At 44.5% G+C, this 71,284-nt stretch overlaps 2 protein-coding genes and 1 long non-coding RNA gene across 8 annotated transcripts; 1 reads left to right on the top strand and 2 right to left on the bottom strand.

Annotated features, from left to right (window-relative positions):
- Positions 1-667: 667 nt before the first annotated feature.
- LOC309603039 (organic solute transporter subunit alpha-like) lies at positions 668-10,626 on the bottom strand (the record flags this gene model as incomplete). Its single annotated transcript, XM_082337380.1, has 8 exons — positions 668-855; positions 1,339-1,444; positions 2,844-2,990; positions 3,983-4,094; positions 7,100-7,258; positions 8,813-8,886; positions 8,993-9,144; positions 10,548-10,626. The coding sequence occupies 8 exons, from the start codon at positions 10,624-10,626 to the stop codon at positions 668-670; spliced, it is 1,017 nt and encodes a 338-aa protein (XP_082193506.1).
- A 23,655-nt stretch (positions 10,627-34,281) lies between these two features.
- ZFX (zinc finger protein X-linked) lies at positions 34,282-59,043 on the bottom strand. Of its 4 annotated transcripts, XM_082331269.1 has the most exons (9): positions 58,918-59,002; positions 55,440-55,633; positions 52,852-52,940; positions 51,823-52,389; positions 42,796-42,945; positions 42,463-42,606; positions 42,236-42,370; positions 39,540-39,680; positions 34,296-38,051 (listed from the first exon to the last, which is right to left on the bottom strand). In XM_082331269.1, exons 3-9 carry the CDS (start codon positions 52,910-52,912, stop codon positions 36,865-36,867), a joined length of 2,385 nt encoding a protein of 794 aa, XP_082187395.1. In that variant the 5' UTR covers positions 52,913-52,940; positions 55,440-55,633; positions 58,918-59,002; the 3' UTR covers positions 34,296-36,864. The 4 variants fall into 4 exon arrangements, with proteins under 4 accessions (XP_082187396.1, XP_082187397.1, XP_082187395.1 ...); XM_082331268.1 differs by lacking the exon at positions 55,440-55,633 and having other exon boundaries at positions 58,918-59,043; XM_082331271.1 differs by lacking the exons at positions 51,823-52,389; positions 52,852-52,940; positions 55,440-55,633; positions 58,918-59,002 and adding an exon at positions 50,644-50,721 and having other exon boundaries at positions 34,285-38,051.
- Positions 59,044-59,122: 79 nt separating this feature from the next.
- Positions 59,123-71,057, top strand: LOC309599676. Of its 3 annotated transcripts, none has more exons than XR_014230306.1 (4): positions 59,123-59,242; positions 60,003-60,095; positions 60,817-62,692; positions 66,118-71,057. It is a non-coding gene; the product is annotated as an uncharacterized lncRNA (long non-coding RNA). The 3 variants fall into 3 exon arrangements; XR_014230307.1 differs by lacking the exon at positions 59,123-59,242 and having other exon boundaries at positions 59,620-60,095; positions 60,817-61,843; positions 62,530-62,692; XR_014230308.1 differs by lacking the exon at positions 59,123-59,242 and having other exon boundaries at positions 59,620-60,095.
- The last annotated feature ends 227 nt before the right edge of the window (positions 71,058-71,284 follow it).

Raw genomic sequence — 71,284 nt, 5'->3', positions numbered from 1 at the left:
CCAGTGACATATTTACAAACAGCAACTGTGTATTTACCAAGTTAGGACGTGAATTGCCAAGGAATGTAAAAAGTCTTGCCCTAAAGAGATCACCATTTATGTAGGTGGAGAGCCCAGACAGGTTTGGGGATTTCAGAACAAACATATGCAAAACTATTTACTGATCAGAATTAGCTACGGTGAGCTCATGGCATTGAGTGAGAGCTGATAAATTTTAATGGAGGAAGGATGGGAAAATGCCGTGTTAGACATATGACAGTAATCCAGGGTGAAATAAGATTTTTAAAAGTCAAGAGAGATGAACAAGAATGACTCTGGATTAACTCTAAATCATAGCCATTCTAATAGCTAAAAAATAAAAATAAAATAAAATCACATTGTGAGACAGTTTGGCTACCATCAAGTGCTAAATAACAGCATAAAATTACATGGTATGAAATCTTACTAAATTACATGGTATGAAAACCCCATGTATATATCACACCACGTATATATCACTGGAGAATAAACGGGGTTATCTTTCCACTAGTGGTCCTTTCAGTACTACAGCTCACAGGCATTTATGTCAGAAGTTGTTCCAACATGGACAGTGGCTATTTGTGGTGCAAGAATATACAGGCTCCTGAGCTGAGCTTCCAGCTCCTGCAGAATAGGAGCAGTGAGGCTTCTAAACCCTTGGCAATCCATCTTCACTAACCGCACCATTCTGGATAATCTTAGGAGTCTGCTTGTTGTCCCCAGCTCCTTCGGCAGTACATTCCAGAGGCTCTAGGTCATCGTATCTTCTCCGATAGACCACCCTTGAGATTAGGGTTATCAGAAACATTTCCATGATGAGGAGCTGATGGGTCATATCTGCCAAAAAAAGGGAGGCAGACAAAAGCCCCAAAAAGAGGGAAATGACTGTCACACACAAAGTGAATACCTGGCTTATTAATTTTCATCTGTGCAGAAGGAACAAACTCCACCATCCTGTCCCCATAACGGAGTGTCTCTCACACTCAGCAATAAAATCAGTTACAGAATTACAGTATTGCCCATCAATAAGCACACAATAAGTTATGCATTCAAAATGCAAGAGATTTAAGAGTAATTATGCATGTTGATTTCCTGTCCTCTCATCTCTGATTCCAACTCTTCTCATTATCAAGTTTTTCTCTGCGACTATGACAGCTATAAAGCTTTTGTTACTGTTTTTTAAGTAAAAGCTGAGATCCTCCAAAAGCTGCATGATCCCAGGAAGTTAGTATTTTGGGAAAACACCAGATACTGCAGTTAGCAATGCTGAACAGGCACCTTTATAAGTAAATGAAGAACATCCTTCCCAAAAGAACTTACAGGCTCCTCTTGCTGAAGAGGAGAGTGGTGGAGCACAGGGAATAACTCTTTGTATGGCCAAGATGTTGATAATAGCTGCCTGCAGGTGGTTCAGAATGACGATTAACTGCACCAGAAAGAGAAAACAGATGCCTTAGCTACCAGGAAAAGGTTTATAGTTCACACAACAATTCTGCTTTCATAACAGACCCTCTTTTGCCTCCTTTCTCCTTTCTTGCCCTCCCTCTCCTCCTGTCTACCAGCAGGCTGCCTGCCATTCTGCAGAATTCATCTTTAGGTCAGGGTGATACTGCTCTGAATGTGACTGCTAAATTAAACCTCTATTTGAACAGCTTTTCTTCTTAGCCTTTCATTTGGGAGGTGCAATATACGGACTCCCAGCTGGGATTTTAAACAATACTGAGCTCTGAATAATAGGTAACAATGTTTTAAAAACTTCCTGTTAAGCGAACTGATAAGCTTATGGTCTCCCTTAGTGGAGGAAGGACTCAAAGACCATTTTTTCTGTTGTCTCCTCTTTTTGCCACAGCAGGGAGATGTGGTGCTCCCCGAGTATTATGAGACTGGCTTCTTTGCCAGAAGGGATGAAGGACTCTTCGCAGCTTGGCTTCAGCAACAATCACTTACGCATCAAATTACCTGCTATTCGCTGAGCTAGGCCTTCGCTGCCTTGGAGATACCAAAGTGTCTCTCTGGCTGCTGGCGTAACTGCGTGAGTATAAACCCTCCCATTAATGCAGTTTGCCATCCTAAACCTGGATTCACCCTAATGCAGCTTTGCAGGTGTGACTATCCTGGTTATTGCATTTGTAAGTGCTTAATAATTTACTTAACAGAAACCTTAGTGCACCAGCCTTTCTCTATGTCCTGTTCAAGACGGATGCATATCCAAGGATTCTGCTGTATTTTCTTCAGGGTGATGTAGAAGAGGGTGGCCCTGTCCCTAGGCTTTTTCAATCTAACCTACCTAGTTCTATTCCTTACTATTTAATGATTCCCAGCCAGTATTTTCATTATTATCTAACTCTGAAGTGCAGAATGGCCAAGAAAAACATTGTCAAAACAGAACATTCTGACATGTTGAAACAGTTCAAACAACAGCCACCCACACAATGCTCCACATCCTCTCCTAGTTTTTAAAAATACACACCAGTATTTTAACATTGTGTTTCGGGATACTGCATCTACAACGCTTCCTTCAAGCCTCGCAGAAGGTGCTGTTTTGATCTCAGTTGCCTGAAGATGAATGGATTTTACGCGGCTTTCACATCTCCAGCACTCCTGAGAGACTAGAGGTAAACTGGCTCAAGCTGAAACTGAACAGCAGCCAAGGAGAGTGCTTCAAAGGGATGCAGCTTTAATCAGGTAAAAATATGCCTTCGCATAGTGCAATTAATGGGAAAAAAAATAATATAACTTTTCAACAAAGCACCAAGAACCAGAGAGACAGTGTTATATCAGCAGTTAAGAGAAATTCTTATCATCAGAAATATTACGCTTCTCACCTGATAAAGAGCAAACTTTGGGATGATCTTCTTACAGATGAGGAGAGTCCTAACTTGTTGAAACATGATTCCAACCGGCCACAGAGCAATAATGGTGAGGACACCAATGAAGCAGCTAATCCATATTGCAGCTCCTTTGGGAGATAACTGAGAAGCAAATCAAACAAGCGTACCTATAAAACTTTACAGTGTGTTTTACTATTTCCAGGAAGAAGCTGTGGACTGGATGATGACGTTAAAATGCTTGTTTCTATCTCCATAAAAGCTGATGGCAGCAGCAGTTGCTGGGGTTTGCAGGGGGAAACTGCACGGTACCAACTGGAGTGTTAGCACAGTGCTCTCACCCAGCAGGCACGGACAGGTAAATCTGTTCAGCCTGGGAAGGTAACAAGTGACACAACCCCTCAATCTGACCCCAGCAACACCCGGGAACGCTCAGCAGCTAGCTCATGAGAGCATATTCAGCATGACACCTCAGAGGCGTCATTTACTTGATACCATGAAACAACAAAAAAATGTATTACTTGTAATCTGAGTTATCCAAGAGGTGCAAAATTATTAGCAGATACAGACTTCTCCATCATCTTGCAGCTTACGTGGTACAAAGCAGAAGTACAGTACTATCTTTTCTACTTTGCACAGATATAAAAATCACCATCATTTGCAGAAAAACATAAAATTGGGCTTCCTGTTTACATGCCAGTACATACACTTGTTTCTTAAGGCTGTACCTTACAAAACACAGGGCAGGTATATCCCACAGGGCAACTCGCAGTCCTGCTATTCTAACCATACAAGCTAGGAAACATACTGGAGCATAATTACTTGGCAGTGATAGGTTAATGGTTGGACTCGATGATCTTAAGGGTCTTTTCCAACCTTGACGATTCTATGATTTTGTGATTCTATAATCTGATGCCCAGCGCACCCTGATGCCCAGTTTCTTTCCAAGAGAAGCCAGGAAATGGAGAGTCTGGGGGAAGGCAGAAATTACATGCTTCAGGGTCTCAAAAGAATCCAGTAAGGACTCACTCAGAAGTGCTCCCAGATTTCACGGTTTAGTTGTAGGCTAAGATACTAACATCAACCCTAAAACCTACGTATTTTGTGGACCATCTCTGATTAAAATATTTACTTACATTGTAAAGGGTGTAATTGCCATTGGTCCAAAGCACTATTGATAAAAACATGAGCACGGGTCGAAGGAAAGCAAACTGAAAGGTGCCCAGCTTCAGCCAAAAGAGGGTTCGCCTGGCCAAAAAAAAAAAAAATCACATAGGCCAAAATCTTATTAGCAACCTTAATAACATTTTTTGGATACTGTCAGCTGCAAAACTTTTCCACTCCTGTAGCATGTGGCTAAAATCTGGGGAGGAACAGCTTCAAGATTAGAAAACTTTTCCAATAAATCTTTCCAGTGTTTATTTAGTAAAGTCTCTACAAAAACAGTACTTTTCCTGTTCTGCAGCAATTACATACTAACCAAAGCTGGGCAAAACATGATGTCTTTCTCTGCCCCGAAGCTAACCAGAGAGCCAATAGCAGCATAACCGGTTTCTGAACAATAATGCCACTTGCTCTTGCCTTGCTGCCTTACTATTTCAGTTTTCTGATGAAATCGGGCAATTTAGCCTTCCTCCTCAGATGCTTCCTAGTCCTGTGGCAGATCAAGAAAGGGAATCATACAGACCTAGGTGAAAGGACTGGTAGTTTTTCAATGCATCATGAATACTACCACGTAAGCAGCTGGTTTTGCTCCTCTGTACTCTAGCAGGAGAAAGGAACTATCTTTTACTTGGCCAACTGCACAAGGCCAGCAGGACAGCTCAGGATTTCCTTACTTCTGTCAGTATAAACAGTGTCCAGAACGCAGCCCGTACACAGTAACCTGGCCTGACAGCATTAAAAAAGGCACCAGGAAAGGGGAAGATGCACTTGCTAACAGAGGACGTGGAAGCTGACTGACCTGAGCTCTCCTTCAGTCTTCACAGGACAAGCTGTGGCTGCTACGGCTGGCTCATGTTTTAGTCTAGCACAGTGTATTTCCCGTACTGTTCATGTTGTCTTCGCTGTAGCTCCTTGGGCCCTCGAGGCTGCCGTCGGAGATACCTCAGCAGACAACAGGCTGCCATTTAGTATGTTACAGGATATAGTCATGAACCAGGAATTACACAAATTGCTATATTAATATAGCTAATAACCACAGGGTTATGAACAGCACAAACACACGTGGAAGGGCCTACAACTGGCCAGCCATTTAGCGCGTGTGCCTTTTCAAGGATTTATTATTCCCAAAGGACTTCAAAGAATAATATGACAAACAGTGCAGTCACTGCTACACCAGGAGTTGTCTTCCTTGTTGACACAGGTCTATCTTTCTTAACCATCAGACCTCTTCTGCCACATCTCTCCCCACTGTATGGCTTGTTACTTTGCCTCATCAGTCTCCTATACCTTGTCAGCTTTCCCAGGAGTGCTTGATAGTATATGGCTTTTTAAAAGAACAAATCCCTCCCTGGGAGTAGCTCCCTGTTTCCCCAGAAGATACCTACAGGAGGAATATGAGACTGACCTTTCTCTAGTACAGCTTGCCCATATTTTTAAAAAATTGTGCGGTAATGGGAAAAGGCTAGAAGTCAGAAGCAGAGACAGCAGAGGGGTTTCCCAGTGCTACAGACGCGGAGAAGGAGCCTTAAGCCCTCTGCAGAGCAAAAAGCCTTTTTTTAAAACAGACAGCTGTCCTTCCTCCCAGCAGTAGTAGGCACTATCCAGCTCCTGAAAGGAGTTAATATTCGCTAATGTCACCCTGGGTAAGCTGTCACTGGACTGATCAATAGGAGGGCAGAGCAGAGGATCTTCTCCCAAGCTCTCAGCTACCACAACCTATACAGAGGGTGACAGACGTGGGACGAAAAACAAATATACTGGTGACACGCTAGATCTATAGCACAGCTCTGTCCCACGGCATTTCTTCAGCTCTGACTGCTGAAACGAGCCTGAACCAATGCCCATGAAAATGAGTAGGTGTCATTTAGAGCCATATCAGCAGTTGCTGATTTTACGTCATTGTATTACATCCATTTTTGGAGGTATATTTTTCAGTCAGTTTACTACCTATTCTTCTTGGTGCCCCCTCCATGTAAATAATTACTGTTATTCCATTAAAATAAAATGACAGAAAAAAAAAGTTTAAATTCTAATACTGAATGAGACAGTTTAAGGAAGAATTAGTACAATAAAAATTAAACATCACAAACCGCTATGCTGCGTTCCGTTTGCCGCTGTCATTTACCCAGACTATAAAGTCCTTAAGGTCCCTCTGACAATAATGACCAGGCCCTCATAGAGAAGTCTCTGTCTTGCACATTCAGTCCTTCAGCTTTTGCTTTTAATGAGAGAAACGTTCTCATACTCTGTGCCAGTAAGAAAGCCCTGGGAAATACGTGAGGCTTCCAGGCTGTGGAGCGGCGTGTAAATGACAGGGTGACGCTGGCCAGAGGAGGAGCCCCGCCAGGCAGTGGTCTAAGGAGCCAGGGTTTCTGTTACAGTATATTGGCTCCTGTAGGTGCAGCTCTCCGTCCTCACCCTACTTCTCAAAGGTGCTTTAATACTAAGTTTAATAGAAGAAAATATTGGCTTTTGTCTCACTAGACAATGCCATTTCGTTGAGATCAAAGCTTTCCAGGAATTGCATCTATTTTTTGTTCTAAAAATTATTTGAATCTGAAGTAGTTTTAAAGTCAAAATCAGAATGAAACATTTCAATTCCGCTGAAGTAAGAGAAATTTTCTTTCAAGACAGCCTCAATTTGACAATTCTGCTTGTGAAAAATACCCAATTTGGAGACATTCGTTCCCTTCTGGAATGAAAAGAAACCGAAATCTCAATTATTAGGTTTTCTAGAGTAGAAATCCCTCCTCCCACACACCACTGCTTACTGTAGAAATGGTTTCTTGAAAGAGAATGGGATTAGTTGGGGAGATACCACAGTGCTCAACATTACTACGAGTGGGAACACTGCACTGGGTTAAACTGAGAGAGCTCGTGCTCTCGACTCTTATGCGAAATTCTGTGTTATAAAAACAAAATAAATTAGTGGTGGTGTACAGCCCCAAAGTGACGGCACTGTTTAAAACAGACAGCTTGAGACTGACTTTCGGGAAGCAGGGAGGCCGTTTGCTGTAAGCCTGGCCTTGCCAAGTTGGCTGAATTCCAGCAGCCGTTTTCCAGCTGGGAGATCTTAAAGGGCAACTCACCTAGTGATGGGCACACGAGGGAGGCAAAGGCAGCAGCAGCAGCAGGGACCGGTGCTGATCTTGAAGCGATCATTTTCAAACCGCCTGAGGAGCAGCTTTTGACCTCCGCATTCTTTAATCATCATCATCAGGAACTTGTGGATAACTATGGCAAAAAATCTAGGAGAGGAAGAAAATGCCAGCTTGAACTTGCCTGTGCGTCTCTGGCATGCCAGTGCCGCCCTCTGTCCAGGGTTTTTACAGCTTGCGCTGCGCAATCAACAGAAATTCTAGCACTAGCTGTGAAAAACCTTCAGCTTTCCATCACCTTGGAGGACCAGAACTGTCCTAACATCACTGAAAGAGGAATAAGCTGAGCCACAGAATAGCTGTGGAATTTCACAAAGCTGCACTGGTGGCTGGTGGCAGAGTCAGTATTAAAGCACAGGTTTTTCTGACCCAAGTCGTTATGGACATACTTTTCTATCTGTTACCTAGTCCTGACTGGTCCAAACTTGTCACGAGTCCTATTTGTCCTTTAAAAAAAAAACACCGACAACCAACAACAACAAACATGGCTATGTTCATATATATATATATAGCTATCACTGCATGTGCTGCCCCAGTCAGGGTGTGGTTCCTCTGCAACCAAAGCTGATCCAAGCACTGGCTGCTGCAACCCCACCTCTCCCCCTCCTGCACCAGCTGCGCATTCTCAACCCTTCCCAGGAACTACAGATTGTGCAACCGCCCTTTCCTCCCTTTCCCAAACGGATTTAGGGAACTGATTCACTGAAATCCAACCCCACCAAATAAAAGAGGTCCTCTTCAGCTGCACTGCCTCCTTGAAGGAGTTTGTGGTGCAGCTGGAGACTGTGAGCGGTAGCGGATGCAAGGGAAGGGACAGGAACCTGCAGCTTGGGCGAGGGAGGAGGGGGGATTCAGATAGGCTTAAAGCGCCATAGGACTGGATCCTTGGAAATTTTTGGTAATGTGCACTACCTGCGCAAATTGCTGCATGCTCACCGTGTTCCCTGCTACTGTGTTTTCCCTCCTTTTTCACTCTACTCTCTTAGTAAATGCAATGCGACAAGGGGTGAGGCTATTCCTGAGAGTCTGTGATACTGTCCTGCAGTGGGTTCCAAAATCATCCCAAAATCCACTGTGGAGTGCCCACGGCGTCCCCCCACCTGGCTCTGCCTACCAGGGCTGTGCCATCACCTCCAGAAAGCAAGGACCACATTTCTCCATTCTTCTCTGTGCATGTCAGAGCTGTCATGCTCGTACAGAAAGCGCTTTTATCAGGACAACTGTGGAACATTTTTACATTGATATACTCATCGGAGGTTCACTTGCCACCATTAATAATAGACCTCCATGGCTCATCATTAGTAAAAGCACAGAGAAGTCACAGGTCAGAGTCTCATTCCACATGACACACAGAGAGAGGAAAGAAAGAGTACTGCTTCAAAGCTACTGTCAATCCGAGGGATCAATTACATGCAAGTCACAGATCTTTCATACTGAGGTTCCCACACTAGGGGACTGTAGCACTGGGAACTGCTTCAGCGTTTTCCACCTCCCAGAAAAGAGATGCCAAGACATTTCAACTCAAACCAAAAATTACTAAATTGTTAAATTTACAAAATGACTGTGTTTACCAAGAGCAGCAGATGTTTAAAGGGAAGAAATTCAGGGTTTGGGGCAATGTCTAGAAAAAAGCAGAATACTCACACTGCTGCTGTGAAATCTGTAAACATTGTTGAGCGAGGAATCCACATGCCAATGCATGAAGTAGTAGCGATCACCTACAGAGAAAGGGAGGAGGGTTGTACAAGGGCAGAGATAAAGCAGGTTCATGGGGATTTTCAGGGAAACCCTATTTTCAACATTCAATTTTATCTCTTTTCTTACCGGAGCTGCAGCATTAATCCAAATTATGATTGATCTTTTGGAGGAGGGGATTTTCCTGTAGATGTAGACCGCTTCCTCTATAAACACCAGATTGGCAATTAGTGTCATCAGGGTCAAGATTGCAAAGAGAAATCTCCCTGTTAGGTCAAGGCCTGCAGAGAGAGAAAAGAAAACAGACAGTTCTGATTTATTTCATAAGCATTCCAAACATTTAATGTAAAGACACCATCTCTGAGGGGCTTCTTAGTGAGACTTGCACTCATCCTTAGCTACACAGATAGACCACTGATTCCACAGGATGATTCAAATCCTTAACTTCATGTCTAAATCTTTCCAGGATCCACAGACAGCATATGGGAAGAATATGGCTCCGTGTTCTCAAAGCATTATGCAAAAGTCCCCTTCAGAAAGGTGGAGTTCCAGGACAAATGTCCTTCCATGAATGTAAATACATAACAGAATATAAATAAATACATAATATAAATAAATACAGTAAATACATATTCTGGGAACTCTTCCAGGCAGACTACAAGCAAAAATGTATTTACTCAGTATTAGTTCTTTGCTTCCATTTTATGTTCATAGGCATCTTTGTGCATAACTTCCTTAGGCATGCAAACTTTTTAGAGGCTTGGTGGAAGTTTGTGGGGCACACGAACAACGTAAGGATAAACCCCTGATATATCTAGCCTGAGATAAAACTTGATGCCTTCACCAAATTCTTTTTTACTTCTCCCTTGAAGCTGGCTATGGATATCAACATTTACCGACAGCTGATGGGTTTTATGTCTCCGTTGACACTGGGTATGGATATCAACTTTTACCCATGGCTGATGGTTGGGGTGTATTTTCTCCCAAGAAAGGTGCTTCTGGAGACAGAAGAAAGCACTGCAGAGGAGTTATGCTTAATTTGGGAGAAGTTCATGCTCACCACCGGTACTAACTCCCGCTGTGGCTGTTGCCTATCTGAAGGCACACCGAGCAGTGCCTGCAAAGGGGAGCCTCTGCCCCAGCCTCCTTACCCTACCCTGCTTCAAAAAACCCCAACACTTCCAGACGGCTGCAGGCGGAGCAGTCCCACACCTCAGCGGCCACCTCCCCACCTCAGATCTCACCACGGGGGAGCCCGAGACCAGGCGCGGGGCGCCGGGCTGGTGCAGTGCGGGGCTCGGCAGGTACCGGCAGGCACCAGCAGGCCCCGCCGGCCACCCTGTTCTCTCCCCCGCCAGCCGCATCTCTGGGCTGGGGGGGGCCGCCCCGTCCTCTTTCCCTTCCCCGAAGCCAGAGGCAGCTCGGCCCCTGCCAGGCGGAGGTCCGGCCGGGACGGGCGGCTGCCTGCCCCCGCCCGGGGGATTTCCTCGCCGGGGGGGAACGGCGGCGGGGCGGGCAGGGGCAGGGGCAGAGGCAGGGGCAGGGGCAGCCACCGCCATCTGCCGCGGGCGGGTGCGGAGGGCGGCGCGCGGCCGGGCAGCGGGCCGTTAACGGCCGGCCGGCGGGCAGCCCCCTCTCCCTCACGCCCCCGCCGGCCCCGGCCCGGGCGGGCGGCCGCACTTACTCTGGAGGAGCTCCTGCGAGTAGGGCGGCTCGCTGGCGCCGCAGGACGGGTGGAGGGTCCCGTTCGCCTCGCCCTCCATGGCGGCGCGGCCGCCGGCCCCCGCCGAGGTGGCCTGGCAGCGACGGGGGGACGGGCGGCAGCGGGGCGGCGGTGCCCGGTGCCCGCCCGCTGGTCCCTGGCGAGCGCGGGAGGCGCGATGCCCAGCCCGGCTGCTCGGGGCCGCCGCGGGGCGGTTAGCGATTAACCCGGGGCCGGGCGGGCGGCGCGCAGGGCCCGGCCTCCGCGCTGCTTCCTGGCGCCCCGCGGCCTCGGGCACCGGTGGGTGGACAGTGCCGAGCCCGGGGGGCAATGGCTCCCCGCGCCGGCTGCGGCGAGCCGCGTCCCGGCTGTTCGCGGCGTCTCTGCTCGGCCTCCGTGGAGGGGCGCTTGCGGGAGCCAGCGACCCCCCCGCGTCCCTTCTTTCGGAGGCCCGGGGTGTCGGGGCACCTGGAGCCGGGTCCCGCACGGGAGCGCAGGCTGCCAGCCGAGGAGGGATGGGGAATCGGCCGAGGAGCAGGGCGGATTGCCCAGTGCCACGTCCGCCTTCACCCCAGCCCTGGGCACTGCGCTCGCTGCAGGGGCCTGTGGAGGCAGAAAGTTGCGTGGTCAACATAGCAGACGTTCAAAGGACTTTCCATGGAGCCCTTCACCAAAGGCTTCCCGGTAATCTTGGCTGCAATGAGGTGAAAAGCAGCACCATCTTCTGTGCTGACTGAAGGAGAGCACGTCAAGGGTAGGAATACACCAAGGGACTCTCCACTTTACCACGCGTTTCACCTGCTGGAAGGATCCTTTCTGGAAGGATCTTTTCTGGAGCCTGTGCTATGCAACATATCCAGGTTGTTTCCAGGAAAAAGGAATGAATAATGAAATGATGGAGTTTGGTGACCCACCAAGTTGTTGTGGATAGCCAGTCTGAAAGCTGGCTGCAAGAAGCAGCAGAGGGATCGTTACAGCACCAGGTGACAAAACGGCAGGTGACACTCTGTATCAATAAACACCAAGTAGTGCTTGGGGGAAGAGGACAACGCTGACTACCGACACTAGGATTAGCTATTGCCACTCAGGAAAAAGATCTCGGGGCCACAATGGATAGTCCTCAGAAAGGCAGCTGAGGAATCAGCATGGAAGACAATGCAAAGGAATGTCAAGAATTAGTGGGTAAAGAATAGAAGACACAAAACAGCTAAAATGCATATGGAGGCCTCCCTTCATCAAGGTGGTACTCCAGGAACTTGAACGAATTGAGGGGAAGTGGGGAATTTAGGGACTGCAGGACACTCGTAGGCACCATGGGCCCTTGCGGTAAAACCTGCCATCCTGCAGTTTTCACAGGATTCCCGGAGGTTTTACGGGAAGGACAGGCTGGACACTGAAATGCTGCTAGCAAAACACAGGGATGCAGAGGAGAACTGAGCTGCTCAGCAGCTGAAGACCGGCAGGTGTTAGGAAAAGGCAGGTCCCTTCCAGTGTGGCGGGATTTGGGAGTGAGACAGATGAGGCTACTGACAGCCTGTTCTGCTGCTGTCAGGAAGGCTTGGTTGTAGACCAGAGCCATTTATTTTGAGTTCCCCTTGGCATTGCTCTCATTGTTTTCACTGCATTGAAAGGTGAAGAGGAGAGCTTTACAGTTACACTGGGAGGGATGCGACAGTAACTGACTGTTAGAATGTGGTATCGGCCCAGTCTTCACAGGCTGCCCGGGGCATCCTCCATCTAGCACATCTGCTGCTGCCCAGCTGCAGAAAGATGCAGGCAAAAATCTGAAACATCGTTCCAGCTTATATTCTATTTGGAAGTCTGTTTGCTCATCCTGAAGAAACAGTTGCTAGTAGAGGGGGAAAGAGCCTTAATACACCATGCTTTTTCTACCCAGTTGGCTTGATTTTTATCAAACTATTTGAAGGTGATTGCATATTCTGAAATGTGACCGAAAGCTCAAGTTAGGATTTGCTGAGATGGAAAGATGGCCCAAAGCCTTTGAAGGTCCTTCCTGAGCAGAGACAACAGGATTCCCATCTGCTGCTGTTTTAGTTGCCAGTTCCTTGCGTTCCCTGAAAGCTAAAAATAAGAATCGCTTTCCTATGAATCCTTTCTTTGAATGAGGCAGGTTTGTCAGTGCTTTTGTTAAAGAAATTCACACATTAAGTGTAGGAGTGACAAAACTTATGGCTATTTTACCATATTTGAAAGAAACCCAGAGTCTGCTTTGAGTTAAGAATTCCCTGAAGAATCCACAGGGTAACAATTTTGGATTTGACAGCCATATTTTAGTCACTCAGCAATACCAGTTTGGAACAAATAGACTGGACATGGCATTAGAGGACTTCCTGTCTCACGAGCCTCTAGAAAAGTAACAGGTTGAAGTTCAGAGGTTAAGGATTAATTCTCAGCTGCTGTTGTAGAGAGCCATCCTACTGTCTTCTGCTGGAGTTTCTTATGCAGAATAGAGTCTGAAAACAAAACCACGTATCTACTGTGATTTCTTCTTGTTAGAAACACCATTTGCCATCTTTGGGTCAAACATTAGATCCACTTCCTTAAAAGCTGCCATATGTCTGGTGGGAGCGTGCATCATCTCTTCCTCACATTCTGGGCTATTTCTTGGCAACAACATTTGCCTGACAGTCCTTAAACTGAATAAACCAAACTGAAGAACATGCCGTGACCCCTCAGCTACCATAGCTGGAGGTCTGCTGCTCTGCGTGCACTTTCTTAGCCCAGGCTCTTCAGCAGTGCCCCCTCCGCGCTGGCCTCTCAGCCAAATGCAGGGTGTCTACACCAACCGCAAACCCTTCAAATCACCAGCAGCATAAGTACATTTTCCTCCCAGCTCCACTATTTCAGTTTTTGCTTAACCTTTTAGTTTAATACATGATACTTGCCTCAAAAACACGTTCAGTAGTAGAAAAGTATTTATAAATGGATCACCTGTCCGTTTAGATGCATCAACAGATTTTCACAGTTCCTCAACATAAAAACCACCTGTGAACGCAGTTCACTGCCTCCGTTTACTGGGGGCTTTCAGGTACTTCCCACAGCCTTCTCCTGGAGAAGCTGGCTGCTCACGGCTTGGATGGGTGCACTCTGTGCTGGGTTAAAAACTGGCTGGACGGCCAGGCCCAGAGAGCGGTGGGGAATGGAGTCAAATCCAGTTGGCGGCCGGTCACGAGTGGTGTTCCCCAGGGCTCAGTGTTGGGGCCGGTCCTGTTCAATATCTTCACTGATGATCTGGATGAGGGGATTGAGTGCACCCTCAGTAAGTTTGCAGACGACACCAAGATGGGTGGAAGTGTCGATCTGCTGGAGGGTAGGAAGGCCCTGCAGAGGGACCTCGACAGGCTGGATCGTTGGGCTGGGGCCAACTGTATGAGATTCAACAAGGCTCAGTGCCGGGTCCTGCACTTGGGTCACAACAACCCCATGCAACGCTACAGGCTTGGGGAGGAGTGGCTGGAGAGCTGCCTGGCAGAAAAGGACCTGGGAGTGTTGGCTGACAGCTGCCTGAACATGAGCCAGCAGTGTGCTCAGGTGGCCAAGAGGGCCAATGGCTTCCTGGCTTGTATCAGGAATAGTGTGGCCAGCAGGACCAGGGAGGTGATAGTGCCCCTGTACTCGGCCCTGGTGAGGCCGCACTTTGAGTACTGTGTTCAGTTTTGGGCCCCTCACTACAAGGACATCGAGGTGCTGGAGCGTGTCCAAAGAAGGGCAACGAAGCTGGTGAAGGGTCTGGAGCACAAGTCTTATGAGGAACGGCTGAGAGAACTGGGGTTTTTTAGCCTGGAGAAGAGGAGGCTGAGGGGAGACCTTCTTGCTCTCTACAACTGCCTGAAAGGAGGTTGTAGGGAGGTGGGGGTCGGTCTCTTCTCCCCAGTAACAAGTGATAGGACGAGAGGAAACGGCCTCAAGCTGCGCCAGGGGAGGTTTAGGTTGGATATTAGGAAAAATTTCTTCACCGAAAGAGTAGTCAGGCACTGGAACAGGCTGCCCAGGGAAGTGGTTGAGTCTCCATCCCTGGAGGTATTTAAAAGACGTGTACATGTAGTGCTTAGGGCCATGGTTTAGTGGTGGACTTGGCAGTGATAGGTTAATGGTTGGACTCGATGATCTTAAGGGTCTTTTCCAACCTTAACGATTCTATGATTCCATGATTGTACTTTGTGGTTCAGCCCCCTTCCAGACACTGTACTGCTCAGATTTGTTTCTTCTCAAGGAACATGCCCCTTTGCATCTACCAGCGTCCTCTTCTTTTAAAGAGCACCACAGATGTTTCTCTTTCTTCCATTTTTATTGTCACCTGCCTCACTGCAGGAATAACTGCATCTTCTCAGCTCCGTTGAACAAGATGCCAGCTGTGATCACTGTCCCCCCAGCACGCAGTCCGGAGGAGCTGATGCCATCTGTGGTTCTCCCCGAAGGAGGCATGCTGGCCTTCAGAAGGTGACACAGCCCCTCTATCCCATATTGATGGGCCAGGCCTACAGAGAGAAATCCTGATGGCAGCCCTGGCTCAGAAGCTGGACAGCAGGAGATCCTGCAGGCTATCACAGGACAAACACTAAGCTCCATCACATAGGATATATGGGATAGGCTATGGTATTGTGGTTGTGGGGAAATCTAGCAGACGTCGTCATCATCAGTGCAGATGGGAAATACAGTCAAAGACCTTTCCTGGGGAGCAAAATTATCTTCAGCTGAGTTCAAGCTACCAAGAAAAGTTTGTATTAGAAAAATAAATCAACCATTTTCAGTGCCATAGGACTGTGCATCCAATTTCTCACAAGTTTGGATACCCAACCACCTAAGAAAAGTCAGCTAAAATTGTCCAGCTTCCAAAGGCACGTACAGGTTTAATAATGAAATTAAATCCTGTTTCTCAGCTATAGCATATTATACAGTTGAACTTAGATGCAGCTTGGCCTTTTCCACTAGAAAGCCGTTGACTTTTCACCTACTGCCAGTAATAAACTGCCCGTTTCAGAAAAGGTGGCTCATTAATGTAAGAGAAGGAACACCTCTGTCACTGTTAAAGAAATTAATAATGGGATTGGCTTGTTATTTGGATCCTGGCAGCAACTGTAAAAATAAAGAAATACAGTGACTGCAATGAAATAAATTAAGATAACAAAACTAAACTGTAATTTTCAGGCCTATTCAGATGGACAAATTTCTACACGAAAAAGAATATCAGCTATGCCAGAAACTTTACATCTGTGCTTTTAAGAGGAAAGCTCAGACAAAGACTCTTATCAGTAGAGAAGCAATAAAAGAGAAAAGAGAGAGGCTTTCATTAAATCTGAAGCTAACAAGTTTGATTTTATCTCACTTCCAAAGTAGCAAATCAGTTTCTGGCAGTCAATATAGGGGAGAAATACAAAAAGGCAAAATCAAACTATTGTTTTTGTAATATATTGTTACACTTCCATCCAGGTACGAGTAATTATTTGCCTTCTCTTACCTTTTTAAAGTAACTTACGAGCGATTGGATGTGGCAGTAGAACAACAGAAAGGAAATTCACAGTACTTCATAGTAGAACAAAGAGCTGAAAGAACCTTATAAAATTAGGACCCCAAATTGGTGGTAAGGGGGGGTGGCCAACAATCAGCATCCTGAGGGAGAATAGAGGCAGGCAGTGCATTTTCTCTGCCATTGCTGTGATAAAGAACATATATTTGATTGCAGAGCTTTTCAGCGATGGGAGAAGTTTTTCCCCAAAGGAGTGTTGATGAGCAGTAAGACAAATATGTCTTAAGGACCAAGTAAGTGCCACTTTGTGAGCATCTCATATGTGTCCAAGGGCACTGATGGGCAAAGACAAACCTCATGGATCTTCAGCATCAAAAAGAATAGATTAGGATTAAGAAGTCCTTTCCCTAGGGTGAATTTCTGTAGATTTTTCCTTCCCAGTCTTGACTTATAATCCTCAACTTCTAGAGGAGGGCTGTCAAGAATTTTGAGAAGTATTTGTGTCAAAAATGCCAGTTCATCTGAACTGAAGCTTCTGATAAGAGAGGTGATTTATTTAAAAGATTTATTGACAGGAAATTATTTTTTAACTTTGGTTTATGTGGAAACATTTCAGTTTGACGTTTCCTATATGAACCGTTCTGCATCTGCTGTTCAAAGCAAATTTTGAAATCTGAAACATTTTCAAACTCATAAAAATAAAAAAACTGATGGAAATCAAAAAGCAATGTTTCAAAATGAGGAAATTGCACACAAACTGCTTTATTTTTTGTTTATAGAAGTTTCTGCTTTTCAACTTAATTCAGGAGAGCAGACCTTAACAAAAGCTAAGGACCTCGTTATGGAATAGGACATGCAGAGTCAAGACGACTGTGCTCGAGACCATGTTTTACAGCTCTTTCCTGGAGGGGAAAGCGGGGGTCTCTTTAGAAGTTACTGGTGTTATTCTGACTGGGAGGCGGCATCTCAAGCACACTGCAGTTAATGACTAAGCCTGTTTTTTCCACAACAGTCAGGTGCTGGGCAAGACAGGTCATGCGTTTCTTCCCCCAGCTCATAACATGACAGAAATGGTTTTTTGCTCTTTTGTATTGCTATTACCGGGAAGGGGAAAAAAAAACCCAAAACCAGAACGTGCACACACAACAGTAAAACTGTAATATAATAATAAAATAAAAAACCCAAACAGAACACCCTCCAAAACTAGAGGTGTGTTGTTTCCTGTAGCTAGCAGACCGCGCGCTAGCACGCAAGGTGAAAAAAGCATACATGCACGAACGCAAAATGTTGTCAGCACGCGTTTTAGTCACCACAGCAGTGAGACTGCCTGCGCCAGAGGCCTGGGCACAGGCCTGAACTGTCTACCTAAAAAATCAATGCTACAGCCTGAAACTGTACGTTTTACCTTTATATAAACATAGGTTATGAAATTCTGAAACTTGGCTTGCAAGTAATGTTACAAGTAAAAGCTGGGGAGCTTAGGTTGTGTGCTTATATTATCTGTTTCTTCTTCCTGCAAAATGAACCTTACTTCTGGCTGGACATGCACTCCTAAGGGTTTTTTCTGTAAGTAATTAATAGAAATCAGATTAAGAAAGTTACCGTCAGAAAAAAACATATGTTGTTTTCAGTTCGATGTTATTTGAAAGCTACCTCAATTCTACAGCTGTCCCTACATGCATGGGAAATTCATGGTTCTAAAAACATATTGAAAAGCCGTAGGCAATGTCTGGAGTTTACACTGAGCTGCGAAGGTGAAAGAAGAGCACAACCATCCTTCAAATGGCATTCAATTACGAATTTTTGTCCCGCCATTCATACAGAAACTGAGCCAACAGGAGCAGTGAAGAGATTTTGGTGGAGAAGCAAGACCGTCTGGAGCACGGTCTGGCTGGAAAGGAAGAGCAAAAGCCTTCAAATAAGCATTAGGCACGCGTTTGTAATAGCTGAAAGATACACTGTCTGCAGATGAAAACTGGAAGTTAGGCTTCAGACAAATACCAAAACTGGACAGGAGTAACTGAGTGATCTGAGATGTTATGAAATAATACACAGGTCACAGTAAACCAGAAAAAAGCCCTATGAAGCAGTTAACAAGAGTGAGAGACTGCGTGGCTGTCTCTAGCACAGCTCCCTTCCTTTGTGCAAGTGGTGGCTGCACCTCTGATCCCTGTGCGTGGGACAAAAACTGCTAAGCCAGGGGCAGCTCTTCTCTTGAGGCTGGGGGGTCCCCTCCAGGACTTACAGACCCTCCTAAAATGTTTGTGGTTCTGCGGAACAGAAAAAATGCCGAAACCCTTAGCTTGCAAAAGACCTCGCAGCTTTCTGCCGTGCACCCCTGGATGTTTTTACAGCGTTTGACAACTCATTGCAACCCGTGAGGGGTTTCACCTTCGGGAGTCGTGTGCTTGGTGTGCCCACACCATCACCGACGGGGGTTTCACTGACTGTCCCCCGGCTCACGGAGACTGGCAGGGGCAGCGCAGGCTGCCAGAGGGAAGGGGGCGTCGGAGAAAGCCACAAGGTCCTTCCCAAGGGGGTGGCCATTTTTTGTGTTTTCCAGTGACAGCTAAATATTCACATTGTGTTAGTATTGCCTTGATACTGAGTAACCTGTACCGTTCTTGGGGTTTATGATATCATTCTCTTAAAAGTGCAATCTTTTGTTTCCACTCTATCTGCATTTGAACAGAAATATGGGTCTCGTGAACACGGTGAAGGAGATTCACAGCAGCTGTGGTGTTGCTTTGGTTTTGGCAAGGATTTCTTTCATCCTGTTGTAAAAGTCAAGCAACCGGTTTGAGCCTCAGCTTTTCTGTCTGTGCAATGGCAAAACTGCACTTGCCCGCAGAGCAGAGCGGTGGACGGGTGCCCCGGTGGTGGCTGCAAAAGGACAAGAAACATTGAATTGTTTCTTGATCACCATACAGGTAAAGTGAATTCTTCTGATACTTTTCGTATTTGGAAATGTATCATCTTTCAATGATTCTTTAAAACGTAGCCACCGAATTCAAATGTTTAGCTTTGCTGGGCAGAACTGTTACGATTTATTCCAAAGTATAGGGTTAAAGGCCTCAGTTCCAGAGAGAGAGACACTGCATAATTGTATTAGCTGGTATTTGTATTAGCAAAAGACGGGTTCAGATCAGCTTACTCCTTGAGCATAGTGAACCACAAAGGACTGTAAGTATTCACATCCCGTCAGCAGCTGTCACATCATCTTAGCAACTGTCAGGGGGTACAGCCAGAAATCTGCGACTGTCAAAAGAGCAAAATGGAGTCTGGAGTCATACAAAAAGTCATCACCAAATAATTGAAAGAATAGTTTCATGCCAGCCTTAAAAAGTAAACAAACAGCATCACTGTAGTGAGCATATATTTAGAAGTTTCATTTTCTGTGCACTTCTGCCCTCTCAAACCTTTGAATGGAACCTGATAGCCATGATTTCATTGCTGATGCTTTAAACAAATGTGCTACAGAAATGCCACCTTCTCCTAATGCAGCTCTGCCTAAGCAACACTGACAGTGTTAACTCTCGTGATCCATTAACATGGAAGATTACGCATTATGCAAATTTGCAAAGACCTGCCAGGAATGAAAAGCAATTTGAAGTGGAATGGGTGTAACGAGTATTGTCATCTACTATCTACATATCTGGATTTTACCTGAATGCAGTTTTCTTCCACTCCTCGCGCACATTCATCCTACTTTGTTCAAAGTGTTAATTTGTCGTCCTCTTCCATCTGGAGTAAATACACACGTAGGACGTAGGTGCACACCACAGTCACCCTGAATGGAGACACGGGCTCCCGAGCGATTGTGAATCAGGGCTCCGGTTTGCAGAGCCAGAGGACGGCAGAGCAGGACTTTCAGGACATCGTATCTGGCTTAACTCCGGAGGGGTTTCCTTGGCAAAGGCTCAATACCTGTTTCATTAGGTGAAACTCAGCGCCTGTCTTTCCATACGGAAGCAAAAGTAGTATCTGCCAGTAAACAGCTTGGGAGCTCCCATTACACCTTTCAAGCTAAGACAGAAATTCCTGCTCCAAATGTCAGAGTTTTGGTACTCCTGCATTTCCAGAAGGTCCGCATCTGACCTGGTGGGAGACTGGGGGGAAAAAAGATACATTGGGGCGACTCGGCTTTGGGTAGAGTACACCTTGCACACTCCACTTCTGCAGCTTTGGGGAGGGCAGGCTGATCCGCCCCAGGCACAGCCTGGCAGCCCCTGCTGGCCCAGCTCCCGGTGCTACCTGTGGCAGCCATGGCAGCCACGCGGCATCAGCTGGCCACAGGCAGGCTGTGGTCTCACCTGAGAGGAGGGCGTCACCCCCACGCAATGCACCACCTGGTGCTTGTCATTAAATGGACATTTAATGATAATTAAATGAATAATAATTTTGGCATAATTATTGGCATAATTCTGGCACTTTCACAGCAAACTGAAGAGGGATAGGGAGGCTGGGGCTGAAGAGCAGGGGGGAGGGAGAGGGGGAGAGAGGGAGAGAGAGAGGAGGGGAGAGAGGGAGAGATGTGTGCAATGTTCCTGGGGAGGGCTGGGACCTTGGGAGTGCCGGACTTGCTTTGGGCTCTCACCCAGCAGCCAGGAGCTGAGATTTACTAGAAGACCAGCCATGTCTCTCCAAAGTTTCCCCACTTTCAGGCTACTCTCAAGTTAGCAAGCTGGTTTCTGTGGCATTTCTGCATAACTGAGGATAGCTGCAGCAGTATATCCCAGATGTCCACCTTGTTTTAGGATCAGCAAAGCCTTTTTGAATGCCTGTCCCAGGCCACTGTTGTCCCAGACAAACCTGTCAATATAAATGCATGCACTTTATCCAGGTGAATTTCATCAGCATCTGTTTCAGGAAGGAAGGAGATGCTTTGGAGCGACTAGGGACTCTACTGCTGGCCACTTTCTTTTTATTTCTTGAACCATTTTCAAAACAGCTGTTACATATCCCTCTTACATGTCATCTCATCTCAGGACATGCGATAGATATGTTTCTGAGGGTGTCATGAGGGTATCATTATAAAGAGATTATTAAAAAATAGAGAAAGAGAAAGAAAAGCAGATGTTTTGCATGCCAGTTAGGCAAATTTTTAGGAAGAGATAATTAATTTTATTAGCCCAGCTTGAGTAAACTGGGAAAAAACAGGAAAGCTTTCAGATGTGAGGAACCATCAGAGACCAAAGTGTGTCAGTGACATTTCAATGGATATATTTGCTTCCCCAAGAAAACTTTTGGCTCAAATACAGTAACCTTAGGCAGCTTTTTAACTGCAACTAGACTCAAAGCCAGAAGCAATTTTAACATGCTATGAGCTAGCCCCTACAGAGACCTTTTCTGTACATCTTTCTTTTGGGTTGAGGAATTCACTACATATGTTCGGATACTGCTTACATTCCTAATAGCCTCCTTCTCTCTTCCCCTCATCTTTTTGTTATTTTATTAGAATATCTTTTTGTTTTACAGGATAAATTGTTCGTGTTAATGTGTAAGTTGCAGGGTGTGCGGTCTGTCTGAGAATCAAGCAAGCTTTCCTACTCTTGCTTGGCAGTTCCCATGGCAGCATCTGTTAGCTCTCCCTTAGTCTAACATCTTTCTGATTTACCTCCACTTGCCTCTTCTATTATCTCCTCTTGCCACCAATTTCCTCTTTCCTACATCTGACAAGTTGACTAGCACCTTCGTATAGCAACTATCACAGCTCCCCCAGCATCTCTCAACCCTTGCTGACAGCTGAATAACATGGTATCTGTCCTGTTTCAGAACTGTCATTCCCACATAATAATTTTCAGAGAATAATTTCTCTGATGCCATTTGTTTCTTTTTCCTCTGTCCCCCAGTTCTACACAGTCAGTTTACAGTTTCTCCAGTATTTACTCCCCAGCAATTCATTCTGACTTTGTAAGTGGAAGCAAGAAGCTGAATAAGTTCCACCCGAATGCCAAGCTGTGTATTTGGGGGCTGGGGGGGGGGTGGTGTTCAAGTCTCACGATAGAAAATTATTATCTTGTCTGACTGACAGGTAATACTTAGGGTCTGATTTCTGCAATGCAAACATTTGCATGGCCTGAAAGTAATTTATATGAACGTTTGATAACAATTGCTTGGAATTTACTATGGCTGAAAACATTCACCTCAGTAAAACTAAGTCAGTGAAATGCTTGCAGAAAGCCACATTGTTACCTCTCTAGAAAGAATGGAAACTTCATAATGCTTGGTATTTTTCTTGAAGCCCCATTTTCTTCAAGAATCTCAGCTTTTGCTCAAAATAAAAGTCCATTTTAAAAGATATTTTTATCAGAAAAAAATATTGAAAATGCAATCTATATCCTAAAGATTAAAAAAAAAAAAAAACCAAAACCAAACCACTACCAACAGAATACAATAAAAGGTATATAGCTCTTTAAATCTCATCATTCTGTGAACCAGGCTTGTAACAGCTTACTCCAATAAGCTAGAACACTGAAGAAAATGTATTCAAACCAAAATCATGCTTTTAATGATTCTTGAGCTATTTTTGCAACACTTGATGAACCTGTTCCCTTTTTAAAAGTCAGGTATAATGCCTCTGGTGTTTAAAAATAGATAGCCATAAAGCACAGCATTGTTGTATACTCAGTGTGGTTCCCAAATGCATTCATGTGCTTCTGGTTCTTGCAGTTCTGGAAGAAGGGGTGTTTCCTTGCCTTTACTTGCTTTCTGCCTGCAGTTCCCACTGCCTGTAGTGGCCTTTGTGGAAGCTGTTTCCACCCCACTGGAAAGTTATTGACCTGTATAAAACTGTGTGGAGCTGAAAGTGTCCCTGAGAAGCCACGATGCAGCCAAGTCAGTAACCGTTTCAGATTAAAGATATGCCTGTGCCCAAGCAACTCACTGCCTTCGTGCGCCAGTGGGCAGCATCTCTCTCAGCTGCGTTCCAGTACCAGTTCTTCATCTAACCCTATCATCACCCATGTGCGGGACACCCAGGAAACAGCAAGGGATCTTGTCTTAGTGAAACATCGTGCTCTCATGCTGGATTACACAGAACTGCAGACCCGTCTTTCAGTTTGCGCCCATTGCCTCTCATCTGGTCGCCGGACACCACTGAGAATGGTCTGGCTCCATCATCTTTACTCCTCTATAAATATCATCAAGTATTTATATATATATATACACACACACCCCCCACCACCATATATAAATACTATCAGGTATTTTTATACATGGAGAAGATCCCACTGAGTCTTCTCCAGGCTGAACAGTCCTCTCCCTCTCAGCCTCTCCTTGTATACGTGCTATAATGTATACCCACTAACCATTTTACGTGCTCGGCTGCATCCCTGGAATATTCTGGTTTCTAGATGCTTGTTTATAGAATGTGGATACTTCTCTGGTTTATGAATGTACCTGTGTATGTTTTGTATGCTCAAATAATTTTAAAATGCTATTATCTTCTTACTTCTGCATCTACAGCAGATACATACTGGTCAACAAGAAGTAAACTACACTTGCAGGGTCTTCTCATATACCTGAAAAATTAATGAAAAATGACTCACATCATTATATTTTGTGTATTTGATACAACCTCAGCAGCAAAGCTCTAAAGCAAAAGTGAACGCCCTCGCCTCCGCATTCTCTGCAAGGATTTCAGAGGGAAACAGAAGCCTAAAAAAGGAGGGAAACCCTATTGATATCTCATGGAAAAGAGGCGAGATGATTGAAGGAAAACACCAGTGAGCAGGTCTGAGACGTGTGAGTGTGGCTGATGCTGCTTCATTAGGTCTCAGAAGTGCTTCTGCTAAGAGTCATCCCTTAAAGTCCAGCAGAGCTTTTAATGGCAACAGAGCCCAGGAGCTGGGGCCGGCTGGCCTGCTGAAATGTCTGGCAATAAATGGACGGGGAGAAGAGCCCCATCCCTGGGCACAGCCATACAGCCGGCCCTGAGGAAGGAGGAGCTGAGGAAGCCCAGGGTGCCCCTGCCACCTGCGGCAAAACGCCTGTTTGAGCTGCTTCTTGTGATCTGAAAAACAAGAGCAGAGGCGAGGGCTTTCCTGACTGTTGGGGCGAGCGGGAGCAGAGTGTGGCTGATGGCAGAAGGGCCAAGAGAAGGTCCCTTCGCACAGCTGGGGTGCCAGCCTTAGCCACCACACTGAATGGTCCCAAACACCCAGGCTGGGGTTGCTCTGGAGGGCACCGTGCCAGTTGCCCCACCAGAGGACAGAAGAGGGTAAAAAAGCTATAGACAAACTTAGATGACTTATGTTGTCCTTTATGTTGACCTTGCAAATGTTTTCTTTTTTATCCTTGGCTAAAAAAAAAGTGAAGGTAATTGATTTATGTCCGAGAATGAGTTGGGAAAATGAACTCCCAGAGCATGAGGGTGGTTAGGTGTCATTTTCTCGTGAAGGATGAGAAGTGGAGGAAGGGAGCTGAATGACCCCATTTAAATATGGCCCTTCGTCCTCCCAGCCAAGCCCTGGCAGAAGGACTAGGCGGGAAAAAGAGGCACCTTTAGATTGCCTGTCTGCAGCTATTGACTTGGTTTAACTTCGGCAGGTTCCTTGAGCATTATGGGACACAACCACTCCCTGCAGTCAAGGTTGTTCTGACAAAATCATCGTAAAACCGTTAATGGTACAATCCTGTCTAGCTGCTTCTTTGGGAGTGTTATTTCGCTGCACTAAGAGCCCGTGAACAAATATTTCCTATCATCGATTGCATAACCTGCGTGAAGTCCCAAAACGAAAGGCTCTCTGTAAAGGGCGGAGAGGCTCCAAACCAGAGCGAGCTCTTTGCCAGTGACACGTGCACCTCTGCCTGCCCCAGTGGGATTAAACCTGGCTGAAGGGGAAGCTCCTCCCGATGAACCTGGCTGAGCCAGGATGGAGCTACGCACGTCCTTAAGCCCACGGCCAGGCTGTAGGGCACTGCCATGACCCCACCGCTGAAGGAGACATTAGGCCAGGAGGCCTAGGCCATGCCACGGGTACATTTCTGCCATAGCAGAGGCAGCACAGGGACACCTCCGTGCCCAGGCCTTGCATCATGGCGGCCACCACGTGCACGCAGGCAAGGTTGGGCTGCCTCCCGTGAAGAGCATCCATTGCGGCGATCATCACCCTCATCATGGTGATTATCATCTCTCATGGTGAGCCATCATCATCACGGTGATCATCATCCACTGGCAGGAGGAATGGGGTGGAAAGGGATGGAGCCGGGGAATTTGGCACCCCACCATTCCTGGCTAGTTCACACACGTGTGTACGCATACACACACACACACGAACTGCCAAGAAGCCCCGTTCTCCTCCTCTCCTTCCCCTCCTAGCCTCTGGCACCCGGCTCCAAGGGCCCAGCACCGGGGGCCTCACTTACTTTTCACTGATGGAGAGGCCCTGGGGGCTCTTCTGGGAAGCAGAACTGCGGAGAGAGGAGGTGCTCACTCCACCTAACCATGGCGAAGCCCAAGAAATAGCTACACAAAACTTGTCACTAGAAGATCTCCTTGGAAACCCGGGTCCACTTTTCCCGTTTACTACCATGCCTGTGAAAATGGGAGCACCTTTCAACCTGCCCGGGGCTTGGATGAAGCCGTGCTCCTCAGAAAAGGGGTAACGCCTGCTGCTGTTGAGGTGCTATCGAAGGTAGCGCCCTGCTTTACCATACGGTGTTATCGCACTCTGCCTCCCAGTTTCAGCCCCATGTGGATATTTGCAAAATGAAGAGGGGTAGCTTATTTTTTGCAGATTTCTCTCATTTTCCCTCACCTGCTTTGACTAGTATTTCAGCATGTTGGCATTTCCCCTTCCCGTAGCCATGCTGCATGTACTATTGGTCCTTGAAGGGACCTGTCTAATCACATTTCCCAGATCTCTTTCTTTTCTAATCCAAAATTAGACCTGGGCAGTAAATGGTTTCTTCTGTCTCATAAAAATCTTTCAATATTAAAAAAAAAAAAAAAAGTTTTTTTTAAGCTTTGGAAAATAGAGGTCTTTCTTTGAAAGTAAGGCTGAAGACAGAAAAACTAGCTAGAAGACAAATGTTGGGGAGAGGCAGTGTGCAGGCTTTGCACAAAGCGAGAGCTCCACTGAAACTGGAAAACAGGGTTGTTCTCATGAAAAGTTTTCATTTTAACAAATATACCACTTTTATGATGACAAAATTAAGAGAAAAGTCCTAACCACAGGTACCCCCGATTCCCTTCTTCTACAACTATGCAGTACCTTTCTTTCATTTCTCTTCAGAATACCAGTATATTTCTCTGCTTGTTCTCCCTTTCTTAAAAAGAAATGAAGCAGAATAGTATTCATAATTCTGTAAAGAAAATGACTTTCGATCCTATTCCCTTGCATATTATTTTTGTAAAGGTTAGCCATGAATCAATCTCTCTTGTTGCATTTCTTCTTTGCAGTGAAGTGGTAAAATGTGGAGTGCTCTGTAGCTAGAAATGTAATTGTGTAGACATAAAAATCGTATCCATAACCATCCTACAGGTACTTATCTCAAGATGCGTCTCTGTGTCCTTCAGGGCAATAGCTGTAGCAACTGAGAATGAGACAGGGGGAGCTTAAATGTTATGACTCATTTATTTCCAGCAGATATAATACACTTCAGAGAAACCGTAGTGGTCATAACATAAGGGACACTCTCATGTGCTGGAGAAGCTTTAAAGCCATTAAAATAAAATAGGAACCATTAAAGCTGTTCAGGTATTTTTCAACTTCTTTAAGGCACAAGACACCGAAGATTGCAGTTGTGTTATTCTGTCTGATGTCTAGTAACTCTTTTAAAAAAATAAAAAGGCCGTGCTGTCAGGCTGCCTCTTCCACAGCAATAAGGGAAATCAACCCAAGTTGAGCAAACATGTTTTTGTGATGCTGTGATTTGTAATATTCACGCTAGGTAGTTCAGTTAGGATGTTAAATGCTTTTTACATGTGAAACAGCAGCACGTTCTTCCCTCTTGCAGCAAAAGGATTTTTATTTGATACCAAAAGATAAATGGCATAACGTGCGGGGTAGAGTTGACGATCAGGAGCCCAGAGGTGTTTGTTTGCTAAAGCAGGACCAGCCTGTGCCCAGTGCAAAAGGAAAGGGCCAGACCTAAAGGGAAGGCAATGTTGAGCCGGAGCAGGTGGGGAAGGAGGAGCTGGCTGGCCAGCCTGGCACAGGCACTGCAGCTGCTGCACAGGGCGTGCAAAAAGTGCCTTTTCTTTGCAGCCGCTTGAGGAACTGGATGCAATTTTTACAGGTGAGCTGCAACACAGATGGAGTCTCTTTTTCTGCAAAGCAATGTGCTTTATAAAGGCCTTAAGATGTGTAGATAAAAGGAATGTGAGACATGCAAAGTGCACCATACATAGCACGTTTCTGAAAAGTGACCGGTATGGCTAGAGACAGAGAATCAGATGGATGCCCAGTAAAGTGATTTGTTCTTACAAACTGTCTGGAGGAAAGCAAGACTGTAAATCAGAGTCCTTTAGGAACATGATGAATATCTTTTCACGAGTATCTGCTGAGAAATGATGGCTTTTGCTTATGCGGTACTGCCCATGTTTATCATGAAGAGAAGAGGTTTTCAAAGGCTGCTGGACTCCTTTGGCACATCACGCCTTTAAGTGTCTTACAGTGACAATGAAAACTGTCACACAGCACGGAAAAAATCCCTGCATCAGGTGTTGTTCTTCACTAGAAAGCTATACTGTAGTTTAAATTAGCAAGGTGCTTCTGAACCCTTATTTAAAACGTGTTTGCGCTGACATCCTGAGAAAAGAGTTTCTTTATTTAATTGCACTGTCAGTGCCGATGCTTTCAGCTAAAACCATTTGGAGTTAGACCTTTTAATAGAAAGTGACAATTTAAATTGCCACGATAGCAGCATAAATGGTGCTTAAAGTCATTACTAACCTGATGCTGCAGTTGGCTCCAGACCAGTTTATTAAAGCGAAAGAAAGGCGGAGGGAGTAGGGGAAGAGGAAATTAAGTGGCGAACCATTAATTCCTTTGGTACTCGCTGTAGCGACATGAGCTGTGATGAAAGCATCTGCCTGTACGATGGAGACAGCGTATAATCCCGTCCTCGCTTCGCATTAACTACCTTCCCTCGCCAGCGAATCGGCGGCACCGGTGTGGGCTTGCTTTCCCGCGGGACGGTGCCCCGGTCACGGCCCACGGGAGGGGCACCCGCGTTTCGTCCCGCTCTCGGGGGCTCGGCCGGGCACCGGTTGCGCGGGGCCGGGGGTGAGGTCCGCCTGCGGAGCCCCGCGTTCCCCTCCCTCCCGGGAACAGGGCGGCCCACGCCTGTGGGGGCCGGCGCTGCGGGTGGCAGCCCTGCGGGGAGGCCCCGCGCCCGGGGCCTGGCGCCCCTGGCGAGCAGGGGACCCCCGAGCTACCGGGTGAAAACGGGTTTAACAACGGCGCTTGCGGCGCTGTCCCCGTCCCCCGGGGGAGCCAGGGGGCTCCCGGAGCGCGGCGAGGGCGGCCGCGGAGCACCCGTGGGAGAGGGCGAGGGCTCGGGGGCTCCGGGAAGCGCCCGGCCGGCGGCAGGAGGCCTGCGGCCGCCGGCCTTATCCGCCATCGCCACCTAGCGACCAGGCCCCGGCTCCCTGGAAGGGCGGGCTGCTGTCCCGGGGGGCTGCCGCCCGTCGGTCAGCGGGAGGGGCAGAGGTTAGGGCACCTTTGCGTGCGGGGGGGTGCAGCTCCACCGCAGCCATTCCCGCTTCTCTCCCCTTCTTGCTGTAACGGCCCCAAACCCAACGGCTGCCGGCAGCGGGGGGGGGGCGGGCACCATAGGCATCGGCCGGGAAGGCTGCAGCGAGGCCTCCCCCGCGCCGGGGGGCACCCTCACCACCCCGCCCCGAGGCTCTCGAGGTGCCGGGGCGGGTTTCGGGGTCGGTGTGGTGCTGGAGCCCGGTCCCGGCCGCCGGGAGCATCGCGCGCTGCCGGAGCCTCCTCGGCGGCGGCGGCGGCGGCGGCGGCAAAGCCGCGCGCCCCCGAGCCGCGCCGTCCGTCGGTCGGTCGGTCGGTCGGTCGGCCAGCGGGGCTTAACCTCACCTTGGCCGGGCCGCCTGAAAACCAGAAGAAAACCCTGTGATTTCTGTCCCTTCACCAGGGCAGCCCCAAGAGGGAACAGGACTCCTACAGGTCCCTACGGCTGGTCCCGCTAACGGGATCACCGATTTAAGGCTCGCAAGCCTCTTCGTGCTAACGAGCTAAGCACCGGCAGGTCTGATGAGGCTTCGGATACAAGAATTTACTTAATCCTGTGATGGAGAAGAAAAACCCAGCTGCGGGGAAGCGACGTGCCTGGCCGGGGGGTGCCGGCACAGGGCGCACGGCGCGGCTCGGGGGTCACCCCAGCGCCGCAGGGGTGTCTTGCAGCCCAGGAGCGGCCCTGGGCATCCAAACCATACAAAACCCACCAAGATGACCAAAGGATGGACATGGTGCCCTCAGCATTGACCCTCTACAGGTCCTCTTCTACTGATCCAGCCTGCCGGTTAATGTAGGCAGAGCCTTCGGGACTAGTTGTATGTTACCTGCCATTTGCATTACAGCTTGTTGTATGTTCTTCCAAAAAAATATAAATAAATAAACAGAAAGGGGGAAAAATGCTATTTTTAGGCACTTCAAGCTTAACTCTAAAAGAGGCTCCTCTGTAATCTGGAATTGCTTTCAAGTTTCAGAGTCAAGCTCAAGTTAGTTTACTTTTCTTTTAAATAAGGCCTGTGACACACTGAACGGACATCACTTGCCAAATATTTTTACCTGGGGGTAAATATAAATATGTTCTGGGGGACATCTCTTACCTTCTCCCACTTGTATTTATTTGGACAGAGATGGTAAATGAAGTCCTTCCCCTCCCTGAGAAGCTGGGGATGGTCCTTCAAGTCCAGGGGGTTTCTCTTTGCTGGGAACAGGTCTTCTGCACCGGGAAATGTGACCCAGCCGGTGCCTAACTGCTGGTGCGCCCTTCCCAGCCCCCTTGTCTCCCTGCAGCAGGAAGGAAATCTCTTTTTAGCCAATCCTTTCTGTAACTGAACCCCCGTAAGTGGCTAAGCGAGTACCTGAGTTGCATTTGGTTGTCTCCAGCTCATTTCCAAAGCTCTCAACTACGAAAAGGGTCACCTAATAAGAAAAGGAGTTGCTGCTCAGCCACTCTTGCCGGCCCAGCGGCCATCCCTGCCTCCAGCCGAATCCAGAGGAAGAGAGGGGGTTCGCTCCTTCCCTGGGCGCAGCCGTCAGGAGGCCCTGCGACCCAGCACAAGCGATCTGGACTCCTGGGAAGGTGGCCAAACAGGGATCCTGCTTGCCAGCTGTGCCACAGCGGGTGCTTCACGCCCACGTTACGGGGCAAGTTTTGGTCTGCACTTGCAGGTAAGAGCTACCTGGCCTCAGCGGTACGGCTCCATCATCCCTCCTGACACAGGCAGGAGCCGATCCTGCCCTCCTTCGGTGGTTCTCTTTAGGCTTGCATGGAAATCCCGGCACCGGGCACTTGGAGCGCAGGCTGTTTGCCCTTCTGCAGCGGCCAGCTTCTCCTGATGCTTCCCGGGCTCTGTGCCTGCATGTGTGAAGCATCTGAATTTGTGGTGACAGCCCCGAGCCCCAGAACTGCTCTAAAAAGAGAGGAACCAGGGCTCCCCTTGCTCTGAAGCTACCATGAGGCGGTATCACCACCCCGGCTCGCTGGTGTCTTTTTGCAAGGTGTATGCTGTATTATAGAAAGGTCTGTTGTATGGCAATATAGGGTTGTGGTGGTTTTTTTACTGGTCAACCATCCAGTGAGATGACAGCTTTGGGTACTGCTGCAAAGGAGCTGAGTGGGTCTGGTCGAGCGTCAGCATTGCTCCGACTGGCCCCAGAGAGTTCATGCTGCTCCTTGGCAGAGGCTTCCTAGCAAAACTGCTGCGTTGAAAGCCTGACAAGTAAGGAAACTGAAGTACTCTTTTAGTAGGTGCGTGATAGATAGGCAAAATATAGATAGGCAAAACTATAATTACATTTAAAAATACAGAAAATATATAAAGTATATATTAATTTTCTCAGTTTCAAGCACTTCGTTATTCTTAGTGCTCTCTGCTTCTGCCAGTCATTTGACCTGCTGTAACATCCCAGCTCCCATACCTGTGAGCACTTGTTAGTTATGATTCATCCTTTCAAATGGATACAATCCTGGCATTCCTCGTTTTCCTGGGCTGTGTCAGACAAGCATGTCCCAGTCTTCTTAAAGCTAACTTTACAGTATCAGCCTTAACAAAACCCTTGATCCACACCAGTGCAAGAGAAAAATCAGGTCCGTGTTATCTCCTTTCTTGAATGTCACAGAAGTGTCTTTTCATCCGTATTTATTTCAAAGGACTCATCTTGTCCATTGGATGCAAGTAGGAAACATCCCTGGAGGATGTCACCCCCCTCCATGGGCCCCAAGCGCGGTGGGAGGTGCTCTGGGCACCGCTCCACGGGGTGCGGGGCCCCCCGGCGCCTGCGTAGCGCCTGGCAACCCCAAGACGATCACAGGTGGCTTTTGGTGCCTAGATGTCAGCAACTGAACTGAGACCGAGAAGTCTAAATAGGACGAGGCAGGACTTTCGGACCCAGGCCACTCTACCCATAGGTTGGCCTCCGAGCTTCTAGCCAACCTGCTAGACTTCGGTTTAAAAATCTCAAAATGAGCACTTTGTGTGGCTTTGTGTTTCCTAAGGCATGAACGTCTCTGTGGTCCCTGTTGGAAATGCCCTCGTCGGAGCCGGTGCTCTCTGGTGACCTGTTTTGGGCTCTCATTATGGAGTGTAAGTTTTTCAGTCAAAAACCTGATTTCAAGCACTTGGCTCCTCAAAATAGACTCCAGGATGCTCAGTCGGGCTCCTCAGCCCCTGGCCAGCACGGAGGCATGGGCGTCTCGGGGCGGTGGGACGGACAGGCGTCCCCCAGCCGGGAGGGAAGCAGAGACAAGCACCGCCGTGGGAGTCACCTGCCCCAAAGCTCCTGACACCCCACCCTTGGCTCCTCGGTGGAGCTGGCCGGGGTGCGCTTTCACAGCAGGGACAGCTCAGCGTACCAGCTCTGCGCCACCGAGGCGCTGAATGAGCTTGTGCAAAGCTAGGACACATATATATATATATATATATATATATATATATATGCCCTGAGCCTATAACATAGGATGCATTCATTCTGTTTACTTCTTTTTCTGTTCCCTTCAGGTTCTTTACTTGGTCCTAACGGCAGCAATTCTTTATCCCGATATTTTGCCTGGGCTCATGCCAAGATGACTCGCTAAGTTTTGTCTTCAATAGAACGGTAACATTTTTCCAGATTTGTGGAGTTTCTGTGGGATTCCGGTAAATGCTACAAAAGTCTGTATGCTACACTGCCTCTGAACCACCTGTGCTTGCAGTTTTTAAAATGCTCATTGCCTATAGAAATAAATAGCATTCTTGATTGCCACAGGTCTGGAAAAAAACTTCCCCAGCCTCATTTGATGATTCTGCTACTTTTAGAAAAGAAAAAAATATCGAAACACTTGCCTTTTCTGCATCAGGATTTCAAGGAAACCAAACCGACCAACGCTCCCTTCCACCTTCCCCACCCGGTGAAAGGTTTTTGGCGTGCCTGCCTTCTGCGTGTACCGACAACTACTTCTTTACTCCCGGCCACTCTGCTGACCTGCTTAAGGTTCCAGTCAGGCACTCCTTGGTCAGTTTTCTACCTGTCATAGTTGTTAACATATTAATTGGATTTCCTATTAATGATGTGTTATTTAATTTTAATTACTGCCTCTTTTCCTAATTAGTGACACAGCCTTTTGACTCGCAAAGGCGGCTGTCAAGGCACTCTTAGGTTGGCATCCAGGCTCTGGGTGCGTTTGCTGCTCCGTCCCCGCGAGGGGGACGTCACCCGCGCGGGCTGCAGGCACCTGGGCAAGCCGGGCAGCCTTCCGCGGAGCCGGGCAGCGAAGCAGCGAGGCTTTCACAGCTAAGGAAATCCAGGAGGAAGGGGGGTAGATCCAAGGGGAGGGTGGGGTTTGCCAGCCTGCATGAGCTAGAACTGGTAACTGCTCCTGGCTCTTCCTCGCAGCAGCCAGAAACGGGTGTTATTTATTCTCCAGTGCCCTGAATGCCTCTGGTACTCAACGTCCAGTTTCATGATGAGCAGTTGAGGAGCATCAGGTAGATGGGGAAAACAAGAAAACAAATCAAATCAAAAGCAGATTGCTGGCAACTCGGCGTGACAGCTTCTTACTATGAAGAGTTGCCCAACGCCAGTCTGGCTGCACGACGAACCAAGACGAGGAGCGAATGAGTCAGCGTTTCCTAAAGGCATCCAGTGAGAGTTAACTAATTGGGCTGAACATCCCGACGGTATCTGGGCCAGCAGACGCGCCGCCTCCTCCGGCAGGTACGGAGGGCAGGGACGCCCGACAGCACTCCCGTCCTTGGGTTAGCGGGGGCACGGGGCTGACGTCGGTCACCCGCACCGCTGAAGCCGGTGGCCTGTGCCGGAGGAGCTATCACCAACACAGTTCCCACGCGCGCAGTTTAATTTAGCCGGGCTGAAGCATTCACAAGAGCAGCGGGAAAAACGGCCGTAAGCCCTCTCCGTCCCGGTGGGGACGGGCAGAGACCGGGCCCGGCCGGCTCCCTGCCCTCCCTGCACCCCGCGCACCGATGCCGGCGGGAGGGGAGGGCAGCCGGGCTCCCGCCGGCCCCCAGGGCGACGGCGGCACCCGCGGGGGCTCACGCGCCAGGAGAGGCACCGGGAAGCAGATTTTGTGAATGTCCTTTCGGTGGCGGCGGTACGCCTCATCGGACTCGAGGTGCGGTGGGGGATTTTGGGGACAGCGTAGTAGCACTTCGTAGGTAACCACCTTGCAGAAAAACATGAAGGCATTGTAAGGAGTTTAACAGACGTGAATCCTTTAATATAAAAACAGGCATTAAAACGGGTTCCGAAGACCTGCCATCCCTGCCTTTCGCTTCTGCAGGCCTTCTCGTAAAGCTACGTTTCAACCAAATGGGGGATTGAGTCACCCGCACCCCAGCACTACACAAGAGGAGCTGAGCAGAAAAAGAAGCTAAAGTGCATTAGAGTTCGAGGTGACCGTGTCCCTCAGAACAGCGCTTGCTCTCAGTACTGGCATCAAATAGACTAAACGTTCATTAACAGGAAAATATTTTGAATTTTATTTTTTTCACGTTATTATCAAGTACACAATTACAATAATGTCACACATCCCTATATGATTCTATGTATTTTGTTTTTTTGTCTTTTTTACAAAGTGTACAGAGGGAAGGACGTATACAATATTTAACAGGGTATTTTCTACAGAACAATAATTTATATTATGTCCTTGTAAAAATCTGTACCTTTTTTAAACATTAAACTGAAACATCCATTTTATAGCATTTGCTAAGCAAATTATTTAAGAATTAAAACTAACCTGTAACTAATGTCAGTACATTAACAATAACTATAATTTCATTTTCTCTTTATACAGACAAATACATTTTACAAAATCCACTTGACCAAACCCTTAATTATAAAAAAAAAAGTTTCAACATTGTGCTTTAAAAAAAAAAAAAGTGTGTATGATTCCAGGCTACGTAAGAGAAAGAAAATGTGTAAAATTGTGTTCTTTGTCTTTCAGCTTATTTAAAAAAATAAAGTTCAAAATGGCTAAAATCCTCGGCAATGCTATGGGAATTTATGCAGATTTTGTACACTTTTCAGGTTTCCAGTTAGAAAACGCTTGAATGTAAGCGGGGGCGGGGGGGGGGAAGCCGCAGGAGGGTTCTCTGCAAGACGCGAATGGAAAACCTCTACCGGGTTTTACTGCATCTGATTTGGCAATCGGTAGGCAACGGGCAGCCGGCTACGGCCACGGAGGAAATCCACCGACTTCACCCGGGATTTCAGCGAAGGCACAGCGCGGCACATCTAGGTATTACACGCCCAAGGCTCACGGCCCGTTAGTAGCAATATTATACAAGAGCACGTTGGACAAGTCTGGGGGCAGCGTCAAGCAGGCATCAAAAGAAAAAAACCAATTATCCGACAAAGGTAATGACATGGCATTCGACTCTCCTGCACTGCAAATTAAACACGAGTATTTCGGCTTACAGTGAAACAGAAGGGCTGAGAAGTAGGAGCAGGGCTCGGTAACAGCACAAAATACAGAAGGCTCGGAAGATGCACATCTGAAGGGAAACCTTTGTCCCTTTATCACCCCAAACCTGAAATCACCACTGAAATTCCTGTTCGATTTCAGTAGGAAATTTGCCTGCCTAGAAACAAGAGTCAACACTGGGCCAGGCTCTCAACCTTTTCCGTTAGCGAATTGTTGGTCACAAATCTATCCTAAGCTGGCAGGCGGCTGGGTCCCAATTCCGCAATCCCTCGTCAACCAGTGGCTTCGGCAGGAATTTGAGCAAGGGGAGCGGGGCCGGGTCCTAAAATTGGGCATGTAACTAAACGGTTTGGGTTTTTTGCTCCACAGTTGTTATTAAGGTACGCGACTTCGTGCTTGGTACATTTATGCTGCAATTAGCAAATGATATGGCGCTATTTTATAATAGTCTTCAGGTGGCAAAATTGCATGTAATAATTGTAATGTTCTCCCAGCTGTTTATAAACAGATTAAAAGAACTGGGTTAATTCTGGATACTGTACTAATTAATAAACAGCAGCTTAACACAGCTGCTAATGGCTTAGGAAAAACATTCAATTTAGAAACAGTTCTGTTACTATCATGTGTTACTTTTCTTATTAAGGGTATCTACATGAAAACATCGCTACTCCTTATGAACGCATCTGCTCCACTCCATCCCCCTCTGAAGCTCTCACTGGAAATATCTCGTTTCCAAAATCGAGGCACCTCTTGGTCTTAAATTTTATTCTAAACCAACTCACAATAACAATGTGACTTGAACCACAAACTGTTCTTTCAAAGAAATACTAATATACATAAAAGCATTACGTTTGAGGTACGTTTACCGGCACGTACAGACAGCTGTGATCTATTAACTCTGCAAATGGAACAACGGTATTTTATGTTTCCAACATTAAGACAGCAGTAAATTGAAAAAAACCCAACGCATTTTGTAACAGGCAAAACCTTTCAAAGACAAAGAAGCACAGAACAATAAACATAATATTTGAGCATACTTTCAAATTCGCCAGAGAAAGATAACAAACGCCCCAAAACCACTTTTTAAAAATTTTTCTCTCTGAAACCTGAATTAAAACGCAGAATAGTTTTCCCGCAATGAAGTCAGATGTGTAACTCCTCAAATGGAAAATAGTTAACCTGCCACAAAGTCTGTATAGTCAAAACACGACGATCAGGTGGGCCCTAGTGACTTCATCTTCAGCATCACAATTCCCCATTTCATACACACCTCTGACAATTTTATCAAGAGAAATGTCATATTTTTAGAATTCACGACAAAACTGCATTAACATGGACACTGTGAGTATCAACGAGGTCAGTGAGATAAATATACTTAAATAAACTATTACGGTTGAAAAATTCAGTAAGAGACAGGGTTTACTTTATTAAATGCAACTTTATTGTTGCCATCTTTTCTTCATTTATTAAACAAACTGAATAGAATTCAGAACACGCTATTGAACAAAAGGTATAAAAGTCAACTAGAAGCAATAATCCTATTTTTATACAGCAACAAATCAAATGCACAGTATGTTTTTTTTGTTGTTTTTTTTGTGTGTGATCGCAGGTGATTGGCTTTAAAATAAGCTAACTGCCCGAAAGGCAAAATTCCTTTATAATTCCAGCCGTAAGTCTGTGAAAGAGACTTTAAGGCAGCCCAACATCTTTATGATGCCGCATAATGTGCTGGTTCTTCTCTGAAGGCCTTCGGAAACCTTTCTTGCAATACTCACAACGGTGAGGGTAGTCTTTTGTATGAATGGAAATAACATGCCGTTTGAAGCCTGAGGCGTCTGTAGTGCTATACTCACAGTACTCACATTGATAAACTTTCCTGCCACTGTGTGTTTTCATGTGTTTTTTCAGCTCGTTTTGTTGCCTAAAGCCCTTTCTACATCTCTTGCACCTGAATGGAAGATCCTTTGTGTGAACTGAGAGTATGTGGCGACTCAGAATGAACGGATCTGCAATCTTAAAGTCACAATGTCTGCACTGGTGCAATTTTTTACCCTTGTGAGCCGCCACGTGTTTTTTCAGTTCCGAAGGCCTGTGAAAGCCTTTATCACACATGTCACACTTATGAGGATAGTCTTTTGTGTGGACTGAAATTATGTGTCGTTTCAGATCACTCGAGTTTGAGCTCTTATGGTCACAATGCAAACACTGATGTGTTTTACTTTCTTGATGCATAAGCGTATGCTGCTGTAGCTCTTTGGTATCTGAAAAAGTCTGGAAACAAATATCGCACTTCAATGACGTTTCCTTACTGTGTTTAGTCTTTACATGAGTTTTCAAGTTAGAAGAGTCGGCAGATCGGTATTCACAATACTGGCACTGGTACGGTTTTTCACCAGTGTGGATTCGCATGTGCTTCTTGAGCTCCGACGGATGGCGAAATCCTTTGCCACACTCCACGCAAATGTGAGGAAAGTTCTTGCTGTGGACAGCTAAAAGGTGATGACTCAGTAATCCTTGTTCTGCTGTCTCATAATCGCAGAATTTGCACTTGTGCATTTTGTTAACTCCTTTGTCCCTGTGCACCATCTTGTGAGTAAATAAAGTTCCTGCATGAGAGAAGCTCTTCCCACACTCATCGCACTCAATAAGCTTTTCTGTTTTGTTGGTCAGCTTATGACTCTCCAAGTGGTTATGTAAACTTATTTTTTTATTCGTAGTGTAATCACAGTCTGTGCATCTGTATTTCTTCTTCGTAAGAAGGTGCTCCGGGTGGTTTTTCATGTGCCTTTTCAAGAAACCTCTAGATTTAAATTTCTTTCCACAAATCATGCAGGGGTAGACTGTCAGCGGATGACCATCAGGGCCAATGATTATTGCTGAAAAACAACAAAAAAACCTTCCTCAATATTATACAACAATATTACACTTCAATAAATGTCGTATTTCAACCTTAACAATAAGCTGAATTGTTAAGTAAGATCAGAGTCAGACACACGCACACTATACTACAGAATAAACAAGCTTGTTACTGGGTTAGGTAGAAGAAATTGAGGGCATTACTACTTTCATTCATTATTATTATTATTATTATCAGAAGAAAGGAAACACTGTTTTTTTGGTGGAGACAACCAAAGCATCACCCAGCTGTTCTTCACCTCAAATAACTCTACTTCGAAGAATTCTGACCGAGTTCACACATTAAATACACGCAGAAACCAACACTGGTGCAAAGAACAGCAGCCAACTTGTTAAACTCAATATTACATAGTAAGCATAGCACATGATCTTCTTTGACTTTCCACGAATCTGTAGATGAAGTTTAATCTGGCAGTTTAAGCACCTACCGCTGACTACAATTCACATGTCCCCAAACTAACACCTCCTTCTTGTGCCATCTGTCACAGTTACAATCTGAAGAGGTATCAAGGAGGAATCAGTGAGAACACATTTCACATACAGACACCTCAAAGCTTTGGAACTTATCTGCACTCATCCATCAGCCTGATTTGTTTACCCTGAATTTGTCTAGGCATGCTAAAAAGCTCTCTTCCAAAAAAATGTTTTGGAAGGAGAACTGACTGGGTAGCTGGAAATAGAAAAAGCAAACTTTAAGATTAAAATTTGCCTGGTTTACTAATTCGGTGCTAGACAAAACAGAACTCCTACAGTTAGATCACAATTTGGAAATAAAGTTTTAGTATTGTTTAAGGCAAGGCTATAGCAGTCATGTGCTTTTTCAACTTTATCGGACCGAATAAATCATTCGGACCATAACACAGTAACAGCAGAAACCAAATAATGCCAAAACAGCGCATCTGTTCTTCCAGATGCAAGTAAGAACATTGGCATGAACATCAAGGCAATTTATTTCACAATTAAAACAGAAAGGGCGTAGAAGTTACACTACCTACTGTAACGTATAATGTTCAGATTTTCCAGTTACTTATTGAGCTGATATAATGAAATGTATTGTTCTATATATTTTCAATAAAGACAAAGAAGGGTTTTAAAAAGTACTATTACAAAACACTGTTTATCTAACATCACCTTTAAAAAAGTTACATTAAACATTAAAATTGGTGTGGCAAGTTAAGTGTACAGGTTTTTAACCTTTTGCTATGAGACTTTTTCTATGTCAAAGATGGTTACCTTTAAAACACCCCCCACAATCCAAACCAGCTATGTATTTAAAAACTTTAAAATAAAATATGCACTCATTTATGATGTAGAGGTGCTGTCAACAAAACAATTCCCAAAATAATCACTGTTTTTTACAAGGCATTGCACACCCTACCAGCAAAGCACATCTGTTTAGGGATAGGTGCCTGGAGGAACGAGAGGACGCCCAGCCACCAGACACTCACCTGTTTGATACTGCCTAGACTCAGGTCTCCTTTTTTTCTTTGGTTTTTGCTTAGCCAGTCTCCCAAGTCCGGCTGACTCATCGATGTGCAAAAGAGCACTTGCAGTGCCATTCCGACTTTCAATGCCATCATTATTATTACCTAACAAGATAAGTTAAAAAGTTACCTACCGTCATCACTCCACAGATTATTTGCGCAACAAACCCCACAATGATCATAAAAGAAATGATAAACTACTATCTGGACCTTTACTCAAACCATAATAATGTACAGGATGAGCTGCAAAACTTCTCTGTATGTAACTTATGAATTATGTTTGGTATTATGAACCTGGAAGCATTGGCTTTGTTAAACTAATTTTACAGGAGTACACGATTTACAGGAACTAATGCTTTTCCATTTCTCAGAGAGTTCTCCTTTAAATGCAGTATGTTTTGCATTTCTTTGGTTGCTAATTATGCCCAAAATGTTTAATATCCGTAAACAACAGCATGTTGCGATATTTACTGTGCCCCATTTTCTTCTCAGTCCTGAAATACAGGAGCTCCCGTGTGTGAGCTCCCATTCGCTTCTGCACATCTGAATTCACCTGACTGAAGTTTCTCACACACCAAGTTTCAGAACTGGAACTGCGATCAAAGATTCGTTCTGAACAGCCCACAAACATGCACACAAAGTACATTACTTACTATTTGCACACCTGATGCTTTAAAACTTACAAATTCTTTCTACTGGGAACGAAGAGCATGCTCAGTATTGTGTAATAGAAAGAAGGAAACAATCTGCCTCATAGAGCTTTGTGTTTAGTACACAAATGGTATCACTGATTGTAAAACAAACATGAAAATTACAAGTAAGTATATCTATTTATTCGGCAAGGTATTTATTGGTAATCAGTTCAACACTGGTGATTTAAGAGTGTAAGAAAATTTTAATAATAAATTTTCTGGTTAAGTATTTACTTGAATCAATAGAAGGCAACAGTTTGTAGTGAAAGCAAGGCATGCAAGACATGAAGACTGAAGTGCAAGAAAGTGCAAGATGCTCAATAGCTGTTCCTTTTGTAGAGTGCCGAGAATGAATATTCACAATTAATAAAAGAAGACTCAGAGCCAGGAACAGGCATGTGCAGAGCCTGAAGGTTCTGATCTATATGCTAGCTCAAAGGTTGAACAGCAAATGTGGCAAACGACAAACGTTGAAAACAAAAACCCATTTCACATTTTACAGGTAGAAAGTTTGCAACAGGTGCATGAAGAGTCCTTCTAGAGTATAACACAAAACAGGCCCCAAACATTTTCTAATACTAGAATAAAATTGCAAAAGTTTTCTGGAATGTAAAGCACAGTGGGACTGGGCTTTGCTACGATACAGCAACAAAACAAATTTAACATTTTAAGACGCCATTGTTATCAGCTCTTAAACCCTCTTTAAGCGGAGAAGAGTTCTGAGAAGTGCAGATGACAAGCCTCTGCCATTTTCATGCCTTCATGCTTCATTATTTCTTTCCCCTTCCCTGCCACCTCTCACCTTGCATGGTAGGTGGCTTACTGCTGACAATGCAATGACTCTACCCTTTCCCACATTCTTAAATTCTCAATTCCATCTCTCCGTTCTTAATACACTCAATTTTCTCGTCCTCCAAAATCACTGAACGTTCAGTCTACAACTGCTGTTTTGAGGTCACTTAATTTTATTTCTAATTCCCACTCATCCTGGCTTCTGTCCTTTCCTCTTCACTGAAACTGTGCTCACCAGTATATGGCCAAAGATAAGGCTCTGGGTGCACTACCGTCCATCTCCTAAGCAACTTTTAACACACACTACTCCCTGAAATCTTGCCCTCCCTTGACTTATGTCCGCGATTCCAGCCCCCATCGCATTCTCAGCACTTCCCTGCCATTTGTTTGCTGGCACCATCACCACAATCCACATCATGCAGACATGTAACCTAAGTTTTGTCCTCTACTCCACTATTTCTTCTGCTTCGTTTACTCAAAGTATGTTTAGAAGGAGAACGGGGCACTACTGAAACATTTCTAAGACGAGATTTTGGTCTACCAGCTTACGTAAGTTTTGGACATCAGTCTGTGCACCAGTTGGTGCTCAGATACTCACGTTCAAGAAACATGATTCTGCATGCTGGAAATATTCTCAAGGTTCTGCTATAATTTTAAGATGTCTCCCTCCAGCTTCTTTTTTGTTAATCAATTAATTATTGCCATTAGTGAAATCACATATAAATATGTTCCTTCTAGAAAGCATTTAAATCAAGCTAGAGGTCAGTGTTGCTTTTCACTGTTACACTGAATCTTACATATTCCCATCTGCTCCCCCCCCCCCCAATAAAAATATTCAGTTCTATTCCAAAGCCAGCTCTTACTGCGTTCTAAAACTGTGAAGGACAGATGTACTTGACAAGCAATTTTTCAGCTGAAAGCTCATGTCCCTCCCCTTCTACGTCATGATAATATGAAGGAAAATGACTGTTAAAATAGGAAAAAGAAGCAGCCTGCCTTCCAGCTTCTCTCTTCTTCTCTTTTTAATTTTAAGGCTCATTATGCTAAGAAACTGTTCTTAAACTAGAACTTTAAAAACAAACACAAAAGCACAAATACTGTGCTACCCTCCAAAAACCAATCCCCAACATTTTGCTAAAGACTGTCACCAGGAAGAATTCTTTGAGTATTACCTACCGTAAGCTGCTGCCCAAGCTATGGGCATGAAAGTTTTAATTTCAGTGTCATCAATTTGCTGTTCATGGGCCACCGCTGCATCCTCCTCTCCTACAATCACTTCCATATAAACCTCATCAGCTATTTCTGCAACATCTAAGAGAAAAAGAAGTCAAGAAAAAATTAATAGGAACACTGCACTGTTGAAAGCAAAAATCCCTGTTCCCAAATGAAAGCCACCTACTTACTTAAGTCTTCATCTTCATGCTGAGAATCATTTACAGTCATGTAAACCATTTTCTCCCTTGGAATACGAATACTGCTATTTTGATCAAGTAATCCAACTGCGTGGTCATTCTCTGGCTCGCTCTCCACAATGTCTACTGTGCCCCCTAATGAGGAAGACCAGAGCAAAATATTTTAAATACGCTTTGTTCAAATTCTATGCCAAACCACAGAAAACTGAAAGTTTGTCACTCTTTTAACATTAGACCCACAGCTCTTTACAGATGACTTGAGAGAAACCACAGTGCAAAATTTCAAATGTCACGTTGGAGTATTCTAAAATGAGCTTATTTTACCTAAATCATCTTCTCCAGGATCTGCTTTGAATATATAGACCTTGATGACTTCTGGACAAATGCCATCCACTTTACAAGAGCCACTTTCTGACTCTGCTTCCATGGTAATTTCAGCAGAACCTTCATGTTCTATCTTACCAGCATCATCCACTACAAAAACAAGTTATTACAATTATCCAGTCATATACAGACAGACATATATGAAAGACTTTATTACTTTATTACTCAAATTTGGAAGCAGTTTAAAATTACGTTGTCATAAAGAACCTACCCATAAATTTTTTTTTCATATCCTTGAAAACAACGACAATAAACAGAAATAAATTCAAGTTGTATCCTCCAGTTAAGGGGGAAGTGCAAGAGTGCTGCAGTGATACAACTAGAAGCATGAACACCACACCAGGCAATGCTAATAGAGAAATAGTGATCTGCTGCAAGATGATGGTAGGAACAAACTGCACATTAGTACTTACTCTGTGGCATAATTTCACTTATTCTCAGTTTTAATTGCTTTCTCCTTCACAACTAATAAGCTATTAACTCTTTTTTTCAAAAGCATTATCTGTTGCTCAACCCTGTCTCTAATGCAAGCCAGTCAGACCTGGTTTTTTGCAAAGCAGTGTTATTGATATTTCTTCAGCTGACTAGAGAGTAAACCTAAATGAAAACCGCACAAGAAAATCCTCCACTTTTCTCATCCACTCGACAGCTGAGGGATCGAGCAGTGTCAAAGCACTGCCCTGATGCTACAGCACTGGTGAACCTACTCAACTAATTGTTCACGGTGTCCTTACTGAAAGGGACCTGCACTGGATTTTATGCTGTAGCCCTATATACTCTCCTTACTATCGTCAAAAATTTTCCTGTCCTCCTTTCAGAAGTGCACCGACACCACGCTTCAGTTTGAATTGCCATAACTTGCCTAGGCCTCCCACATAAACATGGCTAACAGCCAGCTTTATGAGGAACACATTTCTGATTTTTAAGACATATGCTACATAGGCACCCGCACACCATCTTACTTTACCAAGCGTGGGTTTTCAAGAAATACGTGCTAAATATGCATTCACAAAAATCAAATCCAGCATCTCAAGACCTTCAGAGGATTTCCCAATTTCAGAAGCCTCATAAGTTTCTCAAGTGTTGAGATTATTTAAAAATTCTTAACATGATGGTATACTTCTGTAATTTGTAACTTTACTGTTGATAAAGTCACTTTTGGAGGCTGATGTGGCTCCCTCAGAGCCATGATAACTTCAATTCGTGACAACAAGACATGAAATTTATACTAAAGAAGTGTAAGAACTGTCCCATAAATGCTGTAGAATTTTTAACTACCATGCCTAGCACATACAAAATACTTAATAAAGTATGCTTATTTTACTGGCACTCATTAAACTACCCTCATAACTAAATCACAGCTTTACTGCTCAGTAACTGCAATTCTTCCATTTACTTTAAGATCTACTTAAAAAAAAAAGCTCAAAACATTATTACTATTATTTTCCTGCCATGAAGTCAATAAATTAGCCTTTAAATTAGATAAACTAGCATGTGTTCTGTCTCATGTATCAAACACAACTGTATTTAAGTAAAATTTCTCAATCAGGCATCGTTATTCACAAAGAAACATTAAATTATGAAGCTCTAAAATAAATTAGTCTATCTCTCCCCTCACCAAAAGAGCAGCAGAAAAAAAACATTATGTACTCTTATGGCAAGTTCATGATCTATGGCCACTGTACAGAATCTTTCAAGCAGTATGATGTTTTGAAAATTATTTTGTACCACGGGACAACATAATATCTTGCAGCTGAAACCCCAAAGCATTTCAAAAGTAAAAACCTTAAGATGTTCTTCTGAATCATGTTAACAATGTAGCTCCACAGTACATATATTCAGTTACTGAGCAGACTTTCATAAATTCTTTGGCACACGCATGAAACGCCAAACGTCACTGGAACTCTGACAAAAAGAAAACTTGCTTTCGTTCCTGCACTAGATTTATGTAGTTGTTCTCCTTTAGCTTGGCTGTTTCCAGTGTCACGCACGTGTACTTGGAAGGCTTTCAAATTAGCGTAGACTGATTTTACACTGCTGAAGCCAAAGAGGAAGTCTGCCACCAAGCTCAACTGATGCTGGAACATACTCAAGGAAGGAAAATTATGGCTGAAGCAATCGAACAGAAAACAAACCTACGTGCACCATGTGAAATAGGCTGGTTTCTTTTGACCAAAACAGAGGTTTTTATTTCCATACATATATGGAAGTATCCATTGATAACATTCACACAACAGAAGAATTCTAGATCCTAAAAATATGCTCCATTTACTTTTTGAAATAAGTTCTCCAAGGTTCAAAGTTATCTTTTAAACAACATGATTTAAAAAAATCATTATATACTTTAGAGTTTGTTTTTCCCTGACTTCTCAGTGTTTTCAAAATGTAACAACTGGTTTAAATATTTTTTAACAGCACCATTAAACTGTAAGGAAATTGACTTGTAGGAATACTAGGCCAACTTTTCTCATCCAAAAGGAAAAAACTTCACTCCTGACAGGTGGTAATACTTGAAAAACTAAAGACCCTGAAGGGCTTCAAAAGTAATAGTATTTGCAGTATAGTAGCAAACAGGTAACAGAAAGAAAAGTAGGGTGGAAAGAAAAAGGGAGAAAAAAAGATAAAAATCAGAAGAAGAGACAAACAAGGCGAAAGAGAGTGGGTATCTATCACACAAAGCACCATTTCCATGGTATTTTGTCCTATGGCTACATAAGCATTTATCTATACTGATTCATTGATGCTCTGGCAGCATTTACAAAATTTGATTTCTGTTTAACACTTTCCCTATGTTTCTGCATTCTCCACATATCTCAGTCTCACAATCAAGAGAAAATGATATTCATAAATACTTGACTGATCAGTGTTTGAAGTTGGAACTCTGATGATGTTTGAATTTTTCATTCAAATTCACAGCCCATCAAGCGATCCCACAAATACCAGGCATGACTGATCTTCTCTCACATTGTTCCTTCTTGAAATTACAAAAAAAAAAACCCGAAAGTACTTAAAAGTATTAGCTAAGCTTGTGACAGAGCACTTCCTTTCAAGTAGAGATGCTGGGCAGTTACTAAACTAACCACAAGTCACATGCTAGAAAAAAGTTCAGACTACCATTATTCCAATGCTGTCGTACCCTGTCTCTCCATTTAATTAGATATTAACTGAATGCTAAAAACTTTAAATGTACGATTTTTTTTCCCCCCTCTATTAGCTGGTAGCTTTACTTCAGTATACAAGTAGATTCAGACTAATTCTCCAAGTTAAAAGGAAAAAAAAGATATATTAATTATTAGACACAACATTATTTTATGTAAAGTAAATTGCAAGAATGCATTCTATGGTTAGTTTGCTGACGTTCTTCACAGACTTCACTGATTAGAGGAGCCTGCTCTTTGCATACTATGAGCTGCAAGAAACAACTAAAAAACATATGTGCTTCTCCAATGTTGCAATAATTGCTCCCGTATAAAGATAATGCTTGAATTTTTATGAAAAGCACAAACAGATGAGAAAGGTGCCACACAACATGAAAGACTGGCATATTTAAAGCCTGTCTGGTTATCATTTACATTACAAGGAAATCAACAAAAAGTGACCAACAGATAAAAAAGGAATAGAGAAAAAAGCAAAAAAATAAAAGATGCAGGCAACATTGACAAGATTGTTTGTTTAATATGTATTCTATCATGATGACAGCATTTGTCTCCCAGAAAATATTAAATCTAATTTACAAAATCATGTAATGTCATAAACTGTAATGTCCAACCAATAATCACCTCCTATATCTTTACCCTCCTATTAAAATATGCCCAATGGCATTTTTGAGACAGAAACAAGCTCAGTGCATTGATAATAAAAACAATATTTAAAACCCAGCTGAGGCCAGTTTCCCCACAGAGGAGCATAAATGCTAGCCCTGAATCCTGCATACTGCATTTGCTTAAGTGGTACATCTTTTGTTTAACCATGACACATACACTTTGCCCAATAAGTTGGTTTTAGTTTTTTATATCCAATATTTAATGGATCAGCAGATACAAACTTTGTAGCCTTGCAGTCTTTTACTCCTAACTAGAAAAATGCAAATAACTGTAACTGTCTCTATTTTTGTAATGGTTTCCATCAGCTTTTACATTTATTCTTTCCTACCATTTCTCCTCTATATGGGATTAATGAGGAAAATAAAAGGATTGTAAAAGATAAAATTCACTTAAGCACTAGAAACCTTCCATCTTCTTCAAGTACACACTGCTCATTGCTAAATAACACGACAAAATAATTCTTACAAACACTCTAAGAAAAAGACGGTCTCTACACCAGTTTAACAGATCTGAAAATCTGTCTATGGAGCAATTAGACGAGAATCATCTATTTTGTCAGCCTTTACGTTCCCAAATGATTCTCTTTGCTGCTAAAAAAATGCATCTCATGGGATACTTGCCTGCTTACAAAATAAACAACCCTATTTTACCATTCTTAATGAAAAAGGCTGCTGCTAACTATTCTGTTTTCTCTAAAACAGATTAAAAGCATGCTGTATTCCCCAGACAGATTTTGTTCAGTTATCTGTGATAGAAACATTTCCCTTGTACTTCACTTGATAGCAGAGAATTCCTAGTCCACTAAAGAAGTTACTTTTAGTGTCCGGTTATTTCCTAAATGGCAAAGCAGGTTTCCTAACCTGTGAGAAAACAGAAATCTGTTCTATTTTTATTTTAATGCCATTGCCATTACACATGAGCAACAGTATACCCTATGCATCTCAAGCTCCCCTCAGGGCAGCAATCTAGCAGAGAACTTCCTAAGCTCCAAACTGATATCTAACCCTTGTCCTGCTCTCCCCAGCACACAAATCAGACTAAGCTCTGAGGCATCACTCCGCCCAAAGGAACCCTCGTCTCCCTCACCTCTCACGGTGACCTCCTGAGCAGCCTCGGCTGCAACAACTGTTGGTGCCATCCCAGCGGTCAGGCAGAAGCATGGCAGCAAGTTCTACCTCACACAAAGAAAAACTTGACTTCTTGCATCTTTAAGAACCTCCAGGGAAAAAGAGGGAGGTACTTTTTTATGCTAAAAGAGCAAACAAAAGCATTTTGTTTTCTTGACTAGAAGTCTACCGGACGGCCCTCATGAAGGCATGAACTTTACAGCTTTGTTGATCAGATCCATTGCTTTCAACTTAAACATCCAACAAGGGTGAGAAAAGATAGGTTTCACCTAGACCTACAAAAAGATTCAATCATTACTTTCTCTCTTTGAGCACCCTGGGTTCTGACTCCTGGAATGAAAAGCGTTAATTCAGATACAACAAACAAAAGACATGTCTAACTCAGAGCAAAGTAAGGATATGGATGGACATAACATAGCCCCTGTTATTTGCCAACATCATGTAACTTCCTAAAGCTGCAGTTTAAACTTCGTGAGGCTACCCTTCCCTCTCTTCAGACTCCCCTTGTCAAACCTCCTTTGTGCCTCACCATTTTTACTGCAATTAAATACGAGTATATCAGAGTATAACTTTTTGTTTTACGGAATGAGCTCATGCCAGAGGATGTGTCTTACTTGCCAAATTGAATAAAATCAGACAAAAATCTTAATTTCCATCTTACGCCCAGGTGTAAGGCACTACTTTCCTTGGTTAGTAAATGCTGGGGGGGGTGGGGATGGGGTGTTGTTTTGACAAACACTGGCTAATCTCACCATTACTGTTTCACTTAGAGAGAAATGATTTTCCAAGCCTTAAAATTTGCTACCAAATTATTAGTACCAGTGTGAGTCAGAACACAATTTATCCTTTCCTGACCAAACTCCGGCTTGTTATGCGAAAGAAAAACTCATTTATCAAACCTCCTTGAATCCTTTTCAAGCTACTAACTAGTAGCAGTTTGCATTCTTTGTTGAATGAATATCTGATTCTGCTCTGCCATAAGTGCCCCAAATCTACCACGGACCAAAAATGAAGCCTGAGGGCAAAGTATCCAAGAAAAAAGGTGAGTACATCAAAAGGTAAGTGATAATATAAGCTGTGCCAAGAAACATTATCTTGGAAATGAAAAAAACAAAGGCATATCAATGCAGAAGCTAAATTAAATCTAAATGGGAACAGAAATACTAAAATACTGAGTTTATTGAAGCAAAATCACAGAGTTAAACCCGCAGGGACTGTACTCTTTGAAAAGACAAACCAGCCGGAAACAAAGAAAGAAGGTAGAAACACAACATTTAAAAAAGTACACTTAGATTAGTGATTTCAAAACAGGTATTTTCAAGGCAAAGCTAAGAAAATTACCTTATTTTAAGAAAATCTATGTCGACTCAGTTCATTAGGAACAAAAATGGAACACAAAGAGAGCCACAAGATAGGAAGAAGACAGCAAAAAGATTTTGCCAATAACTTCCACTGAAGACTATAGACTGAGAAACCCACAACAGAAAGAACACAGTGTCATCCCCTGCTCTGCAAGTGACTAGATAAAAGACAGGCAAAAGCATCCTGAAGAACGCATTCTAGCTCCCAGATCTGGGAGGCAGCTACATTTGGCTACTGTAATGGCAGGCAAAATTACATTCCAACATCTGCCCCAGCAGCTCAGGGAGGTTTGCCAGAATCAAGCATGAATTTACAGGTTAGGATGAAAAATCAAAAATGTGGCTTCATGTTACTATCTTTTAAAAACCACCTAATATTAAGTTCAACTGAAGAACTGAAAGTCTATAGATCAATAAACATATATACTGCCAATGCCAAAAAAAAAAAAGGAAATTAATTCAAATAATGTTTTCTATACAACAAAGAGACTATTTGGCAAGATAGTCTTTACTTGACGGAAAAGCACTAACCAGAAGAACTTGTTATGCAGGCTTTAAACACAGTAGGTGGTAATAGGGAACTTCCCTTTAAAATGAACTGTAGAACATACTTAACATTTTAAACACAAATAGAGAGGATGCCTGTTTTGTAGCATAATGATTGTTTTAAATGCTGGCTTATTTAAGGTTCTGAACCTAAACAAAGTACATTGCGAGACTATCAAGAGGCGTTTAATATTAAATAGAGTATGAAACTGCAGAAATACATGGCTGAAAATGGAGACTATCCCAGCACAACTGAACAATTAAATTCCTGTGTTTTCTGCCGGTTACCACCTGTTGATGACTGGTACATCTAAGAAGACTTCTAGCTGGGTGGGTATTTTAGGGATCATGCAATATGGCATCTACCAAGACATTCTGTCCTCCTTCAGCCACTGGCAACAGTTGAATGGGACACGTTATCTACCCACCCCTCTCACTTGAATTTACACAGACACAGTTTGCAACGTATTCCTATGACAGCAGCCTCAGAGGCCTCACTCTGCTGCCCGTGCTACAGGATGACAACCTGGAGGGGAAGGGTGAGCAGAGAGACAGGAGCAACAGCATCTTAAAGAGCTACAGTCAGTGATAAGAAACATGTAAGGATCACCAGCAGAGCCTTTACACAGTCAGGCCTCAATTATCCATAGGTGGATTATCCACTTTATTGCCTAACTATGCTGCAGGTGCAGAAGCATTTAAGCTGCTTTCATCTGATCTAACTCAGGTCCAGAATCAGAAAGTTTTATCTGTACCATAATGTACAGAGTGCATTTACTAGTTTGGATAAATACCATTTCAGAGAGCAGCATCCCTGATCTATTTCACCTCACTATGATCTTGCAGCTTAATTTTACAATATTTTGTGTTATCCATATTTTGCATTATCCCATTTCATTGTTTTCCCAGATAATAGAGAATTAACTGTACCTCATATAAACTCAAAACATGGCTGCACAAGGTTACTCAAGGAACTCAAGAGATGATAAATTAAGAAATGCAGTGATCCTAGGTAAGGAGAAGCAACATTAAAATCCATAAGTACAGAATATAAAATTAAAACAAGTTATACATTTCAAAAAAGTGTCTGAAGGAAAAAAAAGGGGAAAACAAAAGAAAAAAAAAGAAAAAAGGTAACTGAAGCAGAGCATGAAGTGTGCCTCATCAATGGAGCCACTTAATGCTAGACAAAATTGAAGTGCCTGAAATGGCAATTAAACAAACCAGCCTAACAAAGCTTTTCTATTTCTACAACAAACAAATGTTCAGCAGTTACACTCTGATGTTCCTAGGTGCTGTACTGAGTAAGCATTATAATAAGTAACATACTTAGAGTGAGCTCTAGTTTGCACAAATGTATATCCTCAGTAGAAAAAGGATTGATGATATGCTGTTTTTCTCCATCTTCTACTTTAAGTCTTTTGAAATATGATTCAAAGGGATTGTGCCACTGTTCCTAAGGGAGATTAAGATATTCACGGTTGCTTCTCAGCTATGAGCAGCAATAGCTACTCTTTTTGTTAGCAGCATACCTCTGTCCTTTGCTTAATCAAGAGAAGAAAACACATCCTAACAGCAAAGAAAACCATATTGTTGCCTGTATCTAACTACAAACGGGGTGGAAGGGGTGGAGGCTTAGCAAAAAACAAGACTATGATAACAAATTGTCATTTGGACTTCCAAAAACCAGGGTTTTTTTACTTTCCCTTTTCCACGAAATAATTTTGTTTTCTTAATGTCTTGGCAGTAATCTGCATATACATGCGTTTTCAAACAATGTCGCATTTATTTTCTTCCAGTTCTTACTAAGGATATGGCATTTAGTTTACTGGAATTCTTACTCTTTTGTTCATATGCATAAAATGCTACAGAAATAATTTATAATCAGACATGCATTTGCCAGTATTTCTCTCCATTAGCTTCACCAGAATTTTTAGCTTGTACATGTTCCTAAAAGTATCCCCATTTGAGCACATTTGTGAGATCTGCATTTCATTAAATAATGCAGAAAATCTGTGTTTGTTACTGTTGTAAACCCTCCCTCAGATATTTCAAGCACCACCCAGGCCCATATCATAAGAATTTCAATGGCTTTACCCAGACACTTACAGGAAATCATAAGGTAATCTTCACAGTTGCCCTTCTCATCTTGATGTTCCACAGGGATTCCATTGGCATCGATCACTGCCTCTGATGCACAGTCTGCCACCAAGACTTCTTCAGAAACAACATCTGTTCCCAGAGTGTCAGTGACAATATCTGCTTCTTCAACATTATCATGAACTACATGTTCTACATGTCCAACTTCAGGTACATGCATTGACTCACTTGTCAGTACATGTTCTGGTATAGACATTGCTTCTGCTGTTATGTCAGAAGCTAAAACATCATCTGGGACAGTGCAATGAGCCAAAGAAACCTCTTCAGCTACGTCTGTGTCCAGCACTTGTTCAGGAATAATGACAGTTTCAGATACGTCTGGCTCCTCCATGATATCTGGGCACTGAACATCCTCGATAACAACATCCTCAATGACATCTTGGATTACAACAGAATCTGGATCATCAGGAACAAAATTATGCACGGTTATATCTGAGTCGACTACATCTGAAACAAATACTGTTTCCTGTACTTCCACAACAATCTGATCTCCATCCATATGTCCTGCATCAGCTCCTGAAAAACATAATTAAAATACCAGTTAAATTGTAAAACTTACTCAGATGAAGTGGTTAATAATTGAAATTACTTCTATTTTATTTCAACTTTCACACTATCCTGCAATTTAGTAAAGCAGGCATAATAGCCTATAAGCAATTAAGATAGGCAGATATATGGGGAGCTGATAAAGTAAGTCCTCAGTAGGTGCTAACATAACTAAGATGAACAACATTTTCTCTCCTGGAAAAGGTTACCAACTTTTAGACTCTCCCGCAATATCCAAACAACTATTACTTGACAGAACAGTAGCTCATTCATATTGCTCTGAGTAATAAAAACAACCGAAAACCAAAAGCGACTACTATATACAAAAGCACTGATGCAGTATAGCACTTTTAAGCAAAGACAAAATAAATGACAAACAGTCAATAGCATCTAATGTGAACACTCTTATCTACATATTTTCTCCTGACAGACCTGTTGGATCAAAAAATGCATTTGGCTCATGTGGCTGCAATTCAAGCCCATCTTCATCCATGGCCTTTAACTCTCATCAGTCACAGTGTCTGTAGAAGGTAAAGAAGAAAGGTTATTTAACTCGTATTATGTTAGGAAGGTTGCCTCTGTCTGTGCACTGAAAACCAGAAATTTTGGGCGCATGGAAATTAACAGATAACACCTCCTGACTTTAAGACGGACCAGATTTCACTCAGGGTACCTTTGTTTGGGATTCCGGAAATACTACTCTAGAGCACCAAACGCCCGGGGTCTGAATAAGAGGAGTGTGAGCTCCGACACTCCAGGTCCATTTCTCAAAACCCCACAGCTACACAAACACAGAAGCAGCTGATAAAGGGATATGAAAATATGATTTCCTTATAATCTTACAAAGAAAAAAAATTAAGGCAAAGCCTACACAAGTTCATACTCAAGTATTTTTTGGATGGTGGGGAATACAGTGTTGTCAAATCAATAAAGCTCGATAAAATAAGTTAAAGGTAGACAGCTAATAATCTGAAATTCCCAACGCTTTTCATGTCCCCTGTATTCATACTCAGGCAGTCAGGAGGAAGCTCCTCTTATGTCACTTCAGGAATTGAAATCATCAATGTAAACTACTTCTAGAACATAACACCATATGTTTTCAAACCCCAAATGTGTGAATATTTTAAAAACTCCTGCCCCAAGACAAAGTACGTATTTGCTTTTGTATTAAAAAAATATTACCAGTTCTCAAAAATTACCAAATGTCATATTCTACCAAATTTCTTTGAACAGAACGTCAACATTTCTTCAATGCGTAATAACAACTTAAGATTTCAATCTTCTTCACAAAAGAACTAAACAAGACCACGAAGTTAAAATACTTACTAAAATCTGGAACTGCAATCTAGATTTTGCTGCTTACATATGTGCATTACAATTAGGAACAGGCAAACCTAGTTGGGTAAAATGTGATCTAACATAAACTTGTACTACTCCCTTGCACTTAGTCCAACTAGATTCCTAAGTGCAGAACCAGCAAGAGGCCACAGAATGTTGCTACACGTTTCTGCTCGTGTTTCTGTACAAGTGGAAGATGCGATTCTCCTTCCTCCAAACATTTTTCACAGTGACAGGCAGAAATCTCCCCATTCCTGTGATACTTCCACAAAAGACCTAGAGAAAACACTAAGATTCTGCCCAAGGTTTCCACAAGAATAGTAACCTTTCTGAATTATGTCAACATTTACATTAATTAAGCCTCCATGGGGGAAACTACAATACGAAAGAAAAAAATTAACAACTACTCCAAAACACAACTGCACAGCCATAATCTGTAGCAAGTATTTTCTAGACTTCATTTTTCTAGCTCAACTTTTCTCAACTCTTCACCGCTAACCACCTAATTTGTACATGAGAAAACATATTTTTACAAGTTGAGGGAGAAATATAGCCAGAAATTGAACTGGAGGAAAAGCAGTGGCAGTCTGGTAATTTTCCAAGGGGTCCCATATCTGTGTGATGTTCAGTCGGAAGGCCCCTATATTTTAAAGACAGCTGTGCTAACAAATCATCGTGGTGTCCAGCTGGACATAAATCACCTCACACTTATTCTGACTGTCAAGCATTTCTGTCAGAAGCACCCACTATTAACATGAACAGCTCGTCACACAGATGCTTTTTTCAGAATCAAGAGCAGAAGAGAAGCGTTTCTCAGCCTCAGATACAAGACACAGCTTGACTGATGGCAATCAACTTCTGCCATGCCACAGAAACAAGAACAGAATAACAAGGTTTCGTACAGTCATTTAAGCAAGAATTATTCATACCCAAATTGGTTTACTTCCATCTATTCAGTATACACCTAGACAGTCTATTACAAATGTTGTTCCTATTCATCTTGTCATCTTTTCTGTGCTGTCTTCAGTGTTTGGTTTCTTCTTTTCTGCTGCTTCTCCCCCAGCTTCTTGTGTGCCTGTACCTATGTTATGCTCATTACCTCCTCACCCGCTCATTTCATCTCTCCAGCTTGCAACTACAGCATACTCCCATCACTCACACAAAGCCACGCTACTCATCAAATTTGTAGCAAAGATTGTATCAGCGACTCAGAGATTTTTTTTTTTTTGAGGAGGCAGGGGGAGTTAAGGGTTGGTGGAAATAAATTGCCTCTCTCCTCCGGCAACATGCGCATAAGAAGCTAGCACTTGCTGTCCAGCTCTCTGGGAAAAGTCAAGACGCTGTTTCTGCCTGTGCTTTTGAGGATTGTATTATCATATGTATTAGCCTCTGATCAGCTGGGACCCAACCAGCTTGAAGTGCCAGTTCACCATTAACTACTGGAAGAACTGGCATTCGTCTTCTCCGCTTCCTGCTTTCACACCCACCTGACCACCACTCCACCACAAACTCCTACTTCTTATGATTCATGCATGTACTTTCTCTATCCTATCCCCAAATTCCTCACTGTCCCTATGAGTGAGGCTCTCCTTCATTGTCCTTCTGTCTATCCTCTCCAACCATGAGACCCAGAGGCTGCCAGCACTACTTTCCGGCTTCCAGAACGAGCTCGTTGACGCCACCTCTTCACTGCTGCCCAGATGCCAGGTGAGCGATGCTAACACCAGTGAGTTCTGCGGTGTTCACGGCGGCGCAGTTTCACAGAGACACTGCGAGCAGCAGGGACAGCCCAGCAGACCTTCAGCTGCATACTCTACATAACAGCGTGGCCTCTTCTGTATTGGCGAGGTCTTTTCACCTACAGGGGTGTAATATGCTGCAATACAAAGGTTCAGGTTCTACACAAACTGAAGAAGTTTCCCTGGCACGTGGGTTTTCAAGACCAAGTCTTAAAAAGGCCACAGATTTATGCTTTGGTACTTGTTTCAAAGAAGAAGAAAAAAAAAAAACCCTACCCTTTCACTGAATGAGTTTCTTCCTAAATAAGGTTTCCCATAATGCGCTTTTGCACCCAGACCCAGCCAAAAAATTCAGGTACAGAAGTTCTTACCCCTGTGCAGGGCCATAAAGATTTTAAAAGTGCTCCACCAGGGCACAGACCCCATCTCCACAGAAATCTGATGCACAAAGAGGACCAGAAGAGGATGCAGGCATTTAGAACAGGATTTAACTAAGCTATCTGAAGTGATAAAGGTGCCTAAATCAAAATTTGCCATCCAAAAAGGCATCAAGGTATTTGTCCATGGATGGGGAAAAAAAATCCCCTCAAATTTCCTGAAATCGTTTCAGGGTTTGAGCATTCTAACCGGTAGATGAGAAAATACTGTATTTCTTCCTGCTTGCTCTTCTTCTGAGCAGTGGGCCAGCACGGGGGCCCAAGATTCAGCCACACAGAGGACAGTATGCCACACGGTTCGCTACCAACCGGCAGCTCCATGATGAAGGCACTGTTCTGCAACACGAGAAATACCAGAGCTTCTTGTTGTCAGCACCACACTGAATACCTTCAAATTCCTTGGCAAGCACCCTAAGCTCTGTGGTACCATAAGGCTAAGAAGCAATTCCAGCAGTTCATTTTTCTGCAAGACTTCAAGAAGGGCAGAAAGTCCTCTCAGTTCTTTCAAAATACCCCATCTGACACTTACCTCAGGAGCAGGTTCTGGCACTGAAGCAGACAGAATCAATTTTCAGTTCCGGTTTGGGAACCTAAACTCTCAAAGAGAAGCAGGTGCCCAGGCATTTCCCTACACTTAGTCCTTCTCAACACCCAAATCTACATGGTTCTTTGTTCATATCTCAGTAATTCGGGAACCACTCTTCTACCACTACAACAGAAAAAGCCCAGGCATTTAAACCTAGGATTTATACCTCTGAAAAGAACTAAACATCTACATCTTCTACTTGGCTTGGGTCTATGTCAGCTTCACATGGAATGAGAATTAATACAACCCTGAAATACACCTAATTCCATTTGTGAAGTTAGTTCTTACAAATTGATTTTTACCTATTTATTGAGAGACTTGGCTGGTTTTGGTTTTATGAAAGTCAAGGCAGTATTTTCAAGTGGAAGGACAGATCAAAATTATATATTAATGGAAGAAATGGTATTAAGCTATTAGCAATAAAATAACGTCCCAAAATAAAAATGGGTATTTCCCGCAAATCTGATCTCGAGTACAATCCGTCAAGAGAAGCAATGCAGACAGTGCCCTTACAAATCCTTGACTCAATAGGCCTAGCAAGGTAATCAAGATGAAATAAAAAGAAATAGACGAGTTGTCACATTTTAAAGAGAGAGTAACTTTAGAGTTCCTTAGAAGAAAGAGCTTTAATATACCACAGAAACTGTCAGTTTCTCTGCTCTCACCAAAAAAAAAGGGAAAATGGGAAAAAAGGAAAAAGAAAAAAAGGGGAAACCTCAGAAAAGCCATCCTTATGAAAAAGAAATTCATAAGATAATCCTTTGCCTACTCCTAAGGAAAGGACAGTACACCTGTTTTTTTGGGGTCGGGGCATAAACCAAATACCCGCGCAGCAAAACTCTGACCCTTCCCAGAAAAAAATCAAGGCATAAACAGCAAAATTCCCCACATCCAAGTCCCGGCCCCAACCTACGCCAAGATGACTTAGTGTACAACCATAACCAAGTTCCCATCGTGCCTTGCAACATCACATTAAAAACTGCAGCACGCCTTGCATGTCCCAATTGGGTTAGAGCCCCAAGCTACCCGAAGCTTCGCTGTGGTTATGAGACGACTGTGGGTTCAGTCCACACTACTGCTGCAGCGTCACAACTCTCCCTACGTGACCCACTTATGGAGAATGCGATGTACACACAAGCTCTCAATCACACATGCATGAAAGGTAAAAAAAATATATTCCTATAGCATCCGATTCTTATCTTGGAAATAAGCCCCACGATTCTTAGGTGAATAAATGGAAGAATAAAAACAATGTTACAACTGTGACAGTGTAATCATTTAGCTGTTTATTTCTTGATGCACTCCCTCAGTTTTGGCAGGAGAATCAGTACTGCTGTGTTCACTGTGATTTCATAAAAAAATCTCAAGTCCTTTCCTCTTTGTTGTAGTTCAGTGGTGTGAGTATTTGCAGAGACTGGTTAAAGAAATGGGTTTTCTCCAGATTTCATGGGAATGTTGTGCGTCAGACGACACCTAAGCTAATTCTTAACGAAACCTAAACCAGGGAAATAGCCAGTCCCGGGCGCCCTTTTGGAACTACTTCCCACTCAGCTGGGGGCCCCTGCGAGAGAGGGGACAGCCAGAGGGGAGAAGCAGCCAGCACCAAGGGGGGGCCCCGAGGAGGCTGGGGGGGCCCCCCGCCTCCGCACCCGGCTCCTCGCGGGGCGGCTGGGCGAAGGAGGCTGCGGGCGAACCTCCCACCGCTGCCCAAATTCCCGGCCGGCCGGGAGGAGAGGAGGCCGCGGGGCTGGGGCGCCGCGGCAGGAGGGAGCACGGCTGGCAGCCCTGGCGCGGCCGCACAGGAAGCCGCCACGGGCCGGAAAGCGCAGAGCTCCCCTGCGACTCGCTGGCTGGCAGGCGCCGAGGCGGGGAGAAGGGAGAGGCGGGGGAGAAGGGGGGAGAAGCGGGGGTGGGGAGGCTACGGGCTCGCCCTCTCCGGAGCCTGCGGCCCGGCGCTGCGACGAGCGGGGCCAGGGGCTCCCCCCTCCGGCCCGGCCCGGCCTGCGCGGAGGCACGGGCTATGGCGAGCGATTAATTCAAGATGGCGCCCGGCGCCCTCCGCCTCCCCCCCCCCGCGCGCCGCCATTTTGTCTCCTCCTCCAGACACTCTCCGAACCCCCCTCGGCCGGGCCCGGGGCCTGGCACCGACCTCGCCCGCCTCCCCCCGGGCCTGCAACCACCCCCCTCCGCTTCCGCTCCCCTCACGCCGTCGCCCCCGCTGCCCAGGGCCGCGCCGGGCGTGCGGAACCCGCCGTCCCGGGCCCTGCGGCCCGCTCTTTTGCCGGAGCCCTGGCGCGGCCTAGCTGCGGCCTCCTCGGGGCCTGCGCTGCGGCCTGGTGCGGGCAGGGGAAGGCCCGGGCCGGGCCGGGCGGCGGGGCCCAGCCCCGGGGCTGCTTACCGTGCGGGTGGCGGGCGGCGGCGCTCGCCTCGGCGCGGCCTCTCTCAGCGCGACTGGGCCGAGCGCGGCGGCGGCGGCGGCGGCTGCGGCGGGGCGGGCGGGCGGGAGGGGAGGGAGGGGCCGAGCTCGGAGCTGAGTGGAAGCGGCCAAGCTCCCCGGGCCGGGCCCGCCGTCAGCACGTCACGTCACTGCCCGAGAGAGACCCAGGAAAAGGCGGAAGGGAGCGCGCCGCCGCCGCTGCCCGCCGCCTCGGGCCAGCCGCCCGCCGGGGCCGGGGCCGCCGGGCGGGCCGGGGGCCGCTGCCGGGCGAGGCGAGCCGGCGCGGGTAGGGGTGGTGGCGGCGGGGGGGGGGGGGTGGAGGCGCGGCGGCGCTCGGCTCCCTGCGGCTCCTCCTGCAGCCGCCTCCGCCGCGGCTCGGCCGCGAAGCGCCGCTCGGGGTTCGGCGTGCGCCCCCGAAGCGGAGCGGCTGCCCCGGGGACCCCCCTCCCTTCCCGGCCCCTCCATGCTGGCGCCGCCCGGGCGAGCCTCCCCCGCCCTCCGCCTCCCGCGGCCGCCATCCCGCGGCGCCGGCCGCCAGGCCTGCGGCCCGGCTCGGCCCCGCCGCGGGGGTGCGGGGCGGCGGGGCTCCGCGCTCCCGCCGCCGTGTTTAACTCGCGTCTGCGCGCCGGGGGGCGGGGGGGTGTGGGGTTTTGGGGCGCGGAAGGTCCGCGCTGGGGCGGACGCGGGCCTCGGGCCGGGGCTTGCGTCGCCTCCAGCCGCCCCGGCGCGGGGCGCGGCTGCCCCTGGGAATTACCGCCCATAACAACAACCACCACCACCGGCCGCGGCGGCGCGGCCCGGTGCCTGGGTTTCCCCGCGGAAGGCGGCCCCTCCACGCGTGGCGGAGGGCGCTCCCCGCGGCCGCGGGCACTTGTGTAAGGGGGGGCTGCGCCCCCCCCCTCCCCCCCCCGCTCGGGCCCGGGGGATCGTCTTTCGTGGGCGGTAGAAAATTTGAAATTATGTGCCGTCGAAACCAAAGTCTTGGCTAGCAGTGTTGTCTCATCCTTGTCCCGAAAGTTAATCAAAATTTAATTTTTTTTTTTAAGAAAAGAATTGCTGTTGATCCACGAAAGATGCATCCTAAAGTTTTCGAGGCATCAGAAATTACATGTCATGAGTAACCTCATGGAGATGCAGAGGTACATTCAATTTGGTTGGAGTTCTTGCGGGGTCAGGGCTCAAGGAGGCTACTTCATATGCTGTTTTTACTGTTTACGTAAACTGGAAGGAAATTGGCAGTTGCACTTATCAAATGATGCAAATGTGACTTATCTGGCCATGAACAGCATACGTGCACTGTTCATGTTGTGAAGGAGCTTTTGGGTTCAGCTTTGACTCAGCTTTAATATTATGCACTAGTCTTTTCTATCTTAACACACAGGCTTAAAAAATAACTTGGGCAATGCTCATAGTTTATTTCAGTATAGTGTATGGTAAACATGTGCCCTGCACCGTACAAATTTTAACCATGATACCGAGAAAAGAAGAGATACCATAATACTCCAAAATTTAATTCCTTTTATTTAATTCCATGAAGTTTGTGGTTAAACTTCTATAGAATCAGCCCAGGCCTGTATTGCAGGAGAGGGTCCTAAAATATTTACCTTAAAAAGAATTGCTGAGCTTGACAATACATGTGATATTAATGTAAAATAGTCTTAAGTAAATATTCTTGTCAGGACGGAAGAGGCCAAAGGAACAAGAGCAGAGAAAGATGATGGTAGATTCATAATCAACAGCAAGGTAGATCTAATATAGAGTGAAAAACGGTCAAACTATTTATTGGTTTTATTTATGCATTGATAAGATTCTTGGTTGGAACATGTCTCTAATATTTTGTATTATACAATGCTTTCATAGGAGCTAGGCCATTAAAATGGTTAAGGGACTGGAGCATCTGACCTACGAGGAGAGGCTGAGAGAGCTGGGACAGCTCAGCCTGGCGACGAGAAGGCTCAGGGGGATGTTATCCATGTGTGTAGATACCTGATGATGGAAGTAAAGATGGCAGAGACAGATTCTTCTCAGTGGTGTTGAGTGAAAGGACAAGAGGTGATGGCACAAACACGGGCAGTTCAATTGAAATGTAAGAAAAAAAAAATTACTGTGAATTTGCTCAAACAGTGGAACAGGTTTCCCAGAGAGATTGTGAAGTCTCCATCTTTGGAGATACTCAAAACCCAAGTGGACACAGCCTTGAGCACCCTGCTGTAGCTGACCCTGCTCTGAGCAGGAGGATTGGACTAGATGATCTGCAGAGCTGCCTTCCAACTTGAATGATTCCATGATTTTTAAGCCAGTTTTTCCAACAAACGTAAAGTGCGTAGAAGATTACAATGAGCAGCAGGATATCCTATCAGGTCTTTGGTTCCAAGGACATTTTAATCAATCTGTCATTCACATAGGGAATGGAAGTCCAGAATACAGGGCACATTACCCTCAAACATTCAGCATATCCAAATGGTAAGTCATTGTAGGGGAAGACCTCAGAAAAGCTGTGATGCCATTGAAAGGCAAATGGCTAGATATTTTGTGAAGACCTAAATCTTAGCTTCTTGTCTGGTTGGCCATTCACCCTGTCTGTGTATAATGCTTTCACCTTTATCCTCTTGTTCTTTACTACTCGGGAGTCAGATACCAGCAGCTTTTGAGTCATTAAGAGAGGCATTTTGTCCTGATGCAGCCATCACCTAAATATTGTCCCCAGCCACCATGGTTTCTAGTAGGCCACAAACACCCTGGTATGATCAGGAACAGGGTAACTCCCATCAGTGGAGCTGCCAGAAAGGAAGCCATGTTTACAACTGATACTCACAGCCCTTTCTGCTCTCACAGCTAATGGAGGAGTCCAAGGGCAGAATGCACTTGAAAACTGCAGATACAATAGGTATGCTTGCACCACTTTGTAACAACATAGGTTAACTTATTTGCAAAAATGTTCTTGTAACTTGCACTTTTTGGAGTGGAATAGACAAATGGTAAAAATACATTGTAAGCAATAGGATTTCTGACCTTAATTAGTGATTAGGTTGGGTCAGATTTGATACACCAGAGACAGAATATAGCTTATATATAAAAGTTTATAGCTCAATTGTTCACAGTCCTGTGAACAGAGCCCTTACCTTCTGACTCTAATTTTACCTGTGAGCCAGTGTTTGTATTTTTCCCTAGAGCTTGTTTTAGTGTCACTCAGCCGTAGGTACCATGCTGTATCTGACTTTGCCCTCACAAAAGCAAATGAAGCTGGTGGCTTTTGCTGAATGTCCTATTAAAATTATATTCGTACTTAGCAGTCATGGAGTTAGTTCTGAAGACATGTGCTGGTAATTTCTTACTTGGACACTTAATTACTACATTGGCTACTATGATGTTACGATCAGGTTCCATCTAGGTAATCTTAAAAAGAGTGAGTGTGTCCTTCAAGTCATGAAGAATTGGTACGGCTGTAAGTCGGTATGGCTGATAATATTTGCATCCATCTCGCTGCTAATTTACATGTGAATAAATTGTAAAAATTAGTAAAGAGCCACTTTAAGTCACAGTTCCTTCCTGTTTATCTTGTGTCTTATTTAGATCCCTTTCCAGGTATCGGCAACATGCTTAGCAAACAGCAGCGTGCGGAGGAACACCGCCAGATGTCTCGGGCCCTCGCTCCTCTATTGCTAACAGCCCTGGGTTATAAGACGCTAAGTTGAGGCTTTGTCAGCTTTGTGTTGACTGGTTTGAAGGCCTTTAGGTAAAGATGTGTTTGCTTCTTGATCTGCAATGAAATTGAGTTATGCTGTCATCCAGTTACATTATCATATTTCCTTTAACAGTAGCAATTTTTCAACCTTGACAAACCCATCAACTGGTGATGAGTGGTCATTTTGAGTTGAGTCAAGGTTACGTCACTGTACAGTAAACATACGGAGCTTGCTGAAGTGATCTGTTCATGTTTTTCCTATGCAGCCACAGTGATGGAACGAAATTAGAGGCTGGGTAGGAAAGAAAGTGGGGAGGTAGTTCTAATTTCTCCCAGAATTGTCTACTGTTAATATATTTTCATGGAAATTCTATGAATAATTTTTCTGTCTTCCAGCCTCTATTTGAAACTTGTCTATAAAAAGGAAATACTGTCGTCTTATCCAAGGATCTAAAGTCTTCCACGACTTTTTCTATTTTAGTTGTTAGTAATATTGCGCATGCACCAATATTTACCTGGAATCATTTGATTAAAAAGGAATTACTAAGGAGGATTAACAAGATTGCTCCTAACAGTGGTAAAAAGGTTTACTTCGTAACTGTAGAAGCTGCTAACTTACTGCAAGGAAGAGTTGGAAAAGGCATATTTTCATTTTAGCTGGCTGTGGTCCACCTTTGAAACTAGCTACACAAGCAACAGTTTGGTTTAGTTAAGTACAAAAACTTGCACATGTGATTCTGAGGCAGTGCTTGTAATACTACTATCCACTAAACCATTTGTGATATCCAGAAAAAATTGTTTACCTTTATTAGTAACATCTCAGCTATTCATCCAGGCAACTCATGATACGTATCAAAGACTATATGCATTTTAAAAAAATGTGGATTTCAAAAGAACCCAAATACCCGAGTATTTAGTATTCTTGTTTTCATACTGCTTGTATTACCACTAAAACTGCCCCTGACAAGGATTGTAGAGGATGAAGAGCTTTGTAGTATGCTAGCAACAACAGGCTTTAGCAAATGTATATTTCCGTCAGTAGAGGAAAAAGGCATGGTGGAATAAGTGTTTCTGTTTTCGGTGTGACAAAACCAGCAAAATGTGTTTGTAGTTCGTGAAGATTAAGTAAAGCAGTTTTCAGTCTAGAAACAACTCTGCAAGGTTTAAATTCTGAACTTTTGCTGGGATAGGTTTGCCAGCAAGGTCAGTTCCTTTATCAGAATGACTTTACTCGGGAAGAAAGGAGTGTGGCATAAAGCATGTCAGCCAAAGTGGTGTTCTGTGGTATAAGCTACAGCTGTACTAGGAGCGTCATTCATGCGTCGTGTATTTTGGGACAGTTACACTGAAAAGGAATCCTTGTAAAAATATGTCCCAAAGTGAAGGAAGTATGAAGGATAAGCAGTCATTCTGTTGGTACTATTTAATCTGCAGGTCCAGATAACCCTGGAGTCTTAAAAGCAAACGTAACAAAGGAAAGGCTGTCAGACCAAAAGTCTGCTAGGGCTCATAAGCTGTTTCTGGACAATAATCAGTAGAAAATGCCTGGTGAGAAGTACAAGTGTAGGGAAAACAGAGTGGTACATGCCTCAAAATACACTCCTGCCTGCCTTTGTCGGCAGAGGAGGTGGCTGCTCCATTTACAGTAATAAACGTGAATCTCAAAAGGCTTGCGCTGTTTCAGAAAGAGTGATATCAGGGCCAGTTCCCGTTTGTCTGAGCAGGATGAGTCAGGTACTAATAAGCCAGCCCATCATGTCAAAGTCAGTCCTCAGCAAAATAATGGAAAATATGGGATTACTATCATCATGAATAAAAGTGCAGGAATGTAACTAATACCAGTAAGCATGGCTTAAGGAAAAAAGATGTTGGCAGCACACTGAGCGTCATTACTTGAGTAGGTGAGAAACTTCAGCACAAAATTAATTGTGTAAATGGAGTAGAGTTTGGTAATGATGTGCTTCATACTACACACTAGTGAGTCTCATTTAGTTTCAATATAATATGTTAAATGGCTTAAAAGCCGATGGACTGACAGATCCGAAGAAATAAGTAACATTACAACAATAACCACACAGCTGGATTGTTCACGGAAGTGGAGCCTTGGTTACGGTCCAACGCTTCCATCTGTGGTCCAGAAGTCATGACAGTATTGCCACTGATCTTATTTGTGGCTGTGACAGTGATGGCGGAGTGCGTAAGTACGGATGGTGAGGAAAAGACAGTAATGCAGAACAATCACGCAGACTGGATTACTTGTAAATGGAACCGCTTAAATATTTAAGTTATGCCTTAATGTGTCCAAATGCAGAATTATGTATCTAGGATTAATGAATGCAAATCATGTAGAATACCTAGAAGATGTTAGTGAATCCTGGAAAGCAGGGACTTCAGAAAAGATTAGAGAGACCCCATCACAAGACACCTCTAAGAGTCTGGTATACATGTGGGACAAAAAAGGCTAGTGCTGTTCGGGGATGATAAGAGTGGAATAGGTAGTAGAAATAAGGCGCGTTTGTATCATCTGCTGTGTCCCCTTTTTTAAATAGACTGAAAACTGGAGAGGCCACAAAGAATCGTAAAAGAATTCGGAGGCTTAAAAAGTTTCTAGCTGTTTAATAACAATAGGGACAAAAAAATAGAGATACGTGAATTACATAGTGCTCTCCTGGTAATGGGAAGTCACTTTAGTCTAGAGAAAGACATAACTGAAATTGATAGCCAAAGTTTAAACAAGATGGATTCAATTTAAAAACTTGGACTTGACTTTCTAAATGGTAAAAGGTGATCAACCACGAGCAAAACACAAGAGACAGGATGGGTTCTCCTCCCCTTGATGCCTTCAGCTCAAGATTGGGTGGCTTTTTGGCATTTTTCCCCAAGTTAATGTCCTTTGGTTCACAAAGGAGTGAGTGAAATTCAGTGGCGTACACCGTAGAGAGATTGATATTAGGCCATCTGTGACAGTTCTCCCCTGCCCTTTCCAAAGTGGAAGGAAGTACAGGTATCCAGAAGAATATAATTTCTTGAGGTCATATTTTTTAGTATTCTGATGTTTTCTATTTAAGAATAGTTTCAAATCATTCCTTTTGCTCTGTCAAGACATGCCCGGGTCTAGTTGCTCGGTAGTAGACAGTAAAATCTTGTCCCTTTTCGTAGTCTCCATAGGGCTGCTTAAAATTTCTGAAGAATTGTCCAGACATCAATTTGCATTTGTAAGTTAAACTAATGTAATTATCTAATACAAGCCTGTGGAGACACTTCTGTAGAGTCTTTTCTGTAGAGTCTTTTCTGTAGAGTCAATTCTGTAGAGTCCTGTAGTGTCCTTGCTCTGGTGCTTGCACTCAGCCAGCAGTGCCTGTTTCCCCCCTTCTCTCCCATCTCGGCTATTACAGGATCGACATTTCTAAATATTGCCAAGCCTTTTACTGGCAGACTGAGACCCTATTCCTATTCTTCTTTGCTGACTGCTTTAGGAACGGGTCTTTCTGTGGCCACCACAAGATAACGTTGCCACCACCAGCCCTTCCTTATCTCCTGGCAATCACTTGGTCCTTCACCAAAAATATCCCGGGCTAGGCGGTCTGAAGAGTTTCCATGCAGGACCTGGAAACATCCACTGAAGAATGGGCCGCGACCCACAGAAGGAAATGCGTCAGAGATTATTTGATCCCAGCCACTGCCCCCAAAATGGGTCTGAAGATGAGGTTCTTTAACTCCTTTCACTTGGGGCAAAAATCCTGACAAGAAGACAGTTGCTGGAACCTCCCAAAGCAGCGCTGGTTGTTGCTGTCTGCTGTGACAGCAATATGGGTGTGCACGAAATCTCAATGGATGAAGCAGTCCCTTGAAACTGCCTACAGAAAAGTGAGGACAGCTCAAGTCATCTGGAATTGTCGGGATGTTTTATCCGCAGTATGAAACGTTGAATCGCATTATGGCCAAGGAACCAACATCATCAAATTCAGAGAAATCACAGCATAGGACAGATGCAGTCAGACAAAAAGGACACAAGGTAACTCCAAGGTGTGAAGTGATGTTATGAGGAGTGAGGGCTTAGCATCCTGCTGGACAGGAGAATGAGAGGTGTATATGATTAATCTTTCTTGCAGGTAGGGGATCACAAGCCTATAAAACTCTCCAGATCTCACTATGCCTATGTGATCCATAGGCACCGAAGGGCAAGTGCTTTATAACCTTGCATTCCTCTCCCAAGGCACGGTTCAAACAGTTTGGCTTTGGCACTAAATTGGTCGCAGGCTGCTCACAAGCAGAGGCTTCCCTGTTCTCCAGGCAGCTCTGTTAGTTATCTGCCTCACTAAAGAGAAGATAAAATCGGCACATAACTTCAGGAGAGTCACCTGCCGTATCCTCTAGCTTCAGCAACCAGCAGTCCTGGGTTTGCTGCATGACCTGCTCCCACCAGGCAGCATCCTCGCCACGCAGCTGGAGCACCAGCTAAGTGCTGCGGCTCGATGTGCTGCCCGCCGCCCTCCCCTGGAGGCTGTGAAAGGGCTTTGACCCACCCGGCCACACTTCTGCAATCACCTCTGGTCTTCAGGCTGCTCCCTGGAGAGACCTGAAGAGAGAACTGGCTTGGCGTTGGTGGGAAGCTTCCCATAGCTTCTGGGAAACAAGGCTTGGAAGGCACAGCCTGGGCTGGAAAGGTGCCCAGGCTGTCACAGCGCCTGGGTTTCGGGTAGCATCTGGCCTGATGTTCATCAGAACAAACGGCTGGGCCACTGAGATGGGCACGTTGCACCCCATAGCAACACGTGCAGCACGAAGCCACCCACTCGCTTCAACCCATGGAGCTTAGGGACAAAAGTGCCAAAAGCACTCGGGGATACCGAGCCACCCCACAGGATAGCTCCATAATCACGTCTAAGACCAGAAATACGCTCCTGTTTTATTCAGCAGCGTGACTGAATTTGCCTACGTCTACTAGTCTCCAAATCTAGGACAAATTCAGACAACCAAAGTTGTGATGCTCACTGAACTGCCCATGCGTGCTGGCAGCCAAAATGCTTGGGAGCCAAAGGCTTGAGTGTAAAGGAAGATGTGTGAAGCTGTAAGAGAGAAATATTTTCTTTTGATGAGGAAGCGAGTTGAAATGAGTTAAGTAATGAAAAAAAGATTGACCTGAACAATCGTGTATCAGTACACAAAATTCTTTTGAAGAAATTGTCATTAAAAGTGCTTATCAAATAAACCAAAAGTCTTTCAAAGAAGGTTTTCATGGCATCATAAAAATTTTTGCAAGTCCCAATGTAGACATTGCTGGGATCTGTGTAATGCTGAAAAAGAAGGTATCAGAGGAAAATCTATGAAAGAAGCATGGCAACGTGTTCATTTCAAGCAAGTTCATCATGGTAAGGCTGGGATATTGAGCAGCAAAGCAGTGGGAAATACACAGAACAATGAAATGTGATCTGAGAGTATCCTATTTGTCAGTGTTGCTTGTGATCTGAAAAATGGACTTGGGTTTGGACAGAGCTTCTAATGGTTCCTGCTTATAAAAAGAGTAATTAAAAATGTGTTCAAAATTACCAGGCTGCCGACTGACATGTTTTTAATTCAAATATTATTGTGCATCCTAGAGGACTGTATCCAATGTAAAGAACATCCTGATGGAAGCACCGGCTGTGTTTGGACCCAGAAGAGGAATGCAAAAGGCTCATGTTTGGTCTGCCTGTACTGTGCTGTACAAGAATCATAGGATCATAGAATGCTTTGGGTTGGAGGGGACCTGTAAAGGCCATCTAGTCCCACCCCCCTGCAATGGGCAGGGACATCTTCAACTAGATCAGGTTGCTCAGAGCCCCATCCAGCCTGGCCTTGAGTGTTTCCAGGGATGGGGCATCTCCCACCTCTCTGGGCAACCTCTTCCAGTGTTTCACCACCCTCATTGTAAAAAATGTCCTCCTTATATCTAGTCTACATCTACCCTCTTTTAGTTTAAAACCATTACCCCTTGTCCTATCACAACAGGCCCTGCTAAAAAGTCTGTGACCATCTTTCTTATAAGCCCCCATTAAGTATTGAAAGGCCACAGTAAGGTCTCCCCAGAGCCTCTTCTCCAGGCTGAACAACACCAACTTTCTCAACCTTTCCACATAAGAGAGGTGTTCCATCCCTCTGATCATTTTTGTGGCCCTCCTCTGGACCCGCTCCAACAGATCCATGTCCTTCCCATGCTGAGGACCCCAGAGCTGGACACAGTGCTCCAGGTGGGGTCTCACCAGAGCAGAGTAGAGGGGCAGAATCACCTCCCTCGACCTGCTGGTCACACGATGCAGCCCAGGACACAGTTGGTTTTCTGGGCTGCAAGCGCAGATTGTTGGCTCATGCCCAGCGTTTCATCCACCAGTACCCCCAAGTCCTTCTCCACAGGGCTGCTCCCAGTCCCTTCATCCCCCAGCCTGTACTGATACCAGGGGTTTCCCCAAGCCAGGTGCAGGACCCTGCACTTGGGTAGTTGTAGAGAAAGATCAGAAGAGAGTTCAGATATTTGCAGTCTTTCCTATGGTGGTGTTACACAAAGCAATAGGTTTGAATTGACCTAATAGGTTTAAATTGGTGAAGATATTACAAGGCCAATATGAAATCTCTACAGTTATGTGTCTATCTCAGATAACCTCCCTATTTAAAAATATTAGCAATATGTGCAGCATACTGTGACTTATTTTGAAGCTGTCTGACATTGTGTATTATACAGGTTTTTAATTGCTCATAAAACTTTGCCAACTTTCACAAGTCTGAAATTTTCCGTAAGGGGTGTTGGCCTCAAACTGAATTTTTGGGAAGATTCCAGACACAGTTTTTTCAGCTGCCTGAGATAAAAACGCATATTTTTTTCCCTTGTTAAAAAAAAGAAAAAGAAAAAAAGATTTTCTTTTTTAATTGAAAAGTTACAGAAAGAAAAAAATTCTGAAAAAAGATCTTAAATTTAAACAACAGAGTGGTCCTTGTGTTGAGCAGGGGTCCCTGGCATCCTCTGGAGAACTGACAAGTTATTTGGCTGCATTAAAAATCTTTTAAACATCTTTGTTTACAAATATTCAGTAGACCTCATTACTTAGTTGTTAAAGGTAGAGTTTCACAGGCAATTTTATTTCTAGCACTTCCTTATTAAGTGCTGTGCAAGCTTAAAGGAATTTTTAATTGGGTAAGGAGGTTAATTATTTATTCTACAATTCAAATAACATCCTCTTGGTTTAAACTCTCATTGTTTTAGGGGGGAAAGGTTAAAAAAAAAATCCAAGATTTACCCTATAATTCTGGAAGCTCACATTTCATTCGCCTTATTTGTCCATGAATCAAAGATACCGCCTCCAGAGTTGTTGGTGAGTACATGTAATAAAGGTGAAAGGACTAGTAAATATTCAACCCAATACATTGCTGGAAGTCAGCACTGATAGGTCTTGAAAAAGAAAGGCTAGAGAAGATTCAAAGAGTTAAAAGGTATTTCTATTTTTTCTTCTTGGCTAAAAAAGTTGTAAATGGCCCTGAGGGATATCTGCTTCAGTGACTACATAAGCACTGTATTTTGAAATAGGATTGTGCCAGCCCCTCCCTGTTTCTCTAATAAATAGTTTAACAAGACAGCAGGGCATTACAAAACCAACCATTACATTGAGGGACAAACCCTCTTTTCAGTGAGACTTTAATAGGAACAAAATTTGCTGCTAGCGTAGCAGTAAAAACAACACTGATTTTTAGGGTTGTATTTGTCAGTTGAAAGCTGTGTTATTTGCTCTCTTTCCAGCAAAACTCTTCCGTAGGTACATTAACCGTGCTCTGCGTGAGCCACAAGGCTACTCTGAAACCCTCAGGTCAAAGATCCTACGTAAAACTGAAAATTGAGTTCCTCTGGCACAGATACAAGCAATCTCTTTTCTAATCTGTACATAAAAATACATGGTTTTACTCAAAACTGTCATATAAGATTGGACCAAGAGGACCCAAATTAAGAATGGGGCAAAAGTAAGAAACAAAGCACAAATTAAATCTAAACCCCTAACAGTAAAAGGTTCTCTGAAGAAGCCCCTCATCTCTCCCTGTCCTCACCTGACCCGAGATGTGGACTCTGCGGTCTACTTAAATTGAGGGGAGTGTGTGATCGGCTTAATGCATGCAGCAGCTTTTCAGCAGTCTGTAAGCTGCCAGGTTGCACCGGTGACTACCAGGAGTCCACTTTTCTGTGACTCTACGTGTTAAAACAGACACCTTTCCATAAAGCCCAAAATCCTTTTGAAGACAAATGTAAAGTTTTAACTGCAAAAATAAATTCCCAGCACGAGCACACAAACTGGTAGAATAGCAACAGCGTGAAGTAGCAAGTAACGTAAAGGAAGAATTAGGCCTTCAGGAAAATAGAAGTCATTTAAGATCACAGTTTCCAAAACACTTAAAGCACAAGCTTACCTTTAAGTGCGTAATGGCCCCACTAGTATTAACAGGACAATTTGCGTGCCTAAAGTGTACGCGTAGATGGTTTGCAGGGTGCACCGCCGTTCGTTGGCTCAGCGCGTTTAACACACGCGCTATCAGACGACTAGGCAAGAGGCAAGAAGCCAAAACCGTACGGAGAATACACGAATGCTTGCGATTGCTGTGGAAGGACTAATTATGCTCTCATAC

This window comes from Platalea leucorodia, assembly GCF_965183815.1.
Source record: "Platalea leucorodia genome assembly, chromosome: 2".
NCBI classification, from domain to species: Eukaryota; Metazoa; Chordata; class Aves; order Pelecaniformes; family Threskiornithidae; genus Platalea; species Platalea leucorodia.
This window is presented reverse-complemented; position numbering and strand designations above follow the sequence as displayed.

What these genes read in the sequence shown, in the direction of transcription:
- ZFX (XM_082331268.1), bottom strand. Translation starts at nt 52,912, where the DNA reads ATGGATGAAGATGGGCTTGAATTGCAGCCACATGAGCCAAATGCATTT. An exon ending in AGATTACCTTATGATTTCCT is followed by an intron (nt 42,946 to 51,822) that starts GTAAGTGTCTGG and finishes TTGTTTTTGTAG; the next exon opens with TGGATGATGCTGGTAAGATA. An exon ending in GCATGAAGATGAAGACTTAA is followed by an intron (nt 42,371 to 42,462) that starts GTAAGTAGGTGG and finishes TTTTTCTCTTAG; the next exon opens with ATGTTGCAGAAATAGCTGAT.